The sequence below is a fragment of the Helianthus annuus genome, chromosome 4, assembly GCF_002127325.2.
Source record: "Helianthus annuus cultivar XRQ/B chromosome 4, HanXRQr2.0-SUNRISE, whole genome shotgun sequence".
Classification (NCBI taxonomy): Eukaryota; Viridiplantae; Streptophyta; class Magnoliopsida; order Asterales; family Asteraceae; genus Helianthus; species Helianthus annuus.
Genome location: NC_035436.2, coordinates 199,847,161 through 199,918,723, shown reverse-complemented (window position 1 = coordinate 199,918,723; position 71,563 = coordinate 199,847,161). Strand labels below are relative to the sequence as shown.

At 37.6% G+C, this 71,563-nt stretch overlaps 6 protein-coding genes across 10 annotated transcripts in view; 3 read left to right on the top strand and 3 right to left on the bottom strand.

Annotated features, from left to right (window-relative positions):
• Positions 1–19,729: 19,729 nt before the first annotated feature.
• On the top strand, positions 19,730–27,596 carry LOC110937867 (DNA-directed RNA polymerase II subunit RPB2). The gene is made up of 24 exons (XM_022180316.2): positions 19,730–20,064; positions 21,311–21,532; positions 21,598–21,888; positions 21,994–22,191; positions 22,327–22,391; positions 22,486–22,572; positions 22,766–22,886; positions 22,998–23,042; positions 23,129–23,266; positions 23,383–23,455; positions 23,585–23,661; positions 23,870–23,977; positions 24,078–24,194; positions 24,292–24,447; positions 24,548–24,652; positions 24,941–25,066; positions 25,158–25,235; positions 25,312–25,407; positions 25,493–25,608; positions 25,699–25,768; positions 25,987–26,040; positions 26,123–26,269; positions 26,357–26,656; positions 26,730–27,596. Exons 1-24 carry the CDS (start codon positions 19,825–19,827, stop codon positions 27,270–27,272), a joined length of 3,573 nt encoding a protein of 1,190 aa, XP_022036008.1. The 5' UTR covers positions 19,730–19,824; the 3' UTR covers positions 27,273–27,596.
• A 4,902-nt stretch (positions 27,597–32,498) lies between these two features.
• LOC110937868 (nucleolar protein dao-5) lies at positions 32,499–39,585 on the top strand. Of its 5 annotated transcripts, none has more exons than XM_022180321.2 (13): positions 32,499–32,971; positions 33,426–33,545; positions 33,830–33,928; positions 34,895–34,999; positions 35,183–35,254; positions 35,972–36,073; positions 36,158–36,259; positions 37,334–37,438; positions 37,525–37,596; positions 37,842–37,970; positions 38,416–38,523; positions 38,620–38,729; positions 39,313–39,585. In XM_022180321.2, the coding sequence occupies exons 1-13, from the start codon at positions 32,707–32,709 to the stop codon at positions 39,388–39,390; spliced, it is 1,467 nt and encodes a 488-aa protein (XP_022036013.1). In that variant the 5' UTR covers positions 32,499–32,706; the 3' UTR covers positions 39,391–39,585. The 5 variants fall into 5 exon arrangements, with proteins under 5 accessions (XP_022036013.1, XP_022036012.1, XP_022036010.1 ...); XM_022180320.2 differs by having other exon boundaries at positions 37,836–37,970; XM_022180318.2 differs by having other exon boundaries at positions 36,149–36,259.
• Positions 39,586–42,669: 3,084 nt separating this feature from the next.
• LOC110937869 (E3 ubiquitin-protein ligase RMA1H1) lies at positions 42,670–46,754 on the top strand. Its single transcript, XM_022180322.2, has 2 exons — positions 42,670–42,801; positions 45,967–46,754. The coding sequence occupies exon 2, from the start codon at positions 46,005–46,007 to the stop codon at positions 46,641–46,643; it is 639 nt and encodes a 212-aa protein (XP_022036014.1). The 5' UTR covers positions 42,670–42,801; positions 45,967–46,004; the 3' UTR covers positions 46,644–46,754.
• A 4,995-nt stretch (positions 46,755–51,749) lies between these two features.
• LOC110937870 (monothiol glutaredoxin-S17) lies at positions 51,750–58,811 on the bottom strand. The gene is made up of 4 exons (XM_022180323.2): positions 58,531–58,811; positions 54,902–54,976; positions 53,453–54,166; positions 51,750–52,441 (listed from the first exon to the last, which is right to left on the bottom strand). The coding sequence occupies exons 1-4, from the start codon at positions 58,693–58,695 to the stop codon at positions 51,926–51,928; spliced, it is 1,470 nt and encodes a 489-aa protein (XP_022036015.1). The 5' UTR covers positions 58,696–58,811; the 3' UTR covers positions 51,750–51,925.
• Positions 58,812–63,092: 4,281 nt separating this feature from the next.
• LOC110937871 (stem-specific protein TSJT1) lies at positions 63,093–64,509 on the bottom strand. The gene is made up of 4 exons (XM_035989528.1): positions 64,310–64,509; positions 63,974–64,233; positions 63,710–63,775; positions 63,093–63,590 (listed from the first exon to the last, which is right to left on the bottom strand). The coding sequence occupies exons 1-4, from the start codon at positions 64,507–64,509 to the stop codon at positions 63,385–63,387; spliced, it is 732 nt and encodes a 243-aa protein (XP_035845421.1). The 3' UTR covers positions 63,093–63,384.
• A 3,373-nt stretch (positions 64,510–67,882) lies between these two features.
• The window catches only part of LOC110937872 (allantoinase), a 7,602-nt gene continuing 3,921 nt past the window's right edge, over positions 67,883–71,563 (bottom strand). The window contains exons 8-15 of the mRNA XM_022180325.1: positions 71,535–71,563; positions 71,308–71,444; positions 70,268–70,394; positions 70,032–70,187; positions 69,296–69,406; positions 69,101–69,211; positions 68,928–69,026; positions 67,883–68,259 (exon numbers count right to left, since the gene is read on the bottom strand). The exon at positions 71,535–71,563 is cut by the window's right edge and continues 31 nt beyond it. Coding sequence (XP_022036017.1) covers positions 68,134–68,259; positions 68,928–69,026; positions 69,101–69,211; positions 69,296–69,406; positions 70,032–70,187; positions 70,268–70,394; positions 71,308–71,444; positions 71,535–71,563 — 896 coding nt within the window. The 3' untranslated portion in view covers positions 67,883–68,133. The remainder of the gene's footprint in view (positions 68,260–68,927; positions 69,027–69,100; positions 69,212–69,295; positions 69,407–70,031; positions 70,188–70,267; positions 70,395–71,307; positions 71,445–71,534) is intronic.

Below are 71,563 nucleotides of genomic sequence, written 5' to 3'. Positions count from 1 at the left end.
ATGATAATGATGTTATGGAGATTTCATTAAAGGCTTTAACATGGTCTGAACCATTCATGGAGGTCTTTGTTCAAGTCGCTCCAATTACCCATGAACAAGAAGTCCAATTCATGTCCCAGCCCAGTAAACCCAAAGCCCAATGTTATTCACCACCCAGTAAACCACAAGCCCAATCCAGTTCCCAACCCATTAAACGAAGAGGTCGGCCCAAAAAACTTGTAATCCAGTCCAAAAAGAAAGTAGTCCATGTCAGTAGAGTGAGTAGGGCATCTGACAAAAGTGGTAACCCTCATGTACTTGAAGTCCCTAGATCTGGATCCACGGCCTCAGGAAAGGAGGCTGTTGCTGATAAACCAGTTGGTTTGAATAATCAGCCTAGTGTACAAGAGGCTACATGGGCATTTGATTTAGACGAGGAGTCTATTGTTCAAGAGGGTGTATCGAATGAAACAGATGGTTTGCAAAAGGAGCCTATTGTAGAAGAGGTTTTAGTGGAAGAAATGAGTGGTTTTGATAAGCAGTGTGCAGATGAAGATAACAGTCAAGACAATGACTATAAAGCTGACTTAAATGGGACAGAAGAGTCAAGTTCAGATGAAGATGAAGGTTTTCTTGATGATAGTAATGAAGATGAGGTTCATGATGAAATAGCTTTCTCAGATTCGGACAGAGAAGATGCTGAATGGAGACAGTCACAAGATGCCATTAAACGAGCTAATAAGGATGAAGTTGAAGCTAAAAAGAAGTTAGTTGAACAATGTACTAAACCTTATGAAAAAGAAGGTAAGTTGATTGAGTCTAATGATGCAGGGTGTGCATATGTAGAGGGTTACAGTAGTTACGAGGAATCTGATGGTGATGTTGCTACTCCTGGTGAGAGTGAGGATGATGATATAAGAGGTAAGAAGTACAAAGAAACTGCTCCAAGTGTAAATGAACACACCAACTGGAAAAAGTTTACATGGAAAGTTGGAATAAGGTTTGTATCAGGGGATCGTTTTAAGGAGGCAGTGAGAAGGTATGCTGTGACTAACGGCAGGAATCTGATCATTGCAAAGACTGATAATAAGGAAGAAGGTCGTTTAGCTGTGAAGTGTGTACCAGGTCATGAGTAGGCTGGTTACTAAAAGAACAGAAATGAGTGCCTGAGATGTTGTTATATGCCCTAAAATCCAAGAAAAGCTTGATTTTTCAAAAACAGGCTGCATATAGATGTGAGGTGTATCCCTCATCATACCATGTGTTTCAAGTCAGAGATTTTGATGATGTTTCAGTTGATCTAGATAATAGAACATGCACATGTAGGAAATGGGATTTGAGGTGGTATCCATGTAAACATGTTTGTGTAGTAGCTGGGTTTTTGCATAAAAATGCAGAAGAGTATATTGATGTGTGTTACCACAAAGACACATACATGAAGGCTTATGAATTCTCAATCCCTCCAATACCTAGTGAAAGGTATTGGCCCAAGATTCACCACCCTATGGATCCACCACCAATAAGATCTCAATCTAGGAGGCCTAAGAAGAATAGAAAGAGGGATCCTCATGAGGATCCAAAGAGACCAAGGAAACTTACTAAGCATGGGGTGATAATGACTTGTGGTAATTGTGGGGGTAGAGGTCACAACAAGAGAAAATGTACTGAACAGGGAAATCAACAATCTACTGCAGGTGAATTACTTGTTTTAGTGACACTTGTCGGTGTATATTGTAGGCTTTAACTACTTTTGTTTTGTATGTTGTAGGGTCTCCTAAAAAGAGACAGAACGGAACAAAAAAGTCAAGCTAGAAGTGTCACACCCCCATTTCCACGTGTCACCGGTGGGCCCGGTGTGGGGTACAGTGACGTAGTTGGCATCGTCATAGACAATCAACACAATATAATAATGCACAGCGGAAGCAGAATAGAAACATTTCAACTTTAATTAAAATGCAATAATAAATATCACAGTCGTTGAAATGGATCCACAGGCGGATCAAATAAAATAAGAATAAAATAGTTCAACAGATATATGTCGTCCGAGTTTGCGAGACTATTGTGGACGCTCTTTAGGAAACAGCCAGCCTATTTCCGTATAGTACCTGCACTTAATCTTTTGGGAAAATACGTCAGTTTACACTGGTAAATACAAATCGACTGACTCATTTTGAAAATGATTGAAAATTTATTTAAATGCACAAGGCATAAATATTTTTATTAACTTGGGATATTTATGCAATATAAACTTGTGAACGAATTACATGCACTTATATCTCTGGTGGCCCGGGATCTACTGTCCGGGCTAGAGACTTAATTGACACACCACATTAAAGAGTTATACACGACGGGTGTACGCCTACACCCCGTGCTCTGGTCGTGGCCATCTCGTAAGATAATGCCAAGGATATCCGGGACACGGTCAATAACCCCCCCAAGCCTTTAAGTAAGACAAAACTGTTTAAACGAAGTCACACAAGCTATTCAAGACTGTACACCCGTAGGGCGCAGGACTTGTGCGCCCGATCAAGCGGTATTTTAAATACCGTACCCCAAGCCCGTATAGGGAAAATAAGTCAAAATGTATTTACCTGAGCAAGTATAAGTCACAAACGATAAGTGTTGGTATCTTTTACCGGGCTTCCTAATCTGGAACAAAGGTTTATAATTAACCTATTAGATTCCTAACGGGTCTTTTATTTAAGCCTAAGCTTTGACCGGTTAGTTTTAGGAATGGTACGGTTTACGCACGATTAAGCGAAAGACCGGATAGAATGTGATTTAGACCCGACAAGTTTGAATACTTGTATAATATGGGTATACTAAATACATTCTGGACTTTGAAATAAAAATGATATCGTTTGACCCGTTTCGGTCAATTTACGCAAACTAGTTACGTAAACCGAACCGAACGCGAAAAGGGCGATACGGGTAGCCAAAAGATTCAAATGCAAGTTCCCTGAATTAATATGCTTAGAATATGATTTTATATCAGTAAGTTATGTTCTATATTGCCCGGGATAATTTTAAACTCAATTTATGCCTTAGAAGGGCATTTTGGTCATTTAAAAGATAATGAAAAGGATAAAATTAGAAATCTGAGTTTCGGGTCTGGTTCATACAGTAAATATACTTAATATAACATATTATATCAGTAGGGTATGACCCATATACCAAATATATCATTTAAAACCAAACTATGCACCGTAGGGGTATTTTAGTAATTTCACAAGGGCTAAAAATGCCAAAACTGAAAGTCTGAGTTCATATACTTATACTTACTGTTTTTATATGAAAATATGCTAAACACATCAGTAGGTATAAGTCTTATATGTTTAAAACCAGTATAACGCTTTACTATGCGTTAAAACGCTAAAAATACGATTTAAGGGCGTTTCCGGGTTTTCACAATAAATCTGAGATTTTTATATTTCCAGAATACTTAAAATAATTTATTCATCATATAAAATCAGTAGAAAAAGGTTTCGGGTCAAAAGGATGTGTAAAACTCATTTTATGGCTAAAACGGTCAAAACCGACATAAGCCGAAATGACTAGGAGAACTAGGATCCGTTCAGCCAAAAATTAATTAAAAATCATCAAAATTCCCAGAATATTATATTACTTCTGTTGGTAAAAAGTTTTGTACCAAAACGTGGCCAGAAACGGGTTCTATGCGAAAAGGACCGTTTATGTAAATTTATAATATAGTTTTACGCTAATGGCCATAACTCACAATCTGGACCACCAACTGATCCGAAACTTTCGGTGCAAGTTTATATAATAAAAATAAAGATTTCTATCCTTTCACTTTTCCAAAAATCCCGTTTTAAATCAAAAAGGGCAAAATAGTCAACTTTATGCATAAACCGGAAACATACATTCGAATAGGCTAAACATAGACTCAATCAACAAAAATTCCAGAAAGTTTAACTAAAATAAAAATAGTCAAAAATACTTTCCAATACAGATCTCGAACATGCATGTATGAATCCGAATCGATAGTCTACGAAATAATCGTTTTACAAGACTTTCGGTTCCGATTCGTGGCTATACTATAGATTGTCGAGTTGATGATGATTAGAACACATTCTTATATGTTTTACAAGTCATTTTTAATGATCAATCAGGTTGCATGTCATCTATATCATTAATCAAGTTATTTTTCACAAAAATTGCTTCTGTTGACTTTTTAGAAATAGGTTTGACTCGACATTTAGCATGCATGTAGTGGGAATCAGTTAGTACCCTTTAGAGGGTTTGTTTCCCACATAAATACCAATCTATAACAAGTTTCAATTCGAGAAATGACTGAAAGAAATCCGTTTAATCAGAAAGTCAAAGGTTATGAACACCCAGTTTGACTTTTAGCAATAATCACTACAAAAACGGATTAAAGAACGAATTGAAGGCTTACAATGGTCCTAAAGATGTTTAGTGGACACTAGAAGTCGGCCTTGATGATCAGATTTCCTCCAGAGAGCTTGCTTGAAGTTCTTGAATGTTGAGAGCACTTGTTCTTCAATTGTAAATGACCAAATGAGATCAAAACTTGATTTAAACCCAAATTTTCGAGGCCACTGTAGTTGTAGGCATGCATGGCATGTTATTGGTTAAATTGGAGGCAAGTTACAACTGTAAGGCACTTGAATTCGGACTCAAAATGACCCAAATACGATTTCTGCACGCTGGGCAACCCACGCGGCCCGCTTGGGCTTTCCCAGGCGGGTCGCCTGGCCCCTGGTTCAGCCAAACAACTTTCACACATTGGCAGCTTTGACCCCTGAACTTGTACGCGATGTTTCGGCTATTTTTCTCGACCCGTAAACCCCCAAACTTGGTTTTTAAGGACCTTAGGACTTTTACCAACATGGTAATGCCCTCGGATAACTTTGCGCTCAACCGAAAAGCCCTGAAATTCGACGTTGACGCTTCTAGTCCCTTAAGTACGGTTTTGGCCATAACTTTCTCATACGTTGACGAAACTTCATGAAATTTTTACCACATATTCTAGTGAGTATATTTTAGCTATACAAAGCTTCGGGTCTGCCAAAAGTTCACTCAGAGGTATAAATTAAACATGTTGACACTTTTGGCCCCTATAGTTTGCAATACTTCACTTTTGGGCAATTTCCGCGTCGTATGATCCATGAACCATCCGTTAAAGGTTATAAACATTATGTGGGGTTATCATAGAGTCTATTTATCCCTTGTTGACACTTTGAACCCTTACGTTCCATAGTTTTCACTGTTTGTCACTTTTAGTCCCTCTAAAGTATGTTTTCACATAACGGAACCTTATGACACGTGTCAAGACATTATTGGACGAAATTTTTCGAGGTGTTACATCCTCACCCCCTTAAAAGAAATCTCGACCCCGAGATTTATTCAAACAATTGGGGATATTTTTCTTTCATCGTGGATTCCACTTCCCACGTGTATTCGGGACCTCTACGGCATCCCACTTGACCTTAACAATAGGCACGTGCTTCTTTCGAAGCTTCTTTACCTGTCGATCCTCAATCGACAAAGGTTTTTCCACAAATTTTAGACTTTCGTCTATGTGTATATCTGTATGCGGTATAACCAGTGAATCGTCAGCGAAACACTTCTTCAAATTACAGATGTGAAACACATTATGAATGGCACTAAGCTCTTCAGGCAAGTTTAACTTGTAAGCGACTGCCCCGACACGTTCGATTATCTCGAAAGGTCCTATATATCTCGGGCTTAGCTTGCCTTTCTTTCCAAATCGCATTACACCTTTCCAAGGTGATACCTTAAGCAACACTTTTTCACCCACATCGAAGTGAAAATCTTTGCGCTTAGGATCCGCATAACTTTTCTGCCTATCCCTGGCAGCTTTCAAACGATCACGGATCTGAACGATCTTGTCTGTCGTCTCAAAGACGATATCCGGTCCAGACAACTGGACATCTCCAACTTCTGCCCAACAAATGGGCGATCTACACTTCCTACCGTATAGGGCCTCAAAAGGCGCAGCCTTTATGCTGGAATGGTAGCTATTGTTGTAGGAGAATTCAATCAGTGGTAAGTTCTTATCCCAACTACCACCTAAGTCGATCGCACATGCACGAAGCATGTCTTCCAAAGTTTGAATAGTACGCTCACTCTGACCATCAGTCTGAGGATGGTAAGCCGTACTAAAATTCAAACGAGTGCCCAACGACTGTTGGAAACTTTTCCAAAAATGTGACGTATATCTAGTATCTCTATCCGAGATAATAGATATAGGTATACCATGTAGCGCTACTATCTTATCGACGTATAATTGAGCTAACATATCTGAGCTATACGTCTCTTTGATGGGTAGAAAATGAGCTGACTTAGTCAGTCTGTCAACTATGACCCATATGGTATCATTTCCCTTTTTCGTTTTCGGCAACTTGGTGATAAAATCCATTGTCACCATTTCCCACTTCCATTTGGGAATTTCAGGTTGTTGAAGCAAACCTGACGGCTTCTGATGCTCAGCCTTGACCTGCGCACAAGTCAAACACTTGGCCACATACTCGGCCACGAACTTTTTCAAACCAATCCACCAGTAGTTTGATTTCAAATCCTGGTACATCTTATCTGCTCCAGGATGAACTGAGTATCTAGAGCTGTGGGCTTCCTGGAGGATAACATCCCGAAGTCCTCCATAAACTGGAACCCATATTCGTCCGTTTAGGCGTAGCATTCCATCTTTGTCGTGGGATAACTGCTCCTCAGTTACTCCCAACCTTTCTGCAGGATAGTTAGCTTCCAGCACAGCTTCCTTCTGTGCAGCTAACACCCTTTCATTCAAGTTATTCCTTATTTCAATGCGCTTGGCATTGATTCTGATCGGTTTAACCCTTTCCTTTCTGCTTAAGGCGTCGGCAACCACATTTGCCTTGCCTGGATGGTATCGTATCTCACAGTCATAATCGTTTAAGGTTTCCATCCATCGCCTTTGTCGCATGTTCAATTCCTTCTGATTGAACAGATGCTGAAGACTCTTGTGGTCTGAATATATTATGCACTTGGTTCCATACAAGTAATGTCTCCATAACTTCAAAGCAAATACAACTGCACCCAATTCCAAATCGTGGGTGGTGTAGTTCTTCTCGTGCACCTTGAGCTGTCGAGAAGCGTAGGCAATGACTTTGCCTTTCTGCATGAGTACGCAACCCATGCCAGTATGTGATGCATCACAGTATACCACAAATTCATCTATACCATCGGGCAATGTCAATACTGGCGCATTGCTCAGCTTCTGCTTCAGAATGTCAAAGGATTCCTGCTGCTTAGGGCCCCAATCAAACTTAATCTTCTTACGGGTTAATGAAGTTAGGGGCGCAGCAATCCTGGAGAAGTTCTCGATGAATCTTCTATAATATCCTGCCAATCCGAGGAAACTACGAATCTCGGTAGGAGTCTTCGGCTCCTGCCAGTTCATGACTGCTTCTACTTTAGCGGGATCTACTTGGATACCACGCTCACTTACAACATGTCCAAGGAACTGGACTTCTCGAAGCCAAAATTCACACTTCGAGAATTTGGCATAAAGCTTCTCTTGATACAGAAGTTTGAGAATACAACGAAGGTGTTTCTCATGGTCAGCTTGGCTCTTCGAATAGATAAGAATGTCATCAATAAAGACGATGACGAACTTATCTAAATAAGGTTTGCAGACGCGATTCATGAGATCCATGAACGCGGCTGGTGTCCAAACGGCATCACTAGGAACTCGTAATGCCCATAACGAGTCCTAAACGCGGTCTTGTGTACGTCTTCCTCCTTGACCTTCAACTGATGATAACCTGACCTCAGGTCAATCTTGGAGAAATAACTTGCTCCTTGCAACTGATCGAATAGATCGTCGATCCTGGGTAACGGGTACCGATTCTTGATAGTGACCTTATTAAGCTCACGATAATCGATGCACAGACGCATCGAACCATCCTTCTTTTTAACGAACAAGATTGGCGCTCCCCAAGGAGATGAGCTAGGTCTAATAAAACCTTTAGCTAATAGATCATCCAACTGCGTCCTCAACTCCTTCATCTCCGTTGGTGCCAATCTGTATGGTGCTCTTGCTACAGGTGCAGTGCCTGGAATGATATCTATCCGAAACTCTACTTGTCTATCCGGTGGCAATCCGGGTAGTTCTTCAGGGAAAACCTCAGGATATTCCGAGATAACAGGAATATCTTCAATCTTCGGCTTCGGCTCATCTATGGTAACTTGTGCCATATAAATGACACATCCCTTCTGCATGCACCTGGATGCCTTGAGCATGGACACTTGCTCCGGCAATCCATGCTGGGTGTCTCCTTGAATAGTAAGTGACTCACCAGACGGAGTCTTAACTATTACTTGCTTTCTATTGCACAGAATCTGGGCTTGGTTACTTGACAACCAATCCATGCCTATCACTATGTCGAATCCAGCTAATTTAAAGGGAAGCAAGGATAACGGGAAAGAATGATTCCTAATGGATATAACACATCCATCTAAAACAGTTGAGGCGGTTTCTATGGTTCCATCGGCTAATTCCACCTCATATTTCACACTTAAGGTTTTAACAGGAAGGTTCAACAGTTTACAAAACTTATTATCTACAAACGACTTATCAGCCCCCGAATCAAACAAAACTCTAGCAAAAATATCGTTTACAAGAAACGTACCGGTAATGACGTTATCATCAAGGACTGCTTCCTTTGCGTCCATTTTGAAGACTCTCGCATTAGTCTTCTTCCCTTCCTCGGCCTTCTTTGCAAACTTTGGGCAGTTGGGCCGAATGTGACCTTTTTCGTTGCAACCATAACAAGTTGCCTCTTTCATTTTCTTGCAATCCACAGCTTTATGATCTGTGGACTTGCAGATCCCACAACGTTTCTCGAAAGACTGGGATTTCGTTTCCAACCGACACCTCCCAAAGTGGTGCCTCCTGCAGATCTTGCATCTGGGTTTCTCACCCGACTGATGATCACTTTTCCTAGACCCCGACCCTTTCCTGTGGTCGTTGTTCCCTATATGTCGCTTTTCAGATCTTCGTGAGGTGTCATCCTCACGTTTCCGTTTGTTCTCCTCAGAGCTCTTCATGGCTCTCAATCTAACCACGTCTTGAGTGAGGGAGAGGGATAGATCCGCTACGGATCGAAATGTTGTAGGTCTTGAAGCTTTGACGCTTGCTTTTATTTCCGGTGCCAGACCCCCGATAAATCGAGCAATCCTACGCGGCTCCGGGGTCACCAAGTAAGGCACTAAACGAGACAACGTGTTGAACGTAGTAAGATACGCTTGACAATCGAGGTTCTTCATAACCAAGGATACAAAATCCGATTCGATTCGCTCGACCTCGTGCTGCGGACAGAAGTTCTCTTTAATCAGGGCCACAAACTGTTCCCATGACAAACCGTACAGTGTGGCCTTACCGGCAGCTTGTAGGAGTGACTTCCACCATGCTAACGCATCTCCTTTGAATGACTGGGACACGTACTTCACGACGTCCCTATCAGCACACCCGCTGATATCAACTACAGTGTCCATCTCGTCGATCCACGTCATGCAATCGACGGCTCCCTTTTCCCCAGTGAAATCTCTGGGCTTGCAGGATACAAAATACTTGTACGTACAGGACCTGCTGTACGTGTCATGCTTCAGCTCAATCTCCTGCTTTGGGACGCTGCTGTGGTTGGAGGAATGATTATCCTCCTCAGCTTTCTTCGGCTCACTCTTTTTAGACGGCGGCTTACTATGAGCCCCAGAATGAGTCTTAGCCTTGACATGCGTCACTGAACGGGTTCTACTCTGAGTACCACTAGATTCTTTGAACTGCCTATCCATAGCCTTGGCGACAGCATTATCAATCAGTGCTTGCAATTCTGCACCGGTAACGTGAATCTTTGCATTATCTGAGCGTTCCCCAGAATGACTGTTGGTTTCTTCCGATTTGGCCATCGTAGCTTTAAGCTACAATAAAGGACAAGGTCTTATTTAGAACCTAACAGTATTATCGTCCTAGACGATTTATTAACCATGGTATCAAAAACCTTAGCAGTTAATTTAATAAATTTCATTCAGGCTCTTATTAGCAATCAAGGAATGAAAATATATATATTGGCACCATAGGCCTAGTCACAAGGACAATCACTAAATTATAAATTTAGATTTTTATAGGATTATAAATTGTATAATTAAACAAATAATCCTTTACTAGACAGAGAGTCATAAACCACAACTGTCATTATATAACATAGTTATAACCCGTAGGTATCAAGTCATAAACAGACTTGTGTACAGATAAAATCTGTAGATATTTCTTTACTAGGCAGGGAGTCATAAACCACAACTGCCACTATATGACATAGTCATAACCCGTAGGTATCAAGCCATTAATAGACTTGTATACAGATAAAATCTGTAGATAATTTATGAAAAGGTGGGTCGTGTGATTCTACAGATCACGCTTGGCCCAGAATGTTAACATGTTCTCAGATGTTAACAGGGAGTTGAATCTTTTCAACCAGGTTTTACCATCAGGGCCAGGCCTGTTAATAAGGCATTCAAGCTAGGTTATACCTTACTAAGATTCTTATAAAATGACAAATCAAATAAAAATTTGATACTTCCCATTATTTAAATGTTAAATTCATGCGCATAATTAAATAAGAAATTTAAATCAACCATTTCAAATTTTAATAAAGTACGAGTACATCTATGCCCTAAACGGGACTTTGAAATAACATAACTAGCATGAATATCATGCCCGCGCAGGGGCTAAACAAGTACAACAATAACAAATAAAATAAAACAAACCCACGCAGGGGTTAACAGGATAACATACCCACGTAGGGGTAGAATAAGATAGATATACCCACGCAGGGGTAGAGTACTGGAATAAATGTCCACGCAGGGACATGAGTACATGAAATGATAATCGAAGGATTCAACGATCCTTCTTGCCCTTACCCTTGAGCAAATCGAATACCTTCTTAAACATGCCACTGGTGCGTCGGCGATCCTCTCGCATATTGTGCTGAAACTCGCGTCGCATGCTATCAATCCCCTGCAGGATCTCCTGAACCTGCGGCGGCGACATCATAGGCGCCGGTGGTGGTGGCTGGTAGTGCTGCGGCTGCGGCGGCTGGTAAGGCTGCGGCTGCGGTGGCTGCTGGTAACCCGGAGGGTAACCAAAAGTAGACTGCCCAGCAGTCCAAGTGTCTCCCAATGGACCACTAGGAGGGAGTGAGCTGTAGTTCACAGCTTGCCAATAAGGGTCTCCCGTGTAATCATAACCCTGAGGGAAAACATGCTCGAACGGGTTGAACTGAGCGGCACTAGCATAAGCCGGAATCGGCTCTCCAAAATTCTGCGGCGGCAGAGGCGGGATCGGAACAGAAGTAACCTCCGATACGGGATGCTGAGACTCCCCTGTCTCGGACTCCCCGGGTAGAGACGTGTAGCGGCTGCTACTAACACGTGGAGGGGTGCCTATGCGAATCCCTCCGCGCGCAGACATGCGCGCATTCCTCCTCGGCCTCTGAGGTGGAGGAGGTAAAACTGGCGGCGGCGGCGGTGACGGTGTGATCACGTCACGCCACAGGGCCTCAGATAGGTCCTGCGGTAGAGGCGGCTGCTGCTGGAGCTGCTGCTGCTGCGAGTGGTGCTGTGAGTGCACCGGCGAACCATGGAGCGATTGGAGCATCGGAGTACCATGGAGTGATTGAAGCATCGGAGAGTTGTGGCTAGGGGTGAAGTACCAATCATGCTGCTTAAACCTCTCCTGGAAGCTGTCCCCACCATTATAGGGTGATCCCCTAGATGGCGACCCATCCGATATCTCAATCGGATGGTTAGGTGTACCTGATGGTGGTAGCGACGGGTCCGTATCCTCGTCTACGTCCATCTCGTGCTCTCCCGGAAAATGGTCCTCCGGCCCGAGTGGGTTGTGGCCCACTGGCTCCTCCACATAAGCATTAGGGTTATACAAACCCTGGTAGGCTGGCGCTGGATACTGCTGCGGTGACTGGTGCAATGGTATGTACGATCCATGCGAACCATGGGGCCCGTTCTCCGAGTGGGGCCCAAACGAATGGGGTAACGACGGTGATGTGCTCGCTGAAACCGAGTGCCTAGCGGGCTCGGCGAAAGACCTCCAAAGGTCGTTGGCGGCTGTGTTGTGTGAGGCGGATGGAGCTCGCCTATGGGAGGGACCAGCCTCATGATCGTGCGATGTATGAAATCCTCCACGACCTCTCATCCTTGGCGGCATCCAGATCCTGTCAAAAGTCAAACAAGTTGCACAACAAAATATATAAGACAATGCAATAATAAATAAAAAAAATAAATTAAACGAAATGTTGAACATTTCCTAAGTTCCTTGTCTAGACTCGAAAATCGAGGAATGTGCAATTGTGTAACTGAGATTAAACACATTAGGATAGTGTTTAATTCACTCAGCATTGGCTCTGATACCAACCTGTCACACCCCCATTTCCACGTGTCACCGGTGGGCCCGGTGTGGGGTACAGTGACGTAGTTGGCATCGTCATAGACAATCAACACAATATAATAATGCACAGCGGAAGCAGAATAGAAACATTTCAACTTTAATTAAAATGCAATAATAAATATCACAGTCGTTGAAATGGATCCACAGGCGGATCAAATAAAATAAGAATAAAATAGTTCAACAGATATATGTCGTCCGAGTTTGCGAGACTATTGTGGACGCTCTTTAGGAAACAGCCAGCCTATTTCCGTATAGTACCTGCACTTAATCTTTTGGGAAAATACGTCAGTTTACACTGGTAAATACAAATCGACTGACTCATTTTGAAAATGATTGAAAATTTATTTAAATGCACAAGGCATAAATATTTTTATTAACTTGGGATATTTATGCAATATAAACTTGTGAACGAATTACATGCACTTATATCTCTGGTGGCCCGGGATCTACTGTCCGGGCTAGAGACTTAATTGACACACCACATTAAAGAGTTATACACGACGGGTGTACGCCTACACCCCATGCTCTGGTCGTGGCCATCTCGTAAGATAATGCCAAGGATATCCGGGACACGGTCAATAACCCCCCAAAGCCTTTAAGTAAGACAAAACTGTTTAAACGAAGTCACACAAGCTATTCAAGACTGTACACCTGTAGGGCGCAGGACTTGTGCGCCCGATCAAGCGGTATTTTAAATACCGTACCCCAAGCCCGTATAGGGAAAATAAGTCAAAATGTATTTACCTGAGCAAGTATAAGTCACAAACGATAAGTGTTGGTATCTTTTACCGGGCTTCCTAATCTGGAACAAAGGTTTATAATTAACCTATTAGATTCCTAACGGGTCTTTTATTTAAGCCTAAGCTTTGACCGGTTAGTTTTAGGAATGGTACGGTTTACGCACGATTAAGCGAAAGACCGGATAGAATGTGATTTAGACCCGACAAGTTTGAATACTTGTATAATATGGGTATACTAAATACATTCTGGACTTTGAAATAAAAATGATATCGTTTGACCCGTTTCGGTCAATTTACGCAAACTAGTTACGTAAACCGAACCGAACGCGAAAAGGGCGATACGGGTAGCCAAAAGATTCAAATGCAAGTTCCCTGAATTAATATGCTTAGAATATGATTTTATATCAGTAAGTTATGTTCTATATTGCCCGGGATAATTTTAAACTCAATTTATGCCTTAGAAGGGCATTTTGGTCATTTAAAAGATAATGAAAAGGATAAAATTAGAAATCTGAGTTTCGGGTCTGGTTCATACAGTAAATATACTTAATATAACATATTATATCAGTAGGGTATGACCCATATACCAAATATATCATTTAAAACCAAACTATGCACCGTAGGGGTATTTTAGTAATTTCACAAGGGCTAAAAATGCCAAAACTGAAAGTCTGAGTTCATATACTTATACTTACTGTTTTTATATGAAAATATGCTAAACACATCAGTAGGTATAAGTCTTATATGTTTAAAACCAGTATAACGCTTTACTATGCGTTAAAACGCTAAAAATACGATTTAAGGGCGTTTCCGGGTTTTCACAATAAATCTGAGATTTTTATATTTCCAGAATACTTAAAATAATTTATTCATCATATAAAATCAGTAGAAAAAGGTTTCGGGTCAAAAGGATGTGTAAAACTCATTTTATGGCTAAAACGGTCAAAACCGACATAAGCCGAAATGACTAGGAGAACTAGGATCCGTTCAGCCAAAAATTAATTAAAAATCATCAAAATTCCCAGAATATTATATTACTTCTGTTGGTAAAAAGTTTTGTACCAAAACGTGGCCAGAAACGGGTTCTATGCGAAAAGGACCGTTTATGTAAATTTATAATATAGTTTTACGCTAATGGCCATAACTCACAATCTGGACCACCAACTGATCCGAAACTTTCGGTGCAAGTTTATATAATAAAAATAAAGATTTCTATCCTTTCACTTTTCCAAAAATCCCGTTTTAAATCAAAAAGGGCAAAATAGTCAACTTTATGCATAAACCGGAAACATACATTCGAATAGGCTAAACATAGACTCAATCAACAAAAATTCCAGAAAGTTTAACTAAAATAAAAATAGTCAAAAATACTTTCCAATACAGATCTCGAACATGCATGTATGAATCCGAATCGATAGTCTACGAAATAATCGTTTTACAAGACTTTCGGTTCCGATTCGTGGCTATACTATAGATTGTCGAGTTGATGATGATTAGAACACATTCTTATATGTTTTACAAGTCATTTTTAATGATCAATCAGGTTGCATGTCATCTATATCATTAATCAAGTTATTTTTCACAAAAATTGCTTCTGTTGACTTTTTAGAAATAGGTTTGACTCGACATTTAGCATGCATGTAGTGGGAATCAGTTAGTACCCTTTAGAGGGTTTGTTTCCCACATAAATACCAATCTATAACAAGTTTCAATTCGAGAAATGACTGAAAGAAATCCGTTTAATCAGAAAGTCAAAGGTTATGAACACCCAGTTTGACTTTTAGCAATAATCACTACAAAAACGGATTAAAGAACGAATTGAAGGCTTACAATGGTCCTAAAGATGTTTAGTGGACACTAGAAGTCGGCCTTGATGATCAGATTTCCTCCAGAGAGCTTGCTTGAAGTTCTTGAATGTTGAGAGCACTTGTTCTTCAATTGTAAATGACCAAATGAGATCAAAACTTGATTTAAACCCAAATTTTCGAGGCCACTGTAGTTGTAGGCATGCATGGCATGTTATTGGTTAAATTGGAGGCAAGTTACAACTGTAAGGCACTTGAATTCGGACTCAAAATGACCCAAATACGATTTCTGCACGCTGGGCAACCCACGCGGCCCGCTTGGGCTTTCCCAGGCGGGTCGCCTGGCCCCTGGTTCAGCCAAACAACTTTCACACATTGGCAGCTTTGACCCCTGAACTTGTACGCGATGTTTCGGCTATTTTTCTCGACCCGTAAACCCCCAAACTTGGTTTTTAAGGACCTTAGGACTTTTACCAACATGGTAATGCCCTCGGATAACTTTGCGCTCAACCGAAAAGCCCTGAAATTCGACGTTGACGCTTCTAGTCCCTTAAGTACGGTTTTGGCCATAACTTTCTCATACGTTGACGAAACTTCATGAAATTTTTACCACATATTCTAGTGAGTATATTTTAGCTATACAAAGCTTCGGGTCTGCCAAAAGTTCACTCAGAGGTATAAATTAAACATGTTGACACTTTTGGCCCCTATAGTTTGCAATACTTCACTTTTGGGCAATTTCCGCGTCGTATGATCCATGAACCATCCGTTAAAGGTTATAAACATTATGTGGGGTTATCATAGAGTCTATTTATCCCTTGTTGACACTTTGAACCCTTACGTTCCATAGTTTTCACTGTTTGTCACTTTTAGTCCCTCTAAAGTATGTTTTCACATAACGGAACCTTATGACACGTGTCAAGACATTATTGGACGAAATTTTTCGAGGTGTTACAAGAAGTCAACTCAGCAATCTGCTCCAGTACCTTCACAAGGAACAACTCAGCAATCTACCCAGGAGGGAAGCAAAATTTCCAGCCAGAAGTCAGCTAAAAAGTCAACTGTCAAGTCAAATGTCAAATGGACAGGGAACATACAAGGCAGCAGTTAAAAAGTCATTGTTTGACTTTTTTGTGATAAATGGACATGTTTTGACTTTTTTGTGGTCTTTATGACCTTTTTGTGCTGTTGGCTGTTTGGACAACTTTAAGTTATGTAATAACTCTCTAGGATAACTTGTGGTGATGTTATAACTCTTTAGGGTAACTTTTGGTAATGTTATAACTGTTGGTTATGTAATGGTATAAGTCTTGCTTATGGTCTTTATGCATTTTGGTTGATTGGTCATTATACTATGTAGTTTTGGTCATTACATATTGCAGATTTGGTCACTTGCAGTTTTGACCCATATGCAGCTTGGACAACATACACAGATTTGGTCACTTGCAGTTTTGACCCATATGCAGCTTGGACAACATACACAGATTTGGACACTTGCAGTTTTGACCCATATGCAGCTTGGATAACATACACATATTTGGACACTTGCAGTTTTGACCCATATGCATTGTGCAGTTTGGACACTTGCAGTTTTAACCCATATGTGCAGACCCATTAGGCATTGTGCAGTTTGGACACTTGCAGTTTTGACCCATATGTGCAGACCCATTATGCAATGCAGATGTGCAGCTATATGTGCAGACCCATTAGAGGTATGTTTCTTGTTATATCATCACCTTTGACATTTGTTAGTCAAAATACAGTTTGGATATGTTGACTAATCTGGTAATATCAATACATGTGTAGATATTTGCAATCAAGAACTAGGATTTTGCATTAAAATTCATCAAAAGTGTACAATTACAACAAGAACACAGTTCATACTACCTAAACATATACAACACTATGCTAATGCCAATAAATAAGGTTAACACATATTGCTTGTTCCATTTCGACTCTGTTCCAGATATCTTTGCTTTCAACCACCTATTCTCTTCTACTAACAGTCTAACACCATGTTTTCATATTTCAGGTCTTCTGAACTTGAACTGAACCTGCACTGGGATGCATGTTGGTTAAACATTTTGTCGACATCTTCTTTCCATAAGAAGAACTTGCAGTCTGATCTCTGCAAAAGCCAACAAAACCTCAGTTAATCAATCAATTCAATTCAAGAAAAATACTTGGAGTTATGGTGGAACATACCGGCCAATGAGAGCATCCATAGAATTGTTGACCTTGCCGCACACTTTTCCGTCCAACAACTCGAACAACTGCTACAACATCATGATGGCAGTAGACATTACCCTCCAAATCAACCTTAAACAATTTAGGGTTTCTGGATACTGTGGATGAAGACGTAGAAGAGGAGCTCATTTTGATTCAAGATTAGGGCTTGTTCTTCACAGAAATCGACCGGATCGTATGTTAATGATGGATTTGCTCCAAGGTGCCTCTGATTTGCTCTATGAGTTAGGATTAGGACAGAATGCGTTTGTTAGGGATTGGGGGTTTTAAAGAAGGTGAATGAGTATACTTGACACGTATGAAATGCCACATCAGATTAAATTGCCACATAGGCTAATTTTAGTAATCTGGTTAGTGAATATTTAACGACGGGGTGCCATGACAATCGATGTGTTAAGTTGGGAGTGGTCTGAGCCAAAGTGAAAGTTGAGAGTGCCGTCGGCCAAATGGCCATAGTTGGGGGTGTTTAAGTCCATTAACCCATCTTAGGACACCCCAAAAGTATAATAACAAGATAAAAAATTAGTGATTACTTAACGACGTGGTGACAGAACACACTAAGTGTTAAATTGGGGGGTGACGGACATCAAAGTGATAGTTGAGGATGGCAATGACCAATCTAAATATTAATAAAAGACTACAATTAATTGCACATGTCATTTTCTCCTTAAACTTATTAAATATTAATTAATAATATTATTAATATATCTTATATATACTAAATTATTAATATCTTTTGAATTAATATAAATATAAATATATCTGATATCTAATAAAAATTCAGATACGTGGATTTGCTTGAACATTTCAGTTATAAAAAAACAAGTAATTATGTATTATTTTATATTTTTTATTATTTAATGATATTATCGTATAATACGAAAAAAATAAAAAAAATTTACTAAGTATAAAAATGTAACCGAAATTTTAATTTCCATACTATTAATTTATAATTTTTTGTGCTTCATAGGGTTGTACCCTATGTTTAAGGGGTTGAAAAAAAATTGATTTTTCACTTTTAACACAAAACTTCTCATCTTTTACAATTTAACCTCTTTGATTATTTTTACTTTTAACCTAAAGCTTTTCATTTTTTTTGCAGTTTAACCCAAGTACATTTTTATTTTCAACATTCGTCTTCCATACTTTTCATCTTTCGCATGTTTTTTGTTTTACGTTTTGTTATAAATTTTGTGAGTTAACACGCCGCAACGTGCGAGTAGGGTTTAACGTTTTTTTGTCTACTTTTTCTCGTTTGACATGCCCGCCGCAAGGCGTGTGTTTATTCCCATTTGACATGTTCGTCACAACGCTAGATCGACTTAGCTATTTTTTATGTTTTACGTTTCAGACTAATTTATTTGCATTGACACTCCGCAACGGGTGTGTGTGGTTCAACGATTTTACGTTTGCTTTTTGTTCGGTTTTATTTTTTCATTTTTTATTTATTTTGTTTTTACGAGCTTGTCCAGTATTGGTAGTCGCTGATAGTGGTATGACATTGGTGTTACTTGGCATGGTTTTACGCCTCCGTCGCAACTCTAAAAGATTATTATAAAAGTATGACATTGGTGCTACTTGACATGGTTTTACGTCTTCGTCGCAACGCGGAGGCTTAATACTAGTAGTTAATAGTTGAGAGTGATAAAATCCAATAACTAGGGCTGTAAACAAACCGAACGAACACGAACAAGGCCTTGTTCGTGTTTGTTCGTTAAGGAAATAAATGTGTTCACGAACGGTTCATGAACACTTACCGAACGAGATTTTATGTTCGTGTTCGTTCATTAAGGAAATGAGCGTGTTCGCGAACGGTTCACGAACACAAACGAACACAAATAAATTTGGCGAACGCGTCGAAGGATAAAGATAGATGGCCCAGAGGGTAGCACTCTAACTTGAACCCGTTATTGTGGAACGGAGGTCGATCGTATTCGCCGATGTAAATATTGAGAAATGAAAGAGAAATGATGCATAAACAAGGTGAAAGTGGGTTTTCTAGTTTAATTGTTAGGGTAATAAAATAAATAAAAGTTTAGTAATATACAAAAGGACAAATAAAATATAAGAAAGTACAAAGATGTTCAATCAAAACACAAACATACGAACATAAACGAACGGAAATCAGTGAATGTTCACGAACACGTTCACGAACACCTTACCGAACGTTCACGAACACAATCGAACGAACAAGATCTCTGTTCATGTTCGTTCATTTAACTAATCGAACGAAATTTCTTGTTCATGTTCGTTCGTTTATTAAACGAATGAACATAAACGAACTTCCCGCCGAACGGTTCACGAACTGTTCGCTGAACGTTCGGTTCGTTTACAGCCCTACCAATAACCCTTTATTCACAATTTCTAACGTGAATTTACAAATCTACCCCTCCTCTCAAACCGCCATACTCATCAAACCCCCTTTTATATCCAGCCGTCGACACAAATCTTTCGCTTCTGCCAACACGACGAACGTAGAGACCCTAAAAACCCTCTATACCACCACTGAAGCTGATTTACAGTTAGGGTTTCAAAATATCAAACAATAATGGATTTGGAAGAAGAATATGACCAAGGATACGACGACGAGGAAGAAGATATAACTCAAGAGGATGCTTGGGCAGTTATCAGTTCTTATTTCGAAGAGAAAGGTCTCGTTCGTCAACAACTCGATTCGTTCGATGAGTTTATTCAGAACACTATGCAGGAAATTGTTGACGAGTCTGCGGATATCGAGATCCGACCCGAATCTCAGCACAATCCGGGTCACCAGCCTGATTTTGCAGAGGTTTTGTTTTGATCCTCTAATTAGGGTTTTGAGCAGAAGTATTGGATTAACTGTGCTAGATTGTAATTAAACACTTGATTCTTCGAGTTTTACACTGATATAATTATTGAATTAACTGCAACATAGTAACAATATATTAGGGTTTAAAACTAGTGCAAACTGTTGCTGTTTACCACTAATTGGGGAAAGATTATTCTGTGTATAATAGTATAATGCCACTTAGGGAATTTGTATGTCCAACTAATTTACTACTTAGGGAATTACATCCGAAACCGAAACACTTTTTTCGTCTGTTTAATGTGTTTCCGCCAGTTATGCTATTATAGTATGTGTTATCGGTTATCACTTAACGTGTTTCGTTCACGGTGATTACTGTATCTAAGCTAAGCATACAAGTTAGCAAAGCTATGGAGTATGATCACACATTTTACATATTGGCAAGATTATCACGTTAAACACTTACGAGTTTACCTGCAAAGCTTATAATGTGAAACGCTTTACAAGTTCGTGCACTTTCCTTGGCTAGTAAAGCTTTCCTCCATCACTGTTGTTGCCAATATCAGCTTGTATTATTGATTTTATATAAGTACACTTGATTACACTATGAGTCGCTAATTCTAGACATCACGGTGATTTTCACTTACCATGACGGCATGACCAGTTCTTCTCTAAACTAAGGTGGTTTATGAATAATTTAGAATTTTTTATATGCGTGGCATTGCTGAATTATGAATATTTGCAAAAGTTTAGGGGGTAGCTGAGTTAACTGTCAAAATCTGATTTATACTTGATTGAATTAATATAGCTCTATTGTAAAGTGGTTATATTTATAATTGTGTGAATATCAAAGTCATATGCTAAAACAAAATCGAACAACTGACAACTGAAGTTTCATTACTTAAGACTGTGTTTGTTATGGCTGGCGGATTGAAATTGAATAATAAGACAATTTTGAATGATTCTGAGGGTTTGATTAAGAATATGAATACCAAGGGGAGTGTATGCGTGAACAAACCGCTGCAGATTGTCACTTTGTGATATCCTTTAAGATTAGGATATATCTGTGTATGTGTACATGGTCAAATGCATTACATTCTAGTTTCTTTTTGGCTATTTTGGTTATTTATGGTGTTTTTTCCTTCATACAAGAAAAAAGATAAATGCATTAGGCAAGACATAGGAAAAGTGCATATGTTCATGCTATGTATTTGTCTATTTGATGTATCTATCTATCATTCACTTGCAGACTATCTATAAAATCAGCTTCGGTCAGATTTATCTGAGTAAACCGATGATGACGGAATCAGATGGTGAAACCGCCACGTTGTTTCCAAAGGCAGCAAGGCTGAGAAATCTAACATATTCTGCACCATTATATGTTGATGTATCAAAAAGGGCTATAAAGAAAGGGCATGATGGTGAAGAAGTCACAGAAACTCAGGATTTTGCTAAAGTTTTCATCGGAAAGGTAAATAATTGGTATTTAAAGTGCAAATGTGGACTTAACTAACCATATTTTATCACACATTTCAGGTTCCTATAATGCTACGTTCAAGTTACTGTACATTATTTCAGAATTCTGAAAAGGATTTGACCGAGCTTGGAGAGTGCCCTTATGATCAAGGTGGATATTTCATCATAAACGGGAGTGAAAAAGTTCTAATCGCTCAAGAGAAAATGAGCACCAATCATGTTTACGTGTTTAAAAAGAGACAACCGAACAAATACGCTTATGTGGCGGAAGTTCGTTCAATGGCAGAATCTCAGAACAGGCCACCTAGTACCATGTTTGTTCGAATGCTTGCTCGGACCAGTGCCAAAGGGGTATGATATATAATATATATTAATCATGTATTACTATCTTTGATTAGTTTTTATATTCTCGTTTGTAGTATCTTTACTTATTCTGTATGTTCTGCAAAATTGCAGGGCTCTTCAGGTCAATATATTCGGGCTACACTTCCATACATTCGAACTGAGATTCCTATCATTATTGTGTTTCGAGCATTGGGATTTGTTGCTGATAAAGATATTTTAGAACACATATGTTATGATTTTGCTGATACTCAAATGATGGAGTTGCTGCGGCCTTCATTAGAAGAAGCATTTGTTATACAAAATCAACAGGTATGCTTTTGCTTCGTTCTTATATTTGTGCCAACTGTTTCCTGATCGTCATGTATAATAGTACACTGTTGATTGTTATAATGTGCCTAAATCAATTAGTTAATTAATCTTTGATCTTTCTCTCTTTGATTGCAGGTGGCATTGGATTACATTGGTAAAAGAGGTGCTACTGTTGGTGTCACTAAAGAGAAGAGAATTAAGTATGCTCTTTGTTTATACTTTATAGTGTCTTAGGTATGAGGTTTTTATAAGTATTATATTTTTTTTGGTTTTATAACCTTCTTCAATTCACAGGTATGCCCGTGATATTCTTCAAAAAGAAATGCTTCCTCATGTGGGGGTTGGAGAGTATTGTGAAACAAAAAAAGCTTACTACTTTGGGTAATCTTATTCGTTTTCATACACATTAGCCTTTGTTATCACTTATCATATATTTGTATATATATTTTTTACTAGGTTGGATCAGTGAAATAATAATAGTTATTAAGATTTTAATTTATTATTTAGTATACAATATAGAATTATAGATACAGATTTAAATTTTCTAAAATTAATGTTTCTTTACTCTCATCAGATATATCATCCACCGTCTACTGTTATGTGCTCTTGGTCGGAGGGCCGAAGATGACAGAGATCATTATGGCAATAAGAGGCTTGATCTTGCCGGTCCTTTGCTAGGTGGCTTATTTAGAATGGTGGGTTTTTTATGCTTATTTATTTTTAATATCATTCGAGACTGGATTATTGTGTTAAGTTGTTAACATGTATTAGTATTTATCAAGTTATTGCCTCTTGTATGAATGCAGCTCTTCCGAAAGTTAACAAGAGATGTAAGAGGTTATGTACAAAAGGTAACTACAAACCCAAATTTCATAAATGCTTATTACTTCATTTTATTTAGTCACAACTCATAACTGTGTTACTTTAATTTTTGTAGTGTGTAGACAACGGGAAGGATGTTAATCTACAATTTGCAATTAAAGCAAAAACGATTACTAGTGGCCTTAAATATTCCCTTGCTACTGGGAACTGGGGGCAAGCGAACGCAGCTGGAACGAGAGCTGGTGTTTCACAGGTCTAGTTGTTTGGTCATGCTTTTTGTTAATTTCTAGTTCTACTTTAATGTCATATACGGAGGTGTAGGTTGATTAAACATCTTTTTACCATATATGTTATCTATGAAACTTGCAGGTGTTGAATCGTTTGACATATGCATCTACGCTGTCACATTTAAGAAGACTAAACTCTCCTATTGGGCGTGAAGGTACACTTTTTTTTGATAATTGTTTTAAGGGTCTGGATATCATAGAATACGACTTTTATTTTTCTTTTCTTGCTTGAAATTAGCTTTCATTTATCAGGCTTTTAATCTAGTTACGATACATTTAAACAGGAAAATTGGCAAAACCGAGACAGCTGCACAACTCACAATGGGGAATGATGTGCCCTGCAGAAACCCCTGAAGGACAGGTCAGTAATTTTTATTTACACCGCTGCATATAGATTTGGTAAAAATTATTAACACACACATATGTGTTTATATATATGCACCATCTACATATCATCTAGATATTTGATGAACTTGATGAAAAAAACAATAAGTATGTGACAAATATAACAAGGGATTTTGTTCTTAATGTCGGCACTCATGACGATCTTTATTCGGCTGTTATTACAGGCATGTGGGTTGGTGAAAAATCTTGCTTTGATGGTTTACATTACTGTTGGGTCAGCGGCATACCCAATTCTGGAATTTTTGGAAGAATGGGGTACAGAAAATTTCGAGGTGAACGTCATTAAGTTTTTTTCAAATTATTATTTAAGCTAGCATCATCTTTTTTCTTTCATTGTTTATAATACTTGTTACTTTCTTACTTCTGCTTTAGGAAATTTCTCCTGCTGTTATCCCGCAAGCTACAAAAATCTTTGTCAATGGTCTGTGGGTGGGAATCCACCGTGATCCCGACATGTTGGTTAGGACTCTGAGGAGATTAAGAAGACGGGTGAGTATTAGTATTAGTAATGTTATCACTCTTTGGTCAATGATTTATATTTTATGCACATCTGGGTCAAAGTTTAATATGCGATATTGAGTTTTAGGTTGATGTGAACACTGAAGTTGGAGTTGTTCGAGATATTCGTTTGAAAGAGCTTCGCATCTACACCGATTATGGCCGTTGCAGTCGTCCACTTTTTATTGTAGAGAAGCAAAGGCTTTTAATAAAAAAGAGAGACATCCAAAAGTTGCAACTAAGGGTATGCTGAATTTTGCATTTTATAGAGTTATAGTTTTCTGTCTTATTATAATCAGATTTTATAATTACTAACTTCTCGTTTGTTTGTATCTTAATTACAGGAAACCCCAGAAGATGGTGGTTGGCATGATCTTGTCTCAAATGGATTCATCGAGTATATTGATACCGAAGAGGAAGAGACAACTATGATTTCCATGACCATCAGTGTAAGTTGGCACATCAATTAGGAATGTAAAACGGTCAAATGGGTCAAATCTTAAAAGGATAATGTAGAATGGTCAAATGGGTCAAATCTTAGAAGGACTGTAAAGGAAATTGGTTGAATGGTTTAGGAGTCCACCAAAGTTTACATAAGCTTTATACAATTACTTTTATGCATATAGTCATATAGAGGGACTTTATCAATTTTAAGTAGAGAACTGCTAGAACAATATAAACACTCGTACGGTTGTACCTTTTATTTGTATTAAAACTGTATTTTTTAATGTGTGAAGGATCTCGTGAGTGCGAGGCTAAATCCAGACGAGTCTTATTCGGACACTTATACACATTGTGAAATTCATCCATCATTGATCTTGGGTGTTTGTGCCTCCATTATACCATTTCCCGACCACAATCAGGCAAGTATTTTGTGTTGAAACTATACTTTATTTTGCACAATGACATTTATTTTGCTGGGTGACTATAACCTATTATGTTCTGTGTAAACAGTCCCCACGTAATACATATCAGTCAGCCATGGGTAAACAAGCTATGGGGATTTACGTCACCAACTTCCAATTTCGTATGGTATGTGACACGTGTTTTTTTCTCTTCACAAATTATGTCATACGGTTCTTACTGTTTTGTTGCGTATATGTTTTAGGATACATTGGCATATGTTCTTTACTATCCTCAAAAACCACTTGTGACTACTCGAGCAATGGAACACTTGCATTTCAGACAACTTCCAGCTGGCATAGTAAGGATTTTAAAATATATATAAGATTGTATTGTTTATTTTCATCCAAATATCGCCCCTGAGTTTCTATTGTTCGATTTTTTAGAATGCAATTGTGGCGATTTCCTGTTATTCTGGATATAACCAAGAAGATTCGGTTATTATGAACCAATCATCCATTGACCGTGGTTTCTTCAGATCACTCTTCTTCCGTTCATACAGGTGCTCTCAGTCAATCCATTTGTCTTTTTATTTTTGTATATGTTTTTGGTCTTCCAGTATTTAATCTATGTTTATGTATTTATTGTACAGGGATGAAGAAAAGAAGATGGGGACACTTGTAAAAGAAGATTTTGGTCGGCCCGACAGAGCTAATACCATGGTAAGCATTGTATTTTTTGCACGTCCTATAAAATCTAAAAGACCCATAGAGGGGGCAATCTTAATCCATATCGTGTAAACAAGTCAACTTAAAACTATTCTTTTTAATGGGTCAAATAAAAAATTAGGTACATGAAAACTGGTCAAAGGTCAAACTCTAGTGTGTACCATTTTGCCACCTATGAACACTAATATTTGACTTTTCCCTTTCTTATACAGGGTATGAGGCATGGTTCATATGATAAATTGGATGATGATGGTCTAGCTCCTCCTGTGAGTGTTCATTTTTAATAGTAGATGCATAACTGTTTCTTAACGGATTCGTTTTCCTAAAAACACCATCGTTGTAATTTAGGGAACACGAGTTGGAGGTGAAGATGTGATAATTGGAAAAACAACACCTATTGCTCAGGATGATGCTACTCAGGGTCAAGCCTCACGTTACACTCGTAAAGATCACAGCACAAGCTTACGTCACAGTGAAAATGGAATGGTTGATCAGGTATGTGTCCGTCAGTCATCTTTCTGAGTCAAAATCTGACCTGCCTGTTTTAGCCCGTTACGTGACCCACCTTTTTGCCACCTGTAGGTACTGCTGACTACCAATGCTGATGGGTTAAGGTTTGTTAAAGTGCGGGTTAGATCCGTTAGAATACCTCAAATCGGAGATAAGTTTAGTAGTAGACATGGTCAGAAAGGAACTGTGGGTATGACTTACACACAAGAAGACATGCCATGGACGGTTGAAGGTATCACTCCCGATATTATAGTCAACCCACATGCTATCCCGTCACGTATGACCATCGGTCAGCTTATCGAGTGTATTATGGGGAAGGTTGCTGCTCATATGGGCAAAGAAGGAGATGCCACTCCTTTCACAGATGTTACGGTAAGTAGCCGTATTATTAATACGATAATAACTGATTTATCTGATTCTAATTAAAAAATTACTGATGTGGCAGGTGGATAATATTAGTAGGGCGCTGCACAAGTGTGGTTACCAGATGCGTGGGTTTGAGACCATGTATAACGGTCACACGGGTCGGCGGCTTCCAGCTATGATATTCTTGGGGCCAACTTACTACCAAAGATTGAAACATATGGTGGATGATAAGATCCATTCACGTGGTAGGGGTCCGGTTCAGATCTTGACTCGACAGCCGGCTGAGGGACGGTCACGTGACGGTGGGCTTAGGTTTGGTGAAATGGAACGGGACTGCATGATTGCTCATGGTGCTGCTCATTTTCTTAAGGAACGACTGTTTGACCAGAGTGATGCGTACAGGGTTCATGTTTGCGAGCGTTGTGGGTTGATCGCGATTGCTAATCTTAAAAAGAATTCGTTCGAGTGCAGAGGATGCAAGAACAAGACTGATATTGTTCAGGTGCATATTCCGTACGCATGTAAACTGTTGTTCCAGGAGCTTATGTCCATGGCAATTGCGCCTCGAATGCTCACTAAAGACATCAAACAAGCTAAAGACAGCAAGAAGAAAGGCGCATAGCTTAGACCACACTAATTTTCTACTAATGGAATCTAAGCTGTTCAATTTCAACGTTCTCTTACTTCGCTATGTGTTAGCAACGAAAATTATATAATCATCTGTACTAAAATGGCAAGTTTAAGTCATTATTAAGATGTATTTTGGTGTGATGATTGCACTTGCCAGCAGGTGTTCATTTTTTTTATTGAAGTACTGTAAAATAGTTCTGGTAACGAACGAGTTGAAAGGATATATGAGCGCTTAGTTGATACAATAGCGCTACCAGATTAAAAATTAGTTTGTGTTTTAGACTTCTTATTTAATGTGAAGATGTGATTTATTTAATGTAGGCTCAATTAGTGGTATACTAAAGCACTACTATGCTGAATATTATCACATACTCATGTGACTTTTATCGACTTCACCCAAAACCATTATTTTCCCATTCACAAGCTCTGAACATGTTCTCCCAAATTCTCTTGGTAGTATTCACCAAACATAGTGTAGTGAATTATTTATACACGAACTAAGAATATTAATGCATTTTAAATCACTACTTTAACAACATTACGAATTAAGGAACATATACACATATGTGAATGGTAAATTTCTACCAAACTATTTGTGCCTACCCAATCTAATTATCCTACATATACAAAAAGGAGTTGAGGAAATAGTGCCAGACAGCTTGCTGCTCAGCTTGCTGCTTGCTGGTAAATTTCTACCAAACTATTTGTGCCTACCCAATCTAATTATCCTACATATACAAAAAGGAGTCGAGGAATAGTGCCAGGCAGCTTGTCTGACACTTCCCTATTGGACCACCCATTTTTAATTTAATTTTATTCCCAGCTTAAATACGGTTTCGTCCTTGTTTTAAATTTACGCTTTTGCCCTCAGTTCAAAAACTCATTTTTAATTCTACTTCCAGTATAAATTTACGGTTTCGCCATCCGTCTAAAATTACGCTTCCCCCCCCCCCCCTCAAAATAAAAATATGTTTTTGCCCCTAGCTCGAAATTATGATTTTGCCCCCAACTCAAAATTACGTCTTCGCCCACAATTCAAAATAAAATTATGTTTTCCCCCATAGCTTAAAATTATGATTTTGCCCTCCGTTTAAAATTATGATTTCACCCCAGTTCAAAATATTTTTACGATTTTGCCCTCTGTTCAAAATTATGATTTTGCTCCCATTTCAAAATTTACGATTTCTCCCCCAGTTAAAAATTATGATCTTTCCATCGTTTTACTTTTTTTTTTTTGCAAAACTATAGTACTGTTTTATTTTGCTTGGTTGACTCAATGTAACTTTTATTGTGTCAAACAGTTGTCTAACACTCACTCATTGGTCCTGACAAATTAGTATTTTACCCCAAGCTCAAAATTACAGACCTGTTATTGTTTTATTTTTTTAACAAAATTATGGTAGTGTTTTTGTTTAATTAGTTGTCTTGATGTATTTTTTTAGATCGTGTTATAAGTAGTATGTTTAAGTAACCTAAATACATGCATACATGTTATGAAACTAAGAAATATTTGATTTAACGCCCTGCAACACGGGCGGGCATAGGTGTAATTTTTATTCGTTCAGGCGTTCAGGCATGCCTGGTACATGCTCATTTGTCTTGAAAAAAATTCAATTTTGCTCCCAATTTAAAATTATAGTCTTTCCATCGTTTTAGTTTTTTTTAGTAAAAGTATGGTAGTGTTTTTGTTTTAATTTATTGACTCGATGTAATTTTTTTAGATCGTGTTATGAGTAGTATGTACAAGTAACACAGACATACATGTTATGAGAAAGAAATATTCGGATTATTGCCCCGCAACGCGGATGGGGCAAAAACTAATTAAAAACAAAAGCTATTAAACAGTAACAACATATTATATATATATATATATATATATTATATGTTAATTTATTCAACTTTTACCCATATATTAAAAATTGAACAGTAACAACATATATTATATATATATATAGGGGGCTGCTAGAATGAGAACCACCTCGAGTTGTAAGAACCGCGAGAACTACACCCCATGGAGCGCCGTTCGCCATGATTTTTTTTACAAGTAGATGTGTATATTATAAACACAGCCGTAAAAAATCATGGCGAACGGCGCTCCGTGGGGTGTAGTTTTTTACACCACAAGTTTGGTGTTTTTTAATTTTTTTTTCTTTTTTCTTTTTTTTTCACCAAACTTGTGGTGTAAAAAACTACACCCCACGGAGCGCTGTTCGCCATGATTTTTTACGGCTGTGTTTATAATATACACATCTACTTGTAAAAAAAAATCATGGCGAACGACGCTCCGTGGGGTGTAGTTCTCGCGGTTCTTACAACTCAAGGTGGTTCTCATTCTAGCGGCTCCCTATATATATATATATATATATATATTATATGTTAATTTATTCAACTTTTACCCATATATTTAAACTACTACAAACATAAGCTGGTGACGTTAGCCGGTAACACAGCCGTAAAAAATCATGGCGAACGGCGCTCCGTGGGGTGTAGTTTTTTACACCACAAGTTTGGTGTGTTTTAATTTTTTTTCTTTTTTTTTTCCACCAAACTTGTGGTGTAAAAAACTACACCCCACGGAGCGCCGTTCGCCATGATTTTTTACGGTTGTGTTTATAATATACACATCTACTTGTAAAAAAAAATCATGGCGAACGGCGCTCCGTGGGGTGTAGTTCTCGTGGTTCTTACAACTCGAGGTGGTTCTCATTTAGCGGCTCCCTATATATATATATATTATATGTTAATTTATTCAACTTTTACCCATATATTTAAACTACTACAAACATAAGTTGGTGACGTTAGCCGGTAATAGTTCAGTCCTTTAATTGGGCAAAAAGGGCGGCAGGGGTAATAGTGCCAAGCAGCTGCCTGGCACTCCCCTATTGGCCCAACAAAATTACGATTTTATCCTGATTTAAAATTACGATTTTGCCATCAGTTCAAATTTATGTTTTCGCCCCCGCTTAAAAATAAATTTACGCTTTTTCTGCCAGCTAAATATTTTAATTTTACCTCCGGTTAAAAAATTACGATTTTGCCCCGTTTCAATTTACAGTTTTGCCATTAGTTTTTTTCCCTGAAAAATACGATTTTCCCATCAGTTCAAAATTATGTTTTTACCCCCACTTAAAAATAAATTTACGCTTTTGATTTTACCCATTATAAATTTATAGTTTTGCCATTAGTTTTTTTTTCTCACAGCCAAGTTACGATTTTACCTTCAACTTAACTTTACATTTCCCCATCGTTTTTGTCTGTTTTCCTGGTGACATTACAATTTTGCCCCCAGTGTAAAATTACAGTCGTGCCGGCAACTTCCTGGCACTCCCCCGTTGGTCCATTTAGTTTACAATTTATCCCCGAATTAAAATTATGATTTGGCCCTTAGTTAAAGATTACGTTTTCCCATCGTTTTAGTTTTTTTTTTTTTTACCAAAACTATAAAGGTTTTTTGTTTTAATTGGTTTACTCGATTTAATTTTTTTTCGTCTCAAGGAGTTGCCTAACACTAGCTCATTAGTCCTGAAAAATTACAGTTTTGCCCTGAGCCCAAAATCACGGTCTTATCATCGTTTTTGTTTTTTTTCCCTAACAAAATTATGGTAGTCTTTTTTTAATTGGTTGAGAATTATTCAGCAAGCGCCCCACAACACGGGCGGGGCATCTACTAGTTCATCACAAAAGTCATATGAAATGGGTTATTTGCATAACCATCTATGGAAATCCTACATGGTCAATTTGCACAATACAATACAATGTTCCGTTTTGATGCGATTTACCTTCCTAATCAATCAACGTGAATTTAAGATATTAAGTCGTTACGTCAAATAATCTAAATCCTAATTCATGATATAGACCTTGAATTGGCGAAGATCACTAATACCAAATTACCAATTGTGGAAACATGTTGAGGCGGTGAAGATCATAAGTTTCCAATTCAAACGCCACAAAAGCTAGTTCTCAAGTCGGCGAGAATCTAACACCTCCGATTCAAATTGAGCTTGCAAGCTATTAACACCTTAGCAAACAACTTCCAACTCATACGTTCTAGGTATGTTATACGTCAAACTAAGCTTGATCAATTTCAAATAACTTGACCCGTCGTTTCAAAGAGCTCCAAAACAAGTTTGGTCATCTTCAATATTGACCATTCACAATTTTTTTTGAACGACAAAGCAACTTTATATATAAATGAGTAAATTACAAAAATCGTCCCTTATGTATGTCACTTATTGCAAACTGTGTCATTTGTCTTCAATAATTATAGAAAACATACTCGATGTTTGCAAACCCTTGCAAGTTATGTCCTTTAGCCCTAACTCAGTTAATTTTTTTTTGTTAAATCTGACCAAATGGACCCCACATGAGGGAATTATGGTCATTTTACTCTCATGTGAGGTCCATTTGTTCAGATTTAACCAAAAAAATACCCTCATATGGGGTGCATTTGGTCAGATTTAACCACAAAAATTAACTGAGTTAGGGCTAAAAGACATAACTTGCAAGGGTTTGCAAACATCGAGTACGTTTTCTGTAATTATTGAAGATAAAGGACATAGTTTGCAATAAGTGACATACATAAAGGACGATTTTTGTAATTTCCTCTATATAAAGATAAAGAGCCCAACAAGAAACTGGGGAAAAGTACAAAACGGAAATAGAAAGACGTTACAATAAATCGCCGACATCAAAATCTATCCATTTATGCCAAACCGGAGCTCATATCTTTGCGCGTTGCGTCACCCAAAAGAACACATCCTCTTTTATAAGCTGCACGAGATGCAAAAAAGAGATCCCCTTGTTCTCAAAAATCTTCTTGTTTCTTGCCAACCACAATCTCCAGAAAGTCGCTAAAAAGATGGTGTGAGTTAGTCGTTTCCATCTTTTAGAACCCGGGCACGAGTTAATCACTTTTAAAACTTCCTCAACATTGTTGGAGACGGCTAACCCGTGTGATCATTCACAACTATTATTGGTTTACCAAATTACCATTGTAATTAAAGTCAAACGCTTTCCAGTAACAAGGACTCGTGGTTCTGGAATGGCGATGATTTTGGAGGGTTTTCGGTGAAGGCAGTTAAAAAGGCGTTGATTGTAGATAGAGGGGCGATCAATCCTTCTAAATTCGAATGATGTAAATGGGTTCCTAACCACACTCTTTAAATTATATAATAAATATTAAACATAATCAACATTTTCTACTCATCAAAATATACACAAGTCCAATTCCTGAAATTTTGAAAAACCCACATAATGAAATAGTCGGCAAGAACTCTTAATCAAATGAGTTTAAATCTCTAATTTGAGTGTCTTTGCAAATTGCAAGTGCACTCCCTCCTAAATTTACTCCACCAAACACACACACACACACACAGAGTTTGGGGGCAAATCTACACACCCACAGTGTGTGTGAGTGACGAGTAAAAATGACGGAAGAAGACGCCGGAGCTTCACCACCGACCCCCAAAAAGTTCAAAACGGATTCGGAAAAACAACCAGTGGAACTATCAAAAGACAAAAGTCATCCTGAAGAAGAAGATTCTAAGGAAATTGAAGAAGATGAAGATGACGATGGGCCGCCACCAGGGTGGCGTCACTCGCCGACGTCGTCTCCGCCGCTATTAGACATGATTGACTTTCCGCCGTCGTTAACATTACCTCCTACTCCGCCTCTTCCTTCTTCTCCTACAGGTTTTTTTTTTTTTTTTTTTTTTTTTTTTTTTTTTTTTTTAATTTTATTTGGTTTAGTTTCACATTCATGCCCAATTGCAGACCTGCTTATGAAAATTAAAATCACATAATCTCATTTAATTTAAGGGTGTTTGGACATGGGTTTTAAGATAATAATTGACACTTGAAGAATCAAAATCACATAATCTCATTTAAGGTTAATGACTGCTGAGTGATTTTAAATTTATCCTCAATAATCTGTTTTTTTAATGTGGCTATTTACCTGCATAAATCTAATAAATTTTGCCAAACACTACAATAATGACTGAATGAGTATTGCATTATGCACACATGACTAAATATGTTGATATAGCTTGAAAATATGACGAGAGTCGTTTATATGATTATATCTGGTGTAGCTAGTTCTCGTTTGGCGTTAAAAAAAAACTTAGAATTGTTCACCTTTGAAGCTCAGATTTAGAGATGGAACAGCAAGACTCGGATGAAGATGATGGACCCCCGCCCGGATGGGATACCAAATATCAGGTAAATGAACAAGCGGGACAACTTGCAGCCACCTCGGCAATTTCTTCTGGTAAGTTCTGCAGTTCTTTTTTTTTTCCCATTAATATTCCTTTATGCATATCACATTCATCCGTATTCTGTATTTTGGCTATGTATTAAAATGTTACTATGATCCACGTGTTGTTACTGGACTTAAAACATATTATCAGAAGTTTAGTGTTTCTGACTTCAAAGTTTAAAGATGGATTTGAGCGTAGTTTTTTTATCTGCAATTATAGTGTGTGAATTTTGTCACGAAGTGCTTTTTTTTAGTGCGTTGTTGATTTTGAAGTGGACCCTTTATTTTTATATCAGATATACAGACGGAGGATGTGCAGCAAGCTGCACACGATGAAGAAGGTGAACCACGATCACAGGCACATTCTTGTCTACCACCGGAAGTAGCTCCATCTGGTAAATATATTTGTCATTATTATAGTACTTCTGAGTTCTGATTCATTTCATGATATAGAGCTGAAATTTCAGCACACTGATTCTTAATCTCAACGGGTCGGGCAAAACACATAGCTAAAACGGACTGGGTCAAATGGGCGGAAATAAACGAACCAAACGTTCGGCAAACAGTTCGTGAACCGTTCGGCGGGAAGTTTGTTTGTGTTTGTTCATTTATTAAACAAACGAACACGAACAAGAAATTTCGTTCATTTAGTTAAATGAACAAACATGAACAGAGGTTGTGTTCGTTCGTTTATGTTCGTGAATGTTCGGTGACGTGTTCGATAGTTAATTAGTGTTTATAGTTTTTATGTGTATTTAAATACATCAAAATTCTGACAAATTAAATATCTAATAAGTGTCAGTGTATTATATATTCTGTTCATGAACGATTGTTTGTGTTTGTTTGTTCCCATTTGTGTTCATGAACATCAGTTTGTGCTTATTTGTGTTCGTCAACGTTTGTTTTTGTTCGTTGCCTAAAATTAACAAACAAACACGAACAAGTTCATTTCCTTAACAAACGAACACGAACATAAAATCTCGTTTGATAAGTGTTCGTGAACGGTTCGCGAACACATATATTTTTTAACAAACGAACACGAACAAGGTCTTGTTCGTGTTCGTTCGGTTCGTTTGCAGCCCTAGGCGGAATGGGTTGAAAGTCTCTCTAAGTGTGTATTAAATGCATACAACATCCAAAATTACTTTCAAAGATTTAGGTTAGTATTATTATAATAATAGTATTATTATAATAATAGTATTTAGTAATCGTATTTAAGCATTATGTATTTATTAAATATCATAAGAGAAGGACAAAAAGTGTCTTTGGGTCAACCCAACCCAACCCATTTTGACCCTGACCCACCCATCTTGCTATCTTCAATATGCAAGAACTAATGTCTATAAAAAAATATATACAAGTGGAAGAACAAGAACAAGAACACGACTCAGAAGATGACGGACCTCCTCCAGGATGGGATTCCAAATGTCAGCACGAACCCAAGTTACAAGAAGTTCCTCAATCAGGTCATATAGAGAACTCTTCATTTTTAACTGGTTCTTTTTTCCGGTTTTATTTTTGGCTCTTTTTGTGTTGTTGTTGCGTTCAGCAACGTTATTCTGCTGAGGTGTACAGTGGGATCCTTCTATTAGTAAAAGGAGTTTTATGTAAATGAGGTAAGGCATGCGTTCTAACACGTAGTATATCAGATACGAAAATGGAGGATGTACTACAAGATGCCCATAATGAAGAAGGTCAACCAACACCAGAAGTTCCATCCGGTGAATCTTTTTTGTCCATATTGTAGCCTTTTATTGCTAATTATTAGGATCTTGGTTTTAAAATGCGCGCATCAGGAGCGCATAATGCACGCATCATATGATGCAGGCATGAGGTTGCATCGCATGTTGCGAGTCCAAGATGCGCGCATCACATGATGTCGTCTATTCTGGCGCCTGATGTAGTTGACCGGTATTTGAACAAATTAGATCTTTTATTGAACAATTCTGACTATAGATGATGAGAATATATTATATTTTAGTGTTTAAAGGTTCACAAGTTAAAATATTAGCTATACATATTTTTTAGTATTTTTAAGTAACGAACACCTCGCAATCGCATACGTGATGCGTGCACTTCGCGCATTGCGCAGCACGCATCAGGTTTTTGGATCAAAACGCATCTGATCGTACACGCATTTTAAAACCAAGATTAGGATCTTCAATATGTTAATTACTATAACCCTAATAATTTCATTGGGGGGGGGGGGGGTATTTGCACGGACCTCCCATCCGCCGGAGTATTACAACTCCGCAGCTAGCCTAGCCCCATGGCTGCATGGCGGTGAATCCCCACCGAGATCGAAGAGCCTGTGTGGTATTACACCGGCCACAGGATTCGAACCCGGGTCTCTTGGGAAGAGATAGGTGAGGCTGGCCAACTGGGCTACCCCAGTTGGTTAATTTCATGGTCTTCAAAACTAATGAGTGAAAACACAGATATTATAGCGGATCCAGAAGATTCTGACGATGAAGGACCTCCGCCCGGATGGGATTCCAAATGTCAGCCCGAACCCGAATCACAAAAAACTCTTCAATCAGGTCAGTCAGATAGATCTTTTATATAATTAATTTTAACCTTAATGTTTTATTAAGATAAATTATCCTAATGACTAGATTCATCAGATATAAAGACGAATCATGTACAACAAGATGCCCAGAATGAAAATGATCCGCAATCACAATCACAACCGCGTTCTAGCCCAGCACCAGAACTAGTTCCCTCGGGTAAATCTTTATGTTGTTATCCTTAATTTCTAAAGTTTGACTTTCTTTTTGTTATATTTTAGTATTGAGTAAACTTCCGTTTTGCTCCCTGTGGTTTGGTCACTTTAACGGTTTTGCCCCAAACCTTTAAAAATAGCCATTTTCCTCCAATAGTTTGCGATGGTTTTTCCATTTTGCTCCCCGCCTCTAACTCCATCCAAGTTGTCTGTTTTTCCATTTTGCTCCCCGCAGGGAGTAAAATGGAAAAACCATAGCAAACTATTGGAGGAAAATGGCTATTTTTAAAGGTTTGGGGCAAAACCGTTAAAGTGACCAAACCACATGGAGCAAAACAGAAGTTTACTCTTTAGTATTTGAGATCTATGCAGTTAATATCGGTGATATATCACCGATATATCGGTTGTCGGTCCCCATGTAAAATATTGGTCAGAATATCGGTATCGATATTATCGGCGATATTGACAGATATTAGACCGATTTTCCCAATATCAGTACCTTTCTTCTTAGTTCTACCATTCGTCTTTCTTAAGTTCCTACTTGCTACAGTTGTTAGTGTTTTGCAAGTTGCAAAAGGTTAATTTGTTAATGGTATGAGAGTATACTGAATTGTTGGTGTTAAATTGCTATATATATAAATGAGTTAATTACTGTTTTCGTCCCTGTGGTTTGTCAAAAATCACTATTTCAGTCCATTAGTTTAAAAATTACGATTTCAGTCCCTGTGGTTTCACTTTCGTAACCATTTCAGTCCATCTCGTAACCATTTCAGTCCCTGTACTTAACAGAATAATGGATTGAAATGGTTACAAAAGTGAAACCACAGGGACTGAAATGGTTACGGAAGTGAAACCACAGGGACTGAAATCGCTATTTTTAAACTAATGGACTGAAATAGTGATTTTTGACAAACCACAGGGACGAAAACAATAATTAACTCATAATATTAAAATTACCGATATCCATCGTGATAACCGATATCTCAAATATTGGTCCTTGACCGATATCCGATTTTTTACCGCATTAACTGCATAGATTGAGATTTATGTGTGACAACTGACAACTCTGATATAAAAGTGGAAGAACAAGACTCGGAAGATGACGGGCCGCCACCTGGATGGAATTCAAAATGTCCGGTCGAACCCAATTTACAAACGGCAGGTCCAACAACTCCTCCATCAGGTCATTCAGTCAGTTAATTTTAGAACCCTTCTGTTGATTATTTTTCTTGTTATTTTCTCATTTTGACCAATGTGTTGACTTATTAGACTTTAAGACTGAGGAAGATAAAGAACAATCACATGTTCATTCAAGCCTGCCATCACCAATAGTCCAATCAGGCAAGCCTTTTTTCTTATTTTATAATGTTACGTTTCACGTAGCCCATTTAGGCCCATTTAGGCCCATTTAGTTGGGCATACTAGAGGCTCCAATTCTAATTACAGTATCAACATGATATGTCGGTTCTCTCTTGATCATATCATTATTTACCTAACAAGAGTTTATGTGATTCTTCATTTGAATATGTTTCGGTTGATGCTTTGAACTCATTAGAGGTGTGACATGTCGACATGTTAAGGTGCAGGAACGGGTCATGAACCGAATAACGTCAAAACTATTGAAGAAATCCCTCAGCCACCTTCAAGGCATCAGTCCATTCATCACACCGCAGAAATTACAGTTCCAAAACGACCGACGACAATGAATAATCATGGTTAGTGTAAATATAATTAGTTTCATTTGTCTTTTGGGCGTCACATGACTTGTTTTTTTTTTTTTTTTTTAGAATTAAGAGTAAAGTACACAAATGGTCCCTGTGGTTTACCAAAATTTTGAATTTGGTCCCCTAGCTTTCCAAAAGTACATGGATGGTCCCTGTGGTTTGCACTTTGTAACACATTTAGTCCCTAGCCAACAAATCTAAAGGTTTTAGCATGTCCAAGTTAGGGATTAAATGCGTTACAAAATGCAAACCATAGGGACCATTCATGTACTTTTGGAAAAAGTTGGGGACTAAATGCGTTACGCAGTGCAAAACACAGGGATTTGTGTACTTTAGTTTTGGAAAGCTGGGACCAAATCCAAAATTTTGGTAAACCACAGGGACCATCCATGTACTTTAAGAATGGTTTTAAATATATATGTATGATTTAATGCAGAAATGGGGCAAATGGTGTGCGGTTCTTGCCGCCATTTGCTTAGCTATCCAAGAGGTGCTCGATACGTCGAGTGTGCTTGTTGTTTGGTAGAGAATTACGTTCTAGAAGGTCCGTTATCTTCTTTCTACATAATAAACCAACCTTTTCTCATTTTGGGTTTTATTGTTTAGTTTTTATTTTGATCGCACTAGTAATGTTTTGCAGAACACGAAGTTGGGCAAGTTGTATGTGGTAGTTGTAATGTGCTGCTTATGTATCCCTACGGGGCACCTAAAGTAAGATGTGCGACTTGCAGAGCCGAAACAGAAATCGGAGTATGTTCTTATATTATTAGCTACTTTTGCATATTAATAATTAGTAGGCTGGGAATAATTAAGTTTTTTTTTAATTAATTTTTTTCATGCATTGAAAATAGGGATATTTGTGTTAATACATACCTTCATCCCTTTACAGTTTTGCCGAAGTTAATAACGTAATTTAAATATTACAAACAATAGCAACGTATATCATTTTTTACCATTATGACTATTGTTAGTTTAACTGTGAATGTGCATTGTTATGTAGTCCAGTTATCCCTAAAAATACACTTCCGTTGACTTTTGACATTGTTTGACCCATTATGATTTGCATTATATATGTATTTTTTCTATTATTATTTTTTTTTGACAATTAAATTTTCGTTCCAATCATCAGGGCAAATTACATATGTATTAACTCTATATAATAAAAGCGTAAGGTTTGCCCTTTTATTATATGTGTTGATTGATGGAGTATTGTATGGGTCGAAATTGTAAACTTTGGTTATTTACCGTGGTCCTTGCGTTAAACTATTCTTTACCTTTATAAAAGCGTCCTTTGATGCAACTAAAAAACGTTTCGTTACATGTATGTGTGTAGGACCAAAATAGACGGCCACCACTTTCTGAACACAAAAGGCGGGCCAGGCAGCATTTGAAGCGTGTACAAGCAGGCTGAAAGATACAACCGATGTTCGTTTTGAATTAACATAGCCCAAAAGCTTCACCATTACAAATTTTTTTGATTTTGAAGCATTTTTAATCAAAAACTTGTACATTGGTACATGCTATAACTTATATAGGTCATGTGCTTGGTCATTTTTCGGTCATTTGCTATGAATATAATGCAGGATAGTTGACGTTTTAGAGCAAACAAGTGTCGCGTGTAATTTCTATTGATCTGTCCATGGCTTTATAGCCTAGTGGCATCTTGGTGGTGGGATAAGACTTTGGGATCAATAGGTCCTGAGTTCGATTCCCACAAGGGGGTTTTTTCCCGTATTTATTGGGTTTCCTCCTGAATTGGTGTATAGGCATTATGCCTAGTGGAGATGGATATGATCGGGTGGTTCCGCTGGTGGCACGATGTTACTCCAGTGATCCAAATTTGCCGTTCAAAAAAAAAAAAATTCTATTGATCTATTATTAGATTAAGGTTGCTATAAGGTTGTCTAAACTCATGGTTTTTTATGGTCTTACCTTTTGAAACTGTGTCAAATAATGTATAGATCTAGAAGGCAAAACACATGCTACCCTTCTCTATTACAAATTTGATCAATGTGTCACGTTGTTCATTATAAAATATAAAATTATAAAGAATCACCAAAAATATCTAAATTTACCTGACATGGAAGTTCAGGTCGGTATCATAATGTCCCATCACATTAATTTAATATAAAATTTCGTTAATATCGATATAAGTTTTCATTGGAAAATTTACAGTAGAATGGTAGTTAAACGAGCAACAAGTTATGCATGCAAGTTTTGCATCGCTATTCTAAGGCATGGAACTTTTAAAACATGTATCACTAAAATATATTCATTTAAACACAAACAGATTGTAATATATTAGGGTGCACGAAGTTGGTTTTAGGAGACCTTCGGTGAGCGTGGCCACAATCAGGAACACCACCACACCTAGCTCGGCCCCGATTTGTATGTCAAGATTCGGGGGATAGTCCCTGATGCGCGATTGTGTACCGTTGGACTTTTTTAAAAAAAGTAAATTACAAGTTTTGTCCTTTATGTTTGTACCAAATTGTAGCCAGTGTCTTTTATCTTTAAATTTGACGAGTTTGGTCCTTTACGTTTCAAAATCCTGCACGTTATGTCCTTTAGCCCTAACTAAGTCAATTTTTTTTGGTTAAATATGGTCATGTGCCTTGCACATGAGCATGGGAGGCTTTGATGGTGTGCGGGGAGGAGCTCCGCACAAGGCCCGCGATTTCGAGGGGCATGCGATTAAAAACAAAAACCTGATACGTATATGTTATTTTCTTAAATAGTAAACACATACCACTTCCAATATAGACCCATTTACAAATCATTTTTTATGGTTTAGAATTTAGTCCACTTGGAATTAGGTTTATTGAACCCAATACTAATTTGATTTTTTTTTTTAAAATAATAACTAACGGAAGAACACATTTTTTCAAGTTTGAACAGGGTATGTGAATTCTTAGAGACGCTTCTGCACATGAGGATATTCTTGTCATTTCACATCCTTAGGGACTTTTCTATAAAATAACTTATAGAAAAGGACTGTTGTATAAAAGTAAAAAAAAATATTTACCAAATTAAAAAAACTCTGCACACATCTCTCTCTAAATTCCCTCTCTCTCTCTCTCTCTCTCTTCTCTCCAGCCTCAAGATGACCGCCCCACCTACCACCAGCCACCATCGCCTTCACCCAGCCACCACCGCCTTCACAATTCCAACAACATTTTTCCAAAAACCAATTCTCCAAAGAAACACCATCGAATTCCGATTACCCCATTTGGTATGCATCCAATGAATTCCGACTACCCAAAGAAACACCAAACTTAGAAGATAATCGTCAACCATGCAATCAAGAATTCAAAAATTATTGTGATGCAATGAAACCATCCACATAAGTGGAGGAGGAGCTGCCCCCAACCCACCCTCGCTAAAAGAGAACGAACATCTACAAAGATGAAAGCGAAAGCATGGACGAATATGGAAGAAGAGGGTTGGCTAAAGTGTTTATACATTGTTCAGAAGATCATTAGATACACGTGAATCAACAACGAACAAACTTGTTTTGGAAAAAGGTTATAATGCCTTGTTATTTATATGTATATATACTATTATGTTAACGTATTATTTATTTTTTATAGTTACTTGATCAATTTCATTCATGAATGGTGATAAACAACTTAGTTGTAAATCAAGTGTAATCTAAACGGACAAATATGAATACAAGTGACATAATTTCATACACGAATGGGGAACCCCCAAAACATCCCTGGATCCGCCCCCTGATGTTAACCCCAAAATCTATCACATAAACATGTAAACAAATGAACAATTGTTATTGTTTACTTTGTTTTGTTTAAGAACGAAACTTGAGTTTTCCAAATGTGTGTATGTAATTATTTAGAATTTATATATAGCCGCCTATCTATAGCTATATTCTATAAAATGGAACTCCGTGAACACAAGAGGAAGGTGTGTCGAGCTTCTTGACATGGACATGGGGAAGCTTCCAAGGAATTATGTCATTCATTTCAACACCTACCGATACACGTCATTTGGTTATAAAATATGATAAATACATTGACATTATAAAACGTTCAATTTTTATTAATTTTTGCAAAACCCATATTTTAATAAACCATTCCCATATATATAATTTAATATGATTTTTAGTAGAATAAGACCATTCTTCACCGTTTCAAATCACAAGATACAAGTGGTTATGTAATTTTTTTTTTAATAGTAAATTTGGATCATTGACGGACCACTGAAATATCACTGTGTCACCAATTAAGGGAAAACCCAATAAATATGAGAAAATCCACTTATAAAAATCGAACCCAACGGACCACTGGAGTATCATTGTGCCACCAGCGGAACCACCCGATCATATCCATCTCCACTAGGCATAATGCCTATACACCAATTCAGGAGGAAACCCAATAAATATGGGAAAACCCCCCTTATGGGAAACGAACCCAAGACCTATTGGTCTCAAAGTCTTATCCACCACCAAGATGCCCCTAGGTTCTAAAATCTTATATCGATACACATCTACAAGTATTGTGCCCCTCGTTAAGTTACAAAATAACCCCTCAACTTTAAATATACTTGCTTTTAAACCCTATACTTTTTATTTTCTAACCAACCAAAATTTGACACTTCACCCACTCCCACTTTTTTTCTCTTATAAAATATTCACAAAATTTGTATCTTATGCTTCACTCACTCTTATCCTTAAAAAAAGGTAACCCCACTTACTTCGAAAGCACCGTGTTTATAAAACCCCCCAAATCCCACCCATTCTTCCCCCAACTCTCATCTCCTTTCTCAAGTCGCTGATCAACGAAGAAGAATATTCATCGCATATTTGGTAATTTCTTCTTCTAGTTTTGTGTATTTAACAGTTCTGCTTTTTTACGTTACTATTAATTCATATGTAGATTCTAATATTCTGTCGGTGTTATATTCGACCGGCTAGAAAACTGGTCGGTGAATGCAATATTTGAGTTCATTGTATTTGCAACAACATTTATTTATGTGCCTTTTATTATTATTTTTATTATTAATCTGAAATGAAAACGATCGAATTGAGACTCACGTTGTGACCTTATTTATTTATGTGGCTTTCATTATTATTGGTATCTGATTTGTGAATAAGAAAATAAAGTGTCGGTGCGTACAAAATAAGATTTTTTTTTCTGGTGGTGGTGGACGGTGGGTGGGTGGTGGTAGACGGTGGTGGTGATGGACGGTGGGTGGGTGGTGGTAGACGGTGGTGGTGATGGGCAGTGGTTGGTGGTGGACGGTGGTGGTGATGGTGATGGACAGTGGTTGGTGGTGGACGGTGGTGGTGGGTGGTGGTGGTGGGTGGTGGTGTTTAACCCACTCCACACCTTACAAGATCTTAGAAGTGGCTGGGCCAAGTCTGCACCAAGAAGAGCTCGTGTATATGTTTTTTAGTGAAACGTCTTCGGAAAAACAAACAGTCTGCAGATGGCATTGTCTGCACGTGGTCTGCGCTTGCGCAGATCTTTTTTAGAAAAAACAAACACCACAAATAATCAGCTCATAGTTGTCGATGGCGAATAGCGACAAATAGCGACGGCTATTTTATAAATAGCGATTACACTAGAAAAAGAATTTTTAAAATTTTATATGTATGTTACATCAAAATACCCTTGTATATATGCTATTTTACATGTATATTTAACAAAAACCTATAAATCCAGCTATTTTATAGCTATATATAGTTGCTATTTACATCAAAAAAAAAAAAAAAAAACAATCGCTATCATCGCTATTTGTGGCTATGCCCCATATAGCGACACTACGTCGCATGGCTACATAGCGCGCTATAGCAGTCGCTATAGCCGTTATTAACAACTATGAATCAGCTCAAGTGTTTTAGATCTTTAGAATTGTGTTTCACTTGCTGTATAATATAAGAAACTGTTAGGAGTAATGAACACAATAGTAGCTGATGAAAGTGTCCAGTCTAAAAACACAGTTACTGACCAAATTTAGGCTTGTAGAAAGCATAGTATCATTCATATAAGTAATTCAATTCGTTTGTGCTCGCTAGAGATTTACGTCTGCTTTAGAGGCCCGGTGTCTGTAATCTATATCTTAAGTTCTGATTATTCTATGATTTTAAGTCATCCGTGTGAACGGCAGATAAACGTGTGTTGTATACTGTTGCCTACATGGACATTTTATGTGTTTGATTATTCCTTAGTAGAGAAAAACAGGAAAGAAAATTATAGCCGCCTGTTTTCGTCTTTAAAGTTTGAACGAAAGAAGTGTCAACTGGTAAATGGTAATAGACATGTTTTCAAGCTCACCGGATTATAAGATTATTTTAGAGATATGGGTTGTTTTTGGAGAGTTTGCTGGTTTTCTTTTGTTGTTTAGTAAAAATTTAAAAAAGACCAATGATATCGATGTTGAGGGTCAAGTTATTCTGCAAAGGCTTCTAATTGTAAGAAGGGTAAGAATGATTTATAGAGTGACAAGTGTCCAATAACCTAAAACTAAACCCACTACATCATCACCAAAAACCTAAACACCCACCCCCACCCCACCCCACCACCACCCAAAAACCTAACCCCCCCCCCCCCCCCCCAAAACCTAAAAAAATCTAAAAAAAACTAAACACCCACCCCCACCCCCACCCAAAAACCTAAACCCCCCACCCCCTCGGCAAGAAAATTTATTTTTTTTATTTTTTTATTTTTATTTTTTTTTAGGGTGGGTGATGTGGGGAGGGGGGGGTGGGGGTTTAGGTTTTTGGTGGTGGTGGATGTTTAAGGGTTTTTTATTTTTTTATTTATTTTTTTTTTTTGTAGTGGGGTTTTTTTGTGTAGTGGGTTTTTTTAGGTTATTGGACATTTGTCACTCTATAAATCCTTCTTACACTTCTTACAATTAGGATCCTTTGTATTTGATCCTAATCCTCGATGTTGATATTTGATACGTACATGGCTTTTCTGGCTTCGAAAAGTTGTCCCGAAATTCAATAAAGTTGCTTATTTGTTCAGTTGATTATGATATTTTGAGGGCCATATAAATTACTCTACGACATGCCACCAAACGTGACAGTACACATCCTATCTTTATGTGTTATTGTAAGGAGTTCCGCATACCGTTTTTCTCACTTAGAAGACGAGTGAAATGATTTGAAATGATTTTCTTTCATGGATATATTTAGAGATGAAGGATGCATACATGTGCCAGGAATACAAATTTCTTGCTCTATAAAAACATATATAAAGCATGTGTAAAGATCAAATACAAATGGGTCTTAACATACAAAACGGCCTTACCATCAGAAGTGAAAGAAGCTTTTTTTTTTTTTTTTGGATTTTTTTCATCTACTTAAGTATAATGTTTATTTGCAAAATGTAAAAAGAAATCGTGAATTTACACTGGTAGAGTATTAATGTAATTACTCCAGAGTAATTAATTATTACTCTACTAGTGTAAAATCACGAATTTTTTTTTAGATTCTAGAGTTCAGCGTGTGGTCCATAGCAACTTTTCGGCCCCTCAGGGGCGGGGCTTTGTTTTTAGTAGATTAGGGTTTTCTATTCAGAAAGGGATGGCGGCGCAGTTTGTTGCTCGTCTACCTGCTATCCTTATGTAATTTGCCCTGATGATTGGAATGAAATAAAAATGCTAATTTTATTAAAAAAAAATTCTGAGACTAAAATACGTGTTTAATAAGATGGGAAAAAAATTTCAAAAAAAAAAAAAAAAAAATCTCTGATTCACTTCTCACGTTAAGCCAATTTGTATGTTGACCCATTTGTACAATCACCTTACTCTATAAAGCATAATTGTATTTTAAATGTGGTTGTTGGATCTTGAAACAAACGGTCCCATGTAATTCAATGAAAACATTTGACAGTTGTAATGTATGTCCTTGATTACTGTTTTAGTTTGATGCACCTTTCAGTATGCACTATGCTACATGTCCGTTTATGCACGATGATTTTAATCTCTTCAAACACGTTCCTAACTCGTATCATTTTCGCAGGAATAAGCAAGCTTCCAAAAACCACACTCGAATCGACAATGGAATTCGAAAACTATTTTACCGACGACTTAAATCCCATTTCATCACCCGAAAAATCTTTACCTTGCTTCGACTGCAGTATCTGCCTCGACTTTGCTAAAGACCCTGTGGTTACGCTTTGCGGTCATCTATATTGCTGGCCGTGTATCTACAAATGGCTATCTTTTCAGACCGATTCAGATAATAATCCGTTATGTCCCGTATGTAAATCCGAAATATCCCACACCTCAGTGGTCCCACTTTACGGTCGGGGCAAAACACTACCCGAAAACGAACCCGACACCAAAACATCAAGCGCAGTTATCCCACCTAGACCACACGCGTGTCTCTTAACCACACCCGACCCCACCCGACAATTTGCTTATGGTAACTCGCAGTATAGAAGTTACGATTCTAGCACTGGAGTTTACAGTCATGGCGTTGAAGATTATAACTCGAACGTATGGATGTATGGAGAAATGATTTATGCTCGGGTGTTCGGGAATTCACAGAGGTTATACGCGTTTCCGAACTCGTATCATCTAGCTGGGAGTAATACTCCCAGATTAAGAAGGCAAGAGATGCAGGTTCACAGATCTTTAAACAGATTAACTAATTTTCTGTTTTGCTGCTTGTTTTTGTGTCTTTTGCTGTTTTAGCTCTAAGGTAGGTTAGTCTTATTTATTACACATTATTATTGTGCAGTTTTGTAATAGCATCATATGTACATTTCAGAATTAATAATTTTATAAGGTTTTGTATAAACGTAAGTTCAGCCATTTTTCTTATAGAGTAAATTACGTTTTTTGCCCCTATGGTTATATCACTTTTACTATATTAGTCCAAAATAAGAATTAACATATCTGCCCCTATGGTCTCTATAACTAACCATTTTGGCCCCTAAGTCTAGATATCATGGGGGCCAAAATGATTATTTATAGAGACCATGGGGGCCAAAATGATTAGACTTAGGGGCCAAAATGGTTAGTTATAGAGACCATGGGGGCAGATATGTTAAAAATTCTTATTTTGGGCTAATGTAGTAAAAGTGATATAACCACAGGGGCCAAAAACGTAATTTACTCTTTCTTATATTATTCATCTTTTATTTTGTCACGAGACGCTACCAATAGCAAGCCATTCAGTGGCGGATCTAAGAACTTTTTTCACTGGGTTTCTTTTGGTAGATTCTCACTATTTTTTTTCAAATGATACGAGGTTCTCACTAATTTTTCCCATTTTTTCTAAATCGAATGGGTTCCTGGGAACCTATAAAAGGGGCCTAGATCCACCTCTGAAGCTATTGGTGGGATCTATTGGGTAATGAGGTTTGACCAAGTTATCAAGTATCATGTGATTGATTGAGAACTAAGATTTGACTAATATATGTTTTGATTTCACAAAGCAGTGAACCAAGTTTGACCCCATCTACATGTGCTTAGTAGGTCGAGTTTGACCCTTTTAATTTTGGAGGCGACTTTTGTTCATAGTATTTTATATTTATGTCATGGTGTGCCTACCCTTAAATGACGTAAATACCCTAGTAATATAAAGTCACCTAACACTATTTTTCTATATGTGGAAAGATTTATGGAATAAGTCAACACGAGGTTAAACCTAGCTGGTTCGTCTCGTAAATAATGGCCAATCTCTATCCCTTCCTTGTTGAACAACTTGACTATCTTCTATTGATCCTGCAAAATGAAACAACACCGGTGCACTCGTTACAAGGAGGAGAGGTTGGGGGTTCTCCTTGTAACCACCATCCGGCATAAGGATAAGTATTCGCTTGAGGAAATAAGTGTGTGTAGAGTGAGAGAATAAGATAAGCGATCCTTGAACCTGGTGGTGAAGTTCTCTATTTATAACCGAAGGTTTGTGAAGGAGAGAGAGGCCAGTTGGTCGTTCGCCAGCTGTCAAATCGCGGGGAATATCCATTATGTCCCCTTTGACATGACATGGCCGTTATACTGTACCATGGCTGACTTGGCGTGATATCCTTTATTCCACCTTAGCGTTCTCTAGTACTTCTTGTCGGGTTGTCTATAGTTGTCTCTTGGAGATTCTGCGACAGGATTTGACAGGCAATGATTTGTACAGGGACGGCTCAAGTATTTTGAGGCTTGGGCTTTAGGCCTTCAAATCAATAGGGCCTCAAACTTTAAAAAAACATTATACATATGATATTTGGGTTGGGCTAAACTTATCTTTACACATACAAAAACATATATAAAAATACAGAAAAAAAATAACTTCGCCAACAACAAATTTTAGTTTATTTTGCCGGTCCCAAGCCCGGATAAAAGGAGGATTTTTCTCAAATAGTATTTTTTTTTGGAAAAAGGCCTTGAGGTTTTAATTCGCTTTAGGCCACCAAAATGGTTGAGCTGGCCCTGGATTTGTGCCACGTGGTGTCCTTTTCCTTGGCTGTCGCTGGTGTTCTCCCTGTCGTCATCAGTGGTGGTCCACTTCTGTCTCCAGGTTTGTTTATCAACCTTCTAGATCTAGACGACGAAGTTCGTGGAATGATAGAGTCCTTGTGTGCGCACCATTTTAGACCTACCCAAATAAACTGTAATTTTGTGTGTGGTAGCCCACCACACCAAATACTAGTTATATAATATAATGTCGACATAACTATCTGGAGTGGGGCTTTTAATATAGATATGGGCATTTCATCCATATTGCGTGAAATGTGTGGAACACACCCTAAAGAAATTGATTTATTTAATATTATCAAACGAAATATGTATTCATCAACTTTAAACTAGACTTTTTGGCTATCAACATTTAATTATATTTAAAACTAGGATTTTGACCCGTCACGCGTTGCAACGGCGTCGAAAGGTAAAGTAACTCGTATTTATACTGTACATTTGATCCGACTCTTTACTTAAAAAAATTACATCGCCATCGAATGAAAACGTAGTATATTTGACCCGACTTGCTTTCAATACAGTTTACGAACGTACACAAAATAAGTAGAACATAGATAAAAAAAAAGTATAATAATTTGTACACATTGTGGTGTAAAGTCGTAAAAGTCATTTGAACCAAAGGAAGTGTCAAGTTATTAAGTAGAAAAGGTTAAGAAGGTCAAAGTTGTCAATTACTGAAAGTTAGAAGTGAATGTGCAACTTACTTAAAGATAAGAGTTAATAGTGTTTCATGTCAAAAAATTAAGGGCGTAAATTGGAAAAAGTTAAAAGTGTAAGAGCTTTACCCATGTCGCGCGTTGTGGCGGCGATGTCATGCTTGCGACGTTGTTACACGTGTTATGATGATGACATTAACGTGCGATACTTGTGCGTGACATGACTTGTTTTTGACTTTGTCACACACGTTACATTTATGACATTAACGCAGTTAGACATAGATAAATAAGAATATAACGTCTCACACGTTGCACTGTAAAGTCGTAAAAGTAATTTAAACAAAAGAATTGAAATGTTAGAGAAGAAAAGATGTGAAGTTATGAAGTGAAAAAGGATGTACCATTAACTTATGTTTAATTAAGAAATTGTGGTCATGATAATATATCTTTTAAGGAAAAAGAATAATTTACTCTACAATAAAATCATACTTTATTTTTTTCATCATAAATAAGTAGTAAAAACAATAAAATCATAATTTATTTTTTCATCATTTGTCAAGTATTTTAGTCTATGTTTGCAAGTATTTAAGTGTTTATTCCCATTGAGTTGACATGTGTGAAGTAGTAAAAAAGCTGAGGGTATTAACAGAAAAATTAATAAATAAACACTTGTCGTCTTGTCCCCCCACACTACTCTGATCTTGTGTCTTTTATTTCACAAAAACAATTTTGAAACGGACAGGTGGTGGTAGGCTTTGGGGTCACGTGAAAAAGGCATGGCCGGAACCACCGACCATGCCTTTTAAGATATAGAGTAATTTTATGTTCACCCCCCTGTACTATCTATCTGTTTTTCTACTAATTTAAACTTTCTCTAATCTCGTGAACCTAAAAAATAATATGCCATCGTGCTTTTTTTCTCGACGTTCTGGTATAATTTTTTTTTAAAACGGAGTTATATTCAAGATATAATGTTTTTTTGGTATCGTAAGCTATAGCGAGTATCGGTACCGTACTGGTGTAATGACGAACTAAGCCCATTCCGATTGAACATCAATACTAGTGTCGGTATTATTAGAACCGGTACCGGTGTTTGTTTTTATGGTATTCGACTAATGTAAAACGTGTGTTAATATCTTTTTAGGCATAGAACAACTTTATTTTTTAGGTTTTCTCTTTCGATTGCTATACCAAGTGCCGGTACCGTACATATACTGTAACGAATCCATACCAACATAATTCCCAACAGCGAATTCCATTAGTTGATATATATATCTTTACAAAATATGGTAAATTATGATGTTAGGACGTCGCGGGATTTACAAGGATTTGTTGAAATATTATGTTAGGTCATATATCAACCAATCAATCCGTTTGGTTTTTCTATATAAAGAAGAATGGGCATGTTAGGTAAATATGTCCAAAACATCACCAAACACTTTCTGCGTTTTGATAATGATTATACGACTGAAAATGATAATATATCTTAACATACTATGCAATTTAAGAAATGCTTTTATAACACGGATATTCCAACTTTCATGATTAAAAAATTATCATGATAAAGATGTGTACAATGGATGTCTATAAATATTATTTTTAATATTAGTGTATCAATTTGAGTTATTTTGTTGATTAAGTATCGCTCCTGTCTATATTTATTTTTTAAATGCTTTATATATTATATATAAATATAAAATATTTTGTTAGTTTTAGCCTGTTTATGATTAGTCAAGATGTTAAAACTTTATTTGTTCAACTTATTAGGGGAATGTCATACTATTATTGACCAAATTAGTCAAAATGGAGGTTATTCAAAAGAGACAGATCTACTGTTTGAAAAAACAATTAATATGTTATATATCTTATAGTAATTTCCAATACAAAGAAATGGGAAAAAAGGGTACATGTTAATCCAATGTCACTTTTTATCAGCTCAAGATGTCTATTTTGCACCATTTGACAAAAAAGTTGGATTTGGGATGTAGTTTTGGTATATGCAATCCTATTTCTGATTAATTAACATCTGTCGGGTTCGCGATTTTCCTCACCGCCATAGAGGAATGGAATGATTGGGATCACAGTAATGTCTGATTATATTTGATTCAATACATTATAAATATAACATAATGAATGAAGAATATGAAGACATTTAAATCAACATTTCAAATCTAACAAAGTTACAACCAATCAAACACTCATATAAAACAATCAAACCCTAGTCCCGGCTGTGATCAAGAAACATTTAGGGGCTGTTTGTTTAGCTCTTAATGAGGCTCTTAATGGTTCAGACCTCTTACTGGTTCAGCACTTAATGGTTCAGACTGGTTGTTTCGCGAACAGATGTCTGAATGATTCAGACATTTGTCTCTGAATGGTTAAGCATTATACTGAGTCTGAATGGTTAAGACCTCTAATCTGAATTGGTCATACATTTGCCTCTGAACAGTTAAGCATTATACTGGCTCTTAATAATTCAAACCTCTTACTGGTTCAGCACTTAATGATTCAGACATCAGACATCTTACTGATTCAGCACTTAATCATTCAGAAGTTGCCAAACAGCCTCTTAGGCTTTATTAGACATAGTGTGTTAAAATAGACGAAACCATAACGATTAAACCCTAATCCCGGTTCTTAATCTACGACCTCACAAATATTTAAAGTCTTATGGTTTAAAGAAAGTAGATAATTCACCATGAGCAACTTCAAGTACAAAATACACACACTAGTCACAAACACCACATCAAGATTCAACAATCTTGTCAAAACCCAAAAAACATTTTTTCACTACAAAAAAAAAAAAAAAAAAAAAAAAAAAAAAAAAACTGATAAAAGTCTTACCTTTTACTCTGATAAGGTAGATGCAAGCTCACCATTGCTTTTAAGCTCCAAAATGATATCACATCCTCCAATCAACTCACCTTTATAATAAACTTGAGGGAAAGTAGGCCAGTTTGAGAATGTTTTCAACCCTTGTCGAACTTCCTCGTCGCTCAAAATGTCAAAAGATCCAAACTTTATACCTTCCTCCTTAAGGGCATTTACGACCTTTGAGCTAAAACCGCATTTTGGGGCATCTGGGGTGCCCTTCATAAAGAGCATCACGGGTTTGGAATTAACTAATTTCTTCAAACGATCTTCGAGAGACATGATACCATTTTCAACCAAGACTTTTTCAAGTTCTCCGCTCTTTTGCATTTCTAAAACGATATCTGATCCGCCAATGAGTTCGCTTTTTATGTAGAGTTGCGGGTAACTTGACCAGTTTGAGTATACTTTTAGACCTTGCCTTACTTCATCATCTGAGAGTATATCGAAAGTCTTGAAATCAACCTTTTCTTCTCTGAGAATATCGACTACCTGATAGATTATCAAGATTGATGAATCCTCTTTTTTTTTTTTTTTTTTTTTTTTTTTTTTTTTTGCAGCAAGTTATAGTTCAAAGAAACTCATAAAGTTATAACAACAAAATCACATATAAAGAACAATGAGTAAAATGCCATTTCCGTCCCTGAGATTTGCCAGTTTTGCGACTTTCATACAAAGGTTTGTTTTTCCGCATCTGGATCCAAAAGGTTTGAAGTCTTGCCATTTTCATCCGACTCGTTAACTCCATCCATTTTTCTCTGTTAAGCTAGGGGTATTTTCGTCTTTTTTGTTAACTTAAACGGCAATTCAGTCTTTTTCACTATATGTAAAAAGTCCGAATACCCTTGAAAAAGACTGAATTCCCCTTTAAGTTAACAAAAAAAGACGGAAACACCCCTAACTATACCCCTGACTTAACAGAGAAAAGAGTAAACTGCCATTTTGGTCCCTGAGGTTTGGTCACTTTTGCCACTTTAGTCCAAAACTCAAACTTTTTGCATCTGGGTCCCTGTGGTTTCAGTTTTATTGCCATTTTGGTCCAAAAATGAAATCAGGTCATATTTGTCTTATAAAATCCTGCAATTTTGTCATGTTCCTCAAGGGCAAATCAGGTCATATTTGTCTTATAAAATATGGTATTTATTTATAAAAAAGAAATGATCATTTTGTCCCTACAGAAAAGGACAAAATAGCAGAATTTTATAAGACAAATATGACCCGGTTTCATTTTTGGACCAAAATGGCAATAAACTGAAACCACAGGGACCAGATGCAAAAAGTTTGAGTTTTGGACTAAAGTGGCAAAAGTGACAAACCATAGGGACCAAAATGGCAGTTTACTCCAGAGAAAAATAGATGGAGTTAGCGAGCCGGATGAAAATTGTAAGATTTCAAACCTTTTGTAGCCGGATGCGGAAAAACAAACCTTTAGACGAAAGTCGCAAAACTGGCCAAACCTCAGGGACGAAAATGGCATTTTACTAAAAAACAAGAATCAATCACCTTTCGGCTGAAGCCACATCTAGGTTCATCTGGAGTTCCCTTCATAAAAAGCATAACAGGAGCCGACTTAATGAGACTTTCAAGGCGAGAAGTCAAAGCCAAACTCAACCCAGTGGAATTGGTAACTCCAGCCTGTTGACCATCGGGTCCCGCCACAGTTGACTTGCTGACATCATCATTTCCGACCCCATGATCGGCAAAAGCTTGTTTCAATTCACCCCCCTCATGCATTGCAATTAAAATATCAGACCCTCCAAGAAGCTCTCCGTTACAATAGAGTTGAGGATAAGTGGGCCAGTTCGAAAACTTTTTTAAACCTTCACGAACCTCGTTGTCACTAAGGATATCAAAAGTACCAAATTTAACATTTTCGGTTTTCAATATTTCAACGGCTTTTTTACTGAATCCGCATTGGGGTGCTTCAGGGTTTCCTTTCATGAATAGCATTATGGGGTGAGAACGGGTGAGTTTTTCGAGACGGGTCTTCAGTGAATCGCTAATGCCAGCTGGCGCTGGCGGTTGCGTTTTCCCACGTGGTGAGTTGTCGATTTTAGCGAGATCTTGAATTGCTTCGAGAACCGAGGGTCCCGCTGCCATCCCTAAGCTCGCGGGTGCAGCCGGTTCGCCAGCATGGATTGACCCCACGATTTTTGAAACTTTGTTCGCCAGCTCAGATGGATGTGCGCCTTCCAATGTATCAACTGTCTTGCCATTCTATAGAATAAAATTACCAAAAAGATACATTTACAGTTTTTTCAAAGAAAAGTAGGGGTGTGAATTTCTGACACGACCCGAAAATCCGACAAGAACCTAACAGGAAATTCGCGGGTTTAGGTTTAGTCTAAACGGGCTCGGGTCAGTTTCAGGTTGAACCTGCGAACCTGTTTAGGTTAACAGGTCGGGTTCGGGTCATCGGGTTGGCGGGTTGACCCGTTTAACACATTTATACTATATTATATATTTTTTACAATATATTTAATGTCATATATTAAATGGGGTGTGTATTTTATGCCATGATTATAACTTAATAAGAGAAATTAACGTAGATTTTATAATTTACATATGATATTATTATATACATTTGTGTTTCTTAAGTAAATTTTAATTTTAGTATATTAATTTCAGAAAAAAAAAATTAAAAATTCGGGTTGAACGGGTCGTGTTTGGGTCAACCCACGAAACTTCGGGTCGTGTTCGGGTTCATATGTATGATATGATTTTCGGGTCCGGGTTTGTGTAAAATTTTCGGGTTCGGGTTCGGGTCGGGTTGAACCCGCCAACCCGCAAACACGACCCGTTTAACACCCCTAAAGAAAAGTGTAGCTTATTAATCTCAAATTATAAATAAAACTGGAAATACTAATATTACGATAAAGGACAAGATTCAACAATTTAATCCAAAAATTGTAAAAAAAAAAAAAAAAAAGGAATGAGATGGTGTTCACCTACCTTAAGAAAAACGAAATAAGGCACAGCGGAAACTGAATATGCCTCAGAAATTTCTGGTTGTTCTTCAGCTTCAACCTATTTTTAAAAGATAAATAATCAATAGCAAGCATGATATGATCATGACCCAAGTATATAAAAAAAATACTACCCTAGAAAAAAAAATAGCAAAAACTAAATGTTGTCCAATAAAATCTCGATTATAAATTTGTAACTCGTTGTCAATGATTTGTCCATGAATATAACATTATATATAAAAATATCAACTAACGAAACGTGGGCTCTCAACGTGACACAACCTAATAAGCGAAACTGTAAAACAAACAGATTGGTATTCTTACCTTTTTTTTTCAAATTATGTCACTGACTCACTATGAATAAATAATCTTTTTACGTGTTTCTGATGCTAGAACTTTCATTAAGCTACTAGATCATAAGTACGCAAGCGGCAAGTGAGAATTAAAGTTTAAACACCAATAGGGAAGAAACTTCTCAGTTCTCATACACGAATATCGTACAAAATTAGCCATAATATAAGTACAAGAAATGCACTATCATTCCAATTAATTAATTAAACAAGTGCAGAAGCTCGATTTCATGGTAACCTTCTTCCGTAACAGTTAACAACCAAATCCATAAGAAACCAGGATTGTTACAACGCATGCTGCTAAGTTCGGTTCCATTTCCGCATATATTATTATGAGTTAAATGCCATTTGAGTCCCTGTGGTTTGGGCCATTTTGCCAGTTTAGTCCAAAGGTTTCATTTTTCGCATGTGGGTCCAAAAACGTTTCACCATTGCCATTTTAGTCCACTGGGTTAACTTCATCCATTTTTTCAGTTAACAAGAAAGGCAATTCGGTCATTTTATATGGCCGAATTGCCCTTCTAGTTAACAGAATTACATATAAAATGACCGAATTGCCCTTCTTGTTAACAGAAAAAATGGATGAAGTTAACCCAGTAGACTAAATAAAATGGCAACGGTGAAACCTTTTTGGACCCACAGGCGAAAAATGAAACCTTTGGACTAAACTGGCAAAATGGCCCGAACCACAGGGACTAAAATGGCATTTAACTCTATTATTACATACTTATATAGTAAAACTTATCTAACCCAAAAAAAAAAAAAAAAAAAAACAGGAAACTTTGAAACCAAACATTAGTGAGTACATATAGATGATCACATAAGAAACACACTTTGAAACCACAAAAGGATAACCACTTATTTATAGTTTTAATTTCAAACGACTTGTAACAACGTGTAGGAACATACTACATACTCTACTTTTTTCCTTATTGATTTCGGAGAAGTTGTCTACCCTCGAGATATATTTTCTTCTCTAACAAAGTTTTTTGTTGAATCCATATCATAGTTCTGCACTCGTATCAGGATCATTTTTAGACAAATTTATCAATATAGACTACATAAAGGTTATACAAACAACTTGATATTTCTATTTCCTCGAAACTGATGCAACACTTTATCATCAAATAGTACAGTAAGTACAAGATAATTAAGTGATCATCTACTTCTAACCTTGGTTTTAAAAAGCGAGAGGCGCACAAAAGCGACGGGGTCTAAAACCAAGGCGCGAAGCGCAAAAGCGGCGGGCTTTTCGTACCCAAGGCCCAAAGTGATTATATAACTTTTTATATATATCCCTAGGTTTTTAGCATCCCTTATTCATAATATAGCTATAAATAAGGTTTATATATGATTTTACCTATAAGTACAAGCCAAAAAACCTATTGTACAGCAGTTTGATGCTTAAAAACAGTATAAAAACACCCTATGTACATGAGGCGCGCGCCTCAGGCCTGAAAAACCTTCAAAATTTGCGCTTTTTTGTTAAAAGTGCGCCTCGAGCTACCTAAGGCGCCAAGGCTTGCGCCTCGCGCCTAGGCGCGCTTTTTGAAACCCAGCTTCTAACATCTTATTATCCGATGCGTTCTAGAACAAAGTGTTCGGTTGGTAAGCCTTGTAGGCCCTACATGGGCTTAACTTGGGGGGCAAGTTTGCTAAACCCTAATTAATGTCTACAAATATAATCTATGTACTTGGAAATGTAGGGGTGTAAACAAGCCAAGCCTAGAGGCTCGAGAGCTACTCGTGATTGGCTCGGTTAAAAGCTTGAACGAGCCAAGCCTTAACGAGCCCGAGCCTGAAATACAAAGCTCGTTTAGGCTCGCGAGACTAAACGAGCCCAAACAAAATTTTAGTTTTTTTATATATTATATAAGAATAATGATGATGATAATATTGCTGAGCCGAGCTCGAGCCAAGCTTTGGCTCGTTTAAGCAACGTTGAAGCGAGCTCAAGCCGAGCTTTTAGCTCGTATAAGGTTGTTCTCAAAATAGCTTGAGCCGAGCTCGACCTTTGGGTTTTACTCGCGAACCAAGCTTGAGCTCAAAGAAGTAGGCTCGAACCGAACCGAGCCGAGCTCGAGCTTCATAAAAACATAACAAGCCAAGCTCGACTCGAGCTCAGCCCGCTCGTTTACACCCCTCCCTACTTGTAATTAGATTATCACCTCAACAAAAGAATACCTAGGCCTTCTAGAACCACGTTAAATCATCGGTGTCACTTAATTGCTTTCGTATTTGGTTTCGTGTGTGCTTGATAGTTGATCCTAACATAAAGGTGTCAATCTGAGATTTAAAGTCTCTTTTAACATAATCAACCACAACTAGGGGTGTAAACGAACCGAACGTTCAACGAACAGTTCATGAACCGTTCGGCGGAAAGTTCGTATATGTTCGTTCGATTAGCTTAACGAACAGCTTAGTGAACGAACACGAACACAGGTCTCGTTTGTTCGACTGCGTTCGTGAACGTTCAGTAATATGTTTGGTTACGTTCGTTCGTGTTCGTTTGATTATATTATAAAAATAATAAATAATAAACCTTTTATCTAAATATATTGAAAACTTGAAACCCTAGTTAGCTAAAATTTGGACATTCTAAGACATTTTTGGGGATACTTATGTCTAAGTTAGTAAAACTTGATTCATCGTTTGGTGGTGTAGTAGACTTCTTGTGTTTTGATTTATCATTTTATGGTTATATTTAACTACTTATATCCAATGTTTAAGGATAACAATGTTTTTATTTTTTTATTTTCAAGTTGAATGTTCATTTGCGTTCGTTTTTAGTTGCTTGCATTCGTTTGTGTTCGAGGCCAGTGTTCACGAACTGTTCGTGAACAACTGAATTTCCTTAATGAACTAACGCGAACATAAACTTGTGTTTGGTACGCGTTCGTGTGAACAGTTCGCGAACATCTTAATTTCCTTAACGAACAAACACGAACAAGTTCGTGTTCGTTCGGTTCGTTTACAGCCCTAACCACAACCAAAAACTTGAAAAAAAGAAATAAAATTTAAATTTAAACCCTTAGTTTTAGCTCTCTCTTGAAACCCAAAAGTAACCTTTTTTCATTGTGTAAAACTAACTAAAACCCCACATAAACCCTTCTTGCCCAAAATCAATTATTCACTTACATCAAACCAGAATATAATAACTCAAAAACATAACAACCCCTTGATTAAATAAAATATCTACAAGCAGTATTGAAGCACAAAGAGAGTTGCTTGAAAAATAAGTAACAAAATCAGTTGAAAAACATACCCTAACAAAATGGGCATGGGGGAAATCACCAGAAAGATGATTGAAAACTTGATCCATGTGCTTAGAAGCTTCACACCACGAAGCCCAGAAGTGAACCATAACAGCTGACCCATCTTTCACAAGATTATCAAGTTCTTGCTTTGACTTCACATCTTTCACACCCATTTTTGCTTTCTTTCTAAAGGGGATACTGATCTGAATTGCAGAAGACGATGGATGCCTTGGGGAGCAAAGAAACGAAAACCTACCGAGGAAATACGCTGCTTTTTGGCTTACAGAATCAAGATCATCGCTTTTATTGTCGGCCGTTGATTTTGGGCCCAATTTTTTTACCGGCCCAGTTTATGGGTTGGGCTGGGTGCACAAAACGGGTTTTTTTTCAAGAACCAGGTAGGAACCGGGTGCGGGTTTGGTTAACAAAGTCAAGAATCAGGTCGAGTAGGAACCGGTTTCAGGCACGTTCGCATTTTTTACCGGGTTTTGACCAGTTTGGGTAGTTCTTTTTTTTTCGGGTTTTGGTCAGTTACGACCACGTGTCTGAAACTGGTATGTACCCGTGGATCGGATAGGTATGAATCGGTTTTTTTGTGCACCTCTAGTTGTACCTAAGCATTGGTTACTTTTTAGGGGTGTCAATTAGTGAATGGGTCGAGTTTCGCTGATACAAGTCTCATTGTATTATACTTGACTTAATAATTGTCGGGTATATATCGTGTAATTAGTTGTCAGTTATCGGGTATACCCATTAGGGTTTTGAAAAATACACGTTAAAGACTTTAAGTTGTTTTTATTTCTTGCTTTTATAATTTATGTTTTAAAATCTAAAAAAGATTAAAATATGATGAATTACATATATATCATCTTCACCCTAAATTATTGAAATAATTAAAGTTGTAAATGTTTCAAGAGACATTGTGTGCTAGTAAATGTGTCTTCCCTCAATGAGATAGAAGGTTCTAAATTCTGCAAAATGCAAGTTTTTTTTTTTAACGGCCGACAAAAATTTTTATTCATTGTAGCAAGATGCTACCACCAAACTTACAAATGTTCAACATCAAAACATAAAATTACATTAACTACTTACCCAACGATTTTGAATCTACACCGTAAAGGTATTTAAAGTAGATTAGTTTCTCGTTAAAAAAATTATAAATATCAATAGCAGTTTCATATTTTGTAGCATATAGTATATACATATAAAATAATATCATCAAAACAATAATGAGGCTACTTGAATGAAATTTAAGTAAAAAGGGGTTATCAAATAAAAAATTTTAAAAGGTTTTAAGTATATGTTTTTGGTAATTCGACTATCACTTAGTCTCATACACATCTTCTATCTGTGGAATATATTTTTTCTAATTTCGTATGACGTCCGTCACGTGTGTTTCAGGTTTCGGGAATTTCGCAAGGCGGGTGTTTTGGCATGCCTATTAATTTTGCTTTTTTCATCATAACTAGATATTTATCCGTGTCGCGCGTTGCGGAGGCAACATCACGTTTGCGACTTCGTTACACTAATGATATTAACTTGTGGTGCCCGCACGCGAAACATGACCTTTTTTTTTACTTTGTCACACACGTTAAGTTCGTGACATTAACGTTGTTAGACATAGATAAGGAAGAGTATAATGTCTCGCACGTTGCGGTGTAAGGTGATAAAAGTAATTTAAACAAAAGAATTAAAATATTAGAGAAGATGAGGTGTAAAGTTATTAAGTAGAAAAAATAGGGTGTCAAAGTTGACAATTACCGAAAGTCAATATGTCACTTACCAAAGATAGGGGTTGGATGTATAAAATCTATAAAGTATGGGGGCTTAAGTGAAAATGGCATTGTCGGATCCACGACCATGTCTTTAAAAATATATAGTAATAAATAAAAGGTTTGTGGGTCAATGAGTGTTTAACTTAATTAAAGATGAGAGTTAATAGTATTTCAACTCAAAAGTTTAAGGATGTGAAGTGAAAAAACCAAAAGTTTTAAAATGAATTAGAAGTATAAGGTTGAAATTGTCATTTGCCAAAAGATTAGAAAAGCTAAAAAACTAAAAGTTTTTAAAATGAATTAGAAATCTAGGGCTAAATTGTAATTTATTAAAAATTTAGGGGTTAGCCCCAGCGACCATTCATTTTAAGACTATATAAATAGTTTATAAATATAAATCTATAATATGGATCATGCAAAATTGTAAACTATACTTTGGGTAAATTACACTTTTCGTCCTTTATGTTTGTACCGGATTGCAATAGATAACCTTTAACTTTAATAGTTACAGTCACAATCCTTTATTTGCAAAACTCATTACACACTTCGTCCTTTTGGACTAACCAAGTTAAAATTTTATGCTAAGTCAGATCATGTGCACCTCATATGAGGGCATTTATGTCATTTTACCCCTATCTATCTCAACTAGCTCTCTTTCTCTCCATCCTCTCCAACCAACCACCAAATCAGGCACCAACCCCTGCCACTCCCCACCGCCAACATTTAACTGCCTCAAAATGAAATCAATTCGAAGCCACAAAAACAGAGATTAGAGGAATTAACTCTTACTGGAGCTAATAATCATTCATTTTAAACCTCATCTTATTGCTCAAACAGAGATTAGAGGAACTAACTTTACGTCACCTCACCACCATCGTCACAAACCCTAACCACACAAGACGCACGCAAATTCCTCGAATCCTTCACAAAAGACCAACTCCTCAACATCCTACAAACTGTCGTCATTCGCGACACTGCCGCTCTCTCCGTCGTTCGCTCCGCCGCCGACTCCGATCTGACTCACCGTAAACTCTTCATCCGCAGCATCGGCTGGGAAACCACCACCGATAAACTCCAATCTATGTTCTCAAAGTTTGGTGAACTCGAAGAGGCGACTCTAATAACCGATAAAACCACAGGTAAAGTAAAGGTTACAGATTCGTTACGTTTAAGTATGTAGACGACGCCGTTTTGGCGTTAAAACAGCAGAGTAAAAAGATTGACGGTAGGATAATGGTGGCGCAGTTAGCAGCGGTTAGTGATGGTGATGTAGTAACCGGTTAAGCGAAGAAAGGAGGCTATGAATCCAGATCTAGTCCAAAATGAGGGTTCAGAGTTCAGACTCCTTTTTTGTGATTTTTCGGAGAGTAAATTGCCATTTTAGTCCCCGAGGTTTGACTAAAATTGCCACACTAGTCCAAATAGTTTTTTTTCTTGCCATTTTAGTCCAACTAGTTTTGTTTTCTACCATTTTAGTCCCTTACTTTTGTCATTTTTTCCATTTTCATCGACGACCACCACCACCTCCCACCACCCACCCCATCACAACCTTCTATCACCACCTACCTGCACCGTCACACCCACCCACCCACCCACCCACCCACCATTTCCACCACCACCGGACACTTTCTGCCACCGACGTTATCAACCAACACGACCGCCATCATCATAAAACCAACAACCACCGCCATCATCTCCAATTAAACCGACACAACACCATCCCATACCATCGCACCTGCAAAAAAAGAAAGAAAATTGTGGTTTGGCCAAAATTCACCTAAGTTAACTAAATTTTTTGAATGGAGTTAGTGGGTTGGATGAAAATGGCAAAAAATGACAAAAGTCAGGGACTAAAATGGCAGGAAACAAAACTATTTGGACTAAAACGGCAAGAAAAAAACTATTTGGACTAAAGTGGTAATTTTGGTCAAACCTTAGGGACTAAAATGACAATTTACTCTTTTTAGGATGGAGAAAAGAAAATCCAATAAAAAAAACTCAAAACAGATTCTTCTCTGTCAAATTTTCATCACAAAATTTCAAATCGTTTATCATTGATTTTGTTTTTGTTTCACTTTTCACCATCATAAGGAGTTAAGAGAGAGAGAGATCGGTTATTTGAGTTTTTAGAAAGAGAGGGAGATGGGCTTTTTCAGATCTAGAGAAGCAAGTGGCTTTTCAGATTTAGAGAGGTTGACAGATTTAGAGAGGTTGACTGAAAGTTAAATAAAATGATAAAAGACCAACTTACCCTTACTTGATTAAAATTAACCTAAAATTTTAACTTGGTTAATGCAAAATGACGAAATGTGTAATGAGTGTTGCAAATAAAGTATTATGACTGTAATTATTAAAGTTAAATGTTATCCATTGCAATCCGGTACAAACATAAAGGACCGATAAGTGTAATTTACCCCTATATTTTTAGTAATCAGCGTACATATACTTCATTTTCATCAAATAGATTTTGTAAATGATGTAATAATTTTTTAAAGGTTTTATTACCAAATAAAAGATGTTTATTATTTATAACCAGGTTTTATGAACACAACTCTACTTTTTTTTTCTTTTTCTTTTTTTTTTCTTTTTTTGAGCGTCTAGTATAAATACCTCATTACAATTTTTTTAAATGTATAGAACATAATAAATGTTGAATACAAGCCAAGGGTGTTCATTCGCTACTCGGTTGAAAATTTTCTTTAAAACTTAACCGAATTTGGTTTGGTTTTCTGGTTAAGTTCAATCTTGTTCACTCCTGATTAATATTTTGCTAGAATAGCACAACAAAAATATCATAAGTACGTTTGGTGATCGGTTTACTCGGTTTCAAACCGAATATTTTAGTTACACTTTGAAGATGCTTCTGGGTAACTTATGAGTTCTCAAAATATATAAAGGAACGTTGTTAGAATTAGTTGGAAACTATTTGTTTGACTCAGAAAAGTCAAATTTAAGAAAATTCATATTTTCTTTGCATCAGTTGAAACTTGAAAGCCTTATTGCAGCTTCTGCAATGGCAACTGAACACAGAAGGTGAGATAACATTCTTTTATGAGATCGATCTGTTACTAGCGTAGCATACATCATTCAGTCACCTTCGGTAGTGACGCTGACGCTTGCCCAGTTTGCATCGCTACCCCTACGCGGTATGCTATAGCGCCGTGTGAGCAAATCCACCTGAAAAATCACAGCTGAGCTGTTGTATCCTTCATCTTCCTCTCTCACAATCCCTCGTACTTTGTTAAGCGGGTGATCAAAACTGATCAACCCTTCTTCACTCTTGAATAAACAGCCTGTAATTGAAAATTAATCTGCATTTATCTTAATCCAAGATCTTTTACTCATTGACTTTATGTTTGACTTTAGCGCCATATTACAACATCTTTTGATTATAACATAATCGATTAATAACCTGGTGGGAAAGGAGGATATCTATCTCCACAACTCTTTCTCACAATTTCAGGATCCTGCAACAACACTATTTAATTTTAATGAATGTTTTTTAGGACCGGACTGGACGTCGAATTGGTATCCTTACTGGTCCACTAGTCGGGCCGAAACCAGTCGAACCGGATGTATGTTGATTTTTTTAATAACAATCCGGTTCGATCCAGTCCGTTCCGGTCCGGTTTTATCTTTCCAAAGCTGTACAATGTAAAATATTGACATGAATTACGTAAAAATGGATTAATTACCCGAGCTAGAAAAAGTTTTGTTGCTTTAGCATCAAACAAGATGAAAGAAAACTTCCCATCAAGCTCTTTGATGACTTGATCAGCAGGATAAGGCGCTCGATCCCTCAACACTTTATAAGCTTCAACCACAATCATGGCTTCTGTTGCTTGTCTTGACAGCCCATACCTTCGACGTAAATCGCAAGTGTTGTGTAGATAGCCATTGAAGATACAGAATATGTCATCCTTAACAACACTTGACCTGCTTTATTTGCTTTCATCAAAACACATAAGTATTTATATATTACAAGTATCAGAAACAAAAGATGGTAGTTTACCTTGGGCATGTTGCATGCTCATCTTGATGAGACAAAGCCATGAAATCCCCATTGCAAAACATGTACCGGGTCAAATCAGCCTGACCCGACCCGATTAAAGCTGCAACTTCTTCTTTTGTTTTCAGGTTTCTGCTTCCCTTGAAAGGAAGACTTAGCTCCTCTGGTGGATTAGCAATTTTGTTTTCAAAAACAGCCAACATTTTTGTTGTGCAGATTTTATTATGAAAACATAGTATTCACATGTTAATGTTTATCTACATATGATAGTGAAAAAAAAGGAGATATGTTGGTGAGGTGGCACCATATTTAACAAGTGGCAGCTCTCTGGTTTTCAAACACGATTCTCAAAACATCTCGTTAAAACGGATGGCTAAACATTAACGTACCCCATGTAAGAGGCATATATCTTTTTTCACACACGAGGACCAACCAAGTGTGTGAGTCAGAAGGGTACTTTTAGCAGCACCCGTTAAAAACCAGCTACATTGCTAGTTTGTTCGATATCCTCCACCACCCACACCACACTCTTGTTCAGTGATCACTCCAAAGTCCGAGGAACCCAAAATCAGAAACTGATGAGTGTCCATTGAAGATTGTTTCGGTAATCAAGAAACATCCGAGTCAAAGAACATGGGCCTCGGGCCTGTTTCGTATTTATTCATTTGTTTATATTATGTCTATTAGTATTGGGTCGAACAATAGGTTATGTTTATATATTTAGTTTGGGCCGTAGGCCACCAGAATGGGTCGAACAGTTTATGTATGTCCAGTCCGATTTGTAACCGGTGTGGGTAAAGGAGTTTGGGCCATAGCGAACCGGTGTGTGTCATAACCGAAGGCGGTTATTTCTGAATCGTCACACCCTTCTGAAACGTTGTGACTTTTAGAGACATGCCCCTTGATCCCCTATAAAGCCGCTGCCAAACTCCCTATTCATATGGTTATCACTTCGGCAGTTATCAAGTGTATTTCAAACGTGTGTTTATCAAGTTTATCATATTCAAGTTTCAGTCAATCTAGTTATATTCATTCGGTTAGTTTACTGTTTCTGCAAGTCATTCTCGTTTCAATTCATTATCATGAATTCGTGTGAGTGTTGTGGTTTGTACGTGAATGATTGTGTTTGTGGTCACAAGTCCATCCGTTCCGATTGGTCCTGGGTTTCCGATGACGATGATACCAACATTGGTATCAGAGCCAAAGGTTTAACAGGAACCGGAAGGAATTGTGATCAAGGAGAGAACCGAATCGGAGGAAACAAGGGGAAATCGGTTATGACCGATTTTGGTGATGATGTGTTTGTTCGTAGTGGAGAGTGCGGCCGGGCGGCGGAAGCGGATGAGTACGCGCAGGGGAAGCCAACCATGCGGACCGGGGTATCACCAATGAAAAAGTTTCCAAAGAAGGTATTCAGAGGGGGTTTCACGAAGAAGAACGGGAAGAAACCCAACGCATCAGTGGGTAGGCCAAGAAAACCGGGGGTTCGGTGTTTCAAGTGCAAGAAGTTTGGCCACATAGCGTCAATTTGCCCTAGTAAGTATATTATACTATCACCTTTACCAGTCGAGAATGATTATATTGTAAAGGATACTTGCGGGGGTAAATGGGATTCAATCTGGGTTGTGGATCCCACGTTTAAGACGCACATGACGGGAAATCGTAGTTTGTTCAAGTGTTTTAAAAGACACTTCGGGGTTATAACGAATGAAAGCAAGAAGGATGTTTCATTTGTTCATGGAATTGGTGAAGTAAAGGTGCCGGTGGACGGCAAGGATAGGATAATTCCGTGTGTTAGTTACGCACCAAAACTCGACAGGAATGTTCTAAGTTTGGAACAACTCCTGTTTCAAGGAATCGAGACGGTTACTATGGGTGAGAAGTGCGTATTGAAGAAGATGTTCGGTTGTCGATCAAAGGGTTTTGATATTTACGAAGACAAGTCGGAAACCGACTTGGAACAAGATTATCTTGACGCTTTTTATGATAATCTTGGGGTCGACAATGGGTACAAGGAAGAAAAAGAAAAATTTCAAGAATGCTTAGGCGATTACTATGAGCGGGAATTTGAAAAGTCAAAAAATAAAAAGAAAGTGTATGACGAACGCCCAAGTGCAAGGAAAGTCGTGTACTCGAAAAAGGCAAAGAAAGCTTTAATGATTTATCTCGAGGGCGAGAAGGATAATCCACGACAATCAAGGCAAATGCTTCGGGAACGGGCAATAACTCTCTCTCAACTCGAGGAGGATGTAGTTGAAAGGGGGTTAATCATGGAAAGCTGCATTGAACCAGGGGATCTAATCACACTACACGAAGAAATCAAGAAGCACCCAAGATTCTTCGACACGCCGTTTGAAGAAATCTTAGTTTGGTTCATCACGAACTTTCTTGGAATTGTTTGTGAGAAGGCAATGCCACCGGAGTTAATTGATGGTCGTGATGTTAGCCTCATACTACTACACCGCATCGTGAAGCACAACGGTGGGTTTGATGAGATAATGGCAAAAGACAAATGGGGCGAGATATCGGTGAAATATGGTTACGACAAGGACGACGCCTATGAAATGAAGGTTGCATACGTTTACTATCTAGAGTTGGCCGAATGGTACTTTGATTACATCAAGAAGGAGCGTGCAAGAGAGAAAGTTGGAATGGCCGAGAGCTCGAGCAATTGCGGATGGATCGAAGATTCAAGTGATGATGACGTGGTGGTGAAGATCGAAGTCACCAACAACCGCAAGGAGTAAACGGATCGAAGAGCTCGGATATTTCTTGCTTAAGGGGGAGAATGAAGATTGTTTCGGTAATCAAGAAACATCCGAGTCAAAGAACATGGGCCTCGGGCCTGTTTCGTATTTATTCATTTGTTTATATTATGTCTATTAGTATTGGGTCGAACAATAGGTTATGTTTATATATTTAGTTTGGGCCGTAGGCCACCAGAATGGGTCGAACAGTTTATGTATGTCCAGTCCGATTTGTAACCGGTGTGGGTAAAGGAGTTTGGGCCATAGCGAACCGGTGTGTGTCATAACCGAAGGCGGTTATTTCTGAATCGTCACACCCTTCTGAAACGTTGTGACTTTTAGAGACATGCCCCTTGATCCCCTATAAAGCCGCTGCCAAACTCCCTATTCATATGGTTATCACTTCGGCAGTTATCAAGTGTATTTCAAACGTGTGTTTATCAAGTTTATCATATTCAAGTTTCAGTCAATCTAGTTATATTCATTCGGTTAGTTTACTGTTTCTGCAAGTCATTCTCGTTTCAATTCATTATCATGAATTCGTGTGAGTGTTGTGGTTTGTACGTGAATGATTGTGTTTGTGGTCACAAGTCCATCCGTTCCGATTGGTCCTGGGTTTCCGATGACGATGATACCAACATCCATCTTGTTACAGATAGGGTTAGGTTAGAAACCGAATCAAATTAGAATCACTTTTCGGTTCAGTTCGGTTTGCCAACTTTGAATAAAGTTCGGTTCGGTTTTCGGTTCCAACAGGAAGAAACCGAAACCCGAACCGATGACAGGATTTGAACTTTCCAGATTTTTCAAATAACTACACGAAAACAAAAATATCCAAACCACTACTTATTGTAATTTATGCTTAACTGTTGATGGGAACACTAAACATTCAATCATAACAAACTTATATTTGCATATGAAATTATGATTTTTTTTTTTAAATCTCAGCATTACACCCTCAGATTTTCCCTCTGGTACAACTGCAGAAGCCGAAATTGTCGGCAGAAAAGTCGCTTGTATGCAGCATGATCGGGTAGCTATCTATGTGCTAGATTGGTCACCGATTACTTTCATCGTTGATCATGCTAGGATGGTTGTACCACATGCATCAGGAGCGTGTTTTCCGCCCTCGAAAACTAGATTTCCATTAACAAAGGTCGCCACAACTTTTCCAGCAAGTCTTGAACCCATGTAAGCCGATATGCTCTACATAAAGAATGTGGTTAGTTTTTCTTTGACTTTTATGGTCAAACCTGTTCAAGAACGTTTTTTTTAACAGCAAATTTGGATTACTGACGGACCACTTGGGAAAAACCCTCTTGTGAGAATCGAACTTAAAACCTAATGGTCCCTAAGCCTTATCTCACCCAAAGATACCATTAGGCTATAATCAGAATACAGGTTTTCGAACATCAGTTTTTATCTTTCACTAGTAGTTTATATAAACTCGAATTATAATTAGAGTAAAGTACACGGATTGTTACTATGATTTATCAAAATTTTGTATTTGGTCCCTAGCTTTTCATAAATACACAGATGGTCCCTCAGGTTTGCCCTTTGTAACGCATTTAGTCCCCAGCTTTTTTTTCCAAAAGTACATAAATGGTCCCTGTAGTTTGCACTTTGTAACGCATTTAGTCCCTAACTTGGACATGCTAAAACCTTGATATTTGTTGGTTGGGGACTAAATATGTTACAAAGTACAAACTACAGGGACCATCTATGTACTTTTGAAAAGCTGACGACCAAATCTAAAATTTCAATAAACCACACGGACAATCTAAAAGGTTAGGATTTGAAGTAACGCTGGTCAACAGTGGTATTGATCTTGAAAGTCAAAGTGTACCGAAGAAAGTCAAGAACTGGAAAAATACCGGATGCTTAAGGTGTACGGTATGGTTTTCGTCGAGATCAAACTCCTTTTCCGGTTCCCAAACAACAATATCTGCATGCTTTCCGATTTCAATAGCTCCCTGCAAATATTTAATCATATTCATTCACGATTCTAGAAAGCCGGTGAACCATTTGTACTCCGATAAACATTTACCTTAAGATCTTGGCTAGCAAGTTTAGCAGGCTTCTCACTCCACCATGAAACTAATTTCTCTAAAGTTATACCATATTTAACCCCATATGACCATGTCACAGGAAGAACAAACTGAAAACCAATATGAATTTTGTTCATTATCCCTTACAAACATAATTAAAACTTAATGGCAAAAGACCGAAAAAAATGGCGAACCTGTAACGAAGATATACCACCCCATGCCCTCAAAAAATCACCTTCGGCGAATAGTTTGAGCTCCGGTTCCGATGGTGAATGATCAGAGCTTAACATGTCAATATCCCCATCCTACATTATTTTAGCAGACAGATAAGAACATTTTTATTTTCATTTTTTTCAGAGTAAAATGGCATTTTCGTCCCTGGTTTCGCCGGTTTTGCGACTTTTGTCCTGAGGTTTGTTTTTCCGCATCTGAATCCAAAAGGTTTGAAATCTTGTCATTTTCATCCGGCTCGTTAACTCCATCCATTTTTCTTCGTTAAGTTAGGGGTATTTTCGTCTTTTTTGTTAACTTAAAGGGTAATTCGGTCTTTTTCACTTTATGTACAAACATCGTTAAGTTAGGGGTATTTTCGTCTTTTTTGTTAACTTAAAGGGTAATTCGGTCTTTTTCACTTTATGTACAAACATTTAGCATAATGTACAAGCGAGTCCTTAAGTGAAAAAGACCGAATGACTCTTTAAATTAACAAAAAAGACAAAAATACCCCTGACTTAACGAAGAAAAATGGATGAAGTTAACGAGCCAGATGAAAATAAGATTTTAAACCTTTTGGATCCAGATGCGAAAAAACAAACTTTTGAATGAAAGTCGCAAAACTGGCCAAACCTCAAGGACGAAAATGACATTTTACTCTTTTTAAATCTACAAGTAAAAATTTCGGTGATGCATGTGTATGGAAGTTGAACTAACCATCAAGGCCTCCCAGAGTTTTTGTCTGTTAGCTGCTTCGCGAATGGGCGGTGCACACTTAAAACGCGTATCGCCATCCGGGATCTCTTCTGCTGAAAAGGCAAGATAATGGGGGCAGGTTTCGACAGTTACACTATCACCGTTACTTTTCGCTTCCTACAAATAAAAAAACAAAGTTACAATCATCGCCATTTATTTCTTTATTAGCTTTATTGTAAGCACTGCCAAGTGTTTACCTTGATCAGTTCTAACGAAGATCTTGAATCCGAGAGATGAACAATGTGAACATGAGCTCCTTCAGCGGGACCACCAGTTCTAGTGTCTTTTGCTACCGTTAGCAACTCTCTAATGGCGGTTTCTTCCCTAGATGAAAAACAGGCATCTCTAGGAATTATAGTGTGCTTTCGATATAATGACTTATATCATGGATTTGATTATAATTACGTTGTACGGGTTTAATGACTACGCAGGCTAATGAACTATTGCTATAGTTTTATGTAGGCTGCCTGTAAAAAAGTTTAAAATAAGCTAGAAAGCCATGAAATTAGTTCACAACAAATGTGGCCAACTTAGTTCTAAATGACAAAAATACCCCGGCTTGTATTTTTGGAGGTCAAAATATAAAAATACCCCAAGTTTCGCCATTTGGCCGATAACACTCTCAACTTAAAAATTGTACCACACCACACCCAACTTATTTTCATCTGGCGCTACCAAACTAACTGAACCCTAACCCAGTTAGTTTTTTCTTTGCAGATGTAGCATCTGACGTGGCATTATTTTTGCTGACGTGGCATCTGACGTCAGCTACCTGGGTTAGGGTTCAGTTAGTTTGGGAGTGCCAGAGTAAAATAAGTTGAAGTTGGAAGTGGCGTGGTACAATTCGTAAGGTGAAATTTGGGGTTATTTAAATCCAATATCCCTTCTCACAAATAAATGAACCCGATTGCATAGTTGGTTGACCTTTTTTTTCTAATTTATATGATTGAATGTCCTACATGAAACCATTGGCGAAGCCACGCCCCCCCGAATTTTCGCAAAACCGGGGGGGGGGGGGGGGGGCAACGTATATACCTATACGAAAGTACTATTCATAACACTACGCATCGAAAAGTTCGGGGGGTCGGGCGCCCCCCTGGAGATACCTTATCCTTCGCCCATGCATGAAACTGCACTAATAGGTCAATAGCCTCCACAAGATTTTTTTAATATTCCGCTGTTACGAAAATGCAAATATTACATATATGTGATGTTGGATTAAGAAAAGTATGCATACATTGAGGAGGGTCTGGTTTTCAGATAAGTAGAATAGGACCGGGGATCATCATCACCGTCTTTCAGTTCAACTTCCTGTTGTTTTTCAGCATGTACAAGCAAAGGTCTCTTGTACTTAGCCAACACAGATAGCCCTTCCTTTAAAAAACGAATCACGTACCCACAAAACATTAAAAAACATATCTTGAGCAGAAAATATGAAGGATTACGTGTTTACGATATAAGTACCTTAATATGGCTAGCATCTGTCATGGGAA

Coding starts and splice junctions, on each gene's coding strand:
- LOC110937871 (XM_035989528.1), bottom strand. CDS start 64,509: ATGTTGGCTGTTTTTGAAAACAAAATTGCTAATCCACCAGAGGAGCTA. Junction 63,776..63,973: donor GGTAATTAATCCATTTTTAC/GTAATTCATGTC, acceptor AAAATTAAATAG/TGTTGTTGCAGGATCCTGAA. Junction 63,591..63,709: donor ATATCCTCCTTTCCCACCAG/GTTATTAATCGA, acceptor TTTCAATTACAG/GCTGTTTATTCAAGAGTGAA.
- LOC110937869 (XM_022180322.2), top strand. CDS start 46,005: ATGGAATTCGAAAACTATTTTACCGACGACTTAAATCCCATTTCATCA.
- LOC110937868 (XM_022180317.2), top strand. CDS start 32,707: ATGACGGAAGAAGACGCCGGAGCTTCACCACCGACCCCCAAAAAGTTC. Junction 37,597..37,835: donor ATCACCAATAGTCCAATCAG/GCAAGCCTTTTT, acceptor CGACATGTTAAG/GTGCAGGAACGGGTCATGAA. Junction 37,971..38,415: donor GACGACAATGAATAATCATG/GTTAGTGTAAAT, acceptor GATTTAATGCAG/AAATGGGGCAAATGGTGTGC.
- LOC110937867 (XM_022180316.2), top strand. CDS start 19,825: ATGGATTTGGAAGAAGAATATGACCAAGGATACGACGACGAGGAAGAA. Junction 22,887..22,997: donor TAGGTGGCTTATTTAGAATG/GTGGGTTTTTTA, acceptor GTATGAATGCAG/CTCTTCCGAAAGTTAACAAG. Junction 24,448..24,547: donor TCCAAAAGTTGCAACTAAGG/GTATGCTGAATT, acceptor TCTTAATTACAG/GAAACCCCAGAAGATGGTGG.
- LOC110937870 (XM_022180323.2), bottom strand. CDS start 58,695: ATGGGTGTGAAAGATGTGAAGTCAAAGCAAGAACTTGATAATCTTGTG. Junction 54,977..58,530: donor CCCATGCCCATTTTGTTAGG/GTATGTTTTTCA, acceptor TTTTAAAAATAG/GTTGAAGCTGAAGAACAACC. Junction 52,442..53,452: donor GATGTGGCTTCAGCCGAAAG/GTGATTGATTCT, acceptor ATAATCTATCAG/GTAGTCGATATTCTCAGAGA.